Source organism: Chiloscyllium plagiosum, unplaced genomic scaffold, assembly GCF_037043375.1.
Source record: "Chiloscyllium plagiosum isolate Xiang-an unplaced genomic scaffold, Cpla_swu_hap1 HiC_scaffold_31, whole genome shotgun sequence".
NCBI lineage: Eukaryota > Metazoa > Chordata > Chondrichthyes > Orectolobiformes > Hemiscylliidae > Chiloscyllium > Chiloscyllium plagiosum.
The window spans coordinates 65,147,466-65,219,554 of NW_028270169.1; the positions used below are offsets into that span (position 1 = coordinate 65,147,466).

The following is a 72,089-nucleotide window of genomic DNA, read 5'->3' on the forward strand; positions in this document are numbered from 1 at the left end:
CCCACACATTGGGAAGGACGGCAAGGTCCCTGAGAGGTGACAGATCACCCACACATTCGGAAGGATGGCAGGGTGCCTGAGAGGTAGCAGATCACCCACACATTGGGAAGGATGGCAGGATCCATGCGAGGAGACAGATCACCCACACATTGGGAAGGACGGCAGGACCCATGAGAGGAGACAGAACACCCACACATTGGGAAGGATGGCAGGGTGCCTGAGAAGGAGACAGATCACCCACACATTGGGAAGCATGGCAGGATTCCTGAAGGGAGACAGATCACCCACACATTGGGAAGGATGGCAGGATCCCTCAGAGGAGACAGATCACCAATACTTTGGGAAGTATGGCAAGATCCCTGAGAGGTGACAGTTCACCCACACATTGGGAAGGATGGCAGTGTGCCTGAGAAGGAGACAGATCATCCACACATTGGGAAGGATGGCAAGGTCCCTGAGAGGAGACAGATCACCCACACATTGGGAAGGATGGCAGGATCCCTGAGAGGAGACAGATCACCCACACATTGGGAAGGACGGCAAGGTCCCCGAGAGGTGACAGTTCACCCACACATTGGGAAGGATGGCAGGGTGCCTGAGAAGGACAGAACACCCACACATTCGGAGTGATGGCAGTGTCCCTAAGAGGTAGTAGATCACCCATACATTGGGAAGGATGGCAGGATCTATGCGAGGAGACAGATCACCCACACATTGGGAAGGATGGCAGGGTCTCTGAGAGGGGGCAGATCACCCACACATTGGTACGGATGGCAGGGTGCCTTAGAGATGGCAGGTCACCCACACATTTGGAAGGACGGCAGGGTCCCTGAGAGGGACAGATCATCACTTTGGGAAGGATGGCGGGGTCCCTGAGAGAGACAGATCACCCACACATTTGGAAGGATGGCAGGATCCCTGAGAGAGGGACAGGTCACCCACACATTGGGAAGGATGGCAGGATCCCTGAGTGGGGGAAGATGACCCACATTTTGGGAAGAACGGCAGGATCCCTGAGAGGAAACAGATTACCAACACATTTGGAAGGATGGCAGGGTCTCTGAGAGGGGGCACATTACCCATTAAATGTGAAGGATGGCGGAATCTCCGAGATGGAGCAGATCACTCACACATTAGGAAGGATGGCAGGGTCTCTGGGAGGGGGAACATTACCAGCTCAATGTTAAGGAGGCAGGGTCTCCGAGAGGGGGCATATCACACACACACGTTGGGAAGGGTGGCAGGATACCTGAGAGGAGACAGATCACCCACACATTGGGAAGGATGGCAGGTTGCCTGAGAGATACAGATCACCCACACATTGGGAAGGATGGCAGGATCCCTCAAAGGAGACAGACCACCCACACATTGGAAGGATGGCAGGATGCCTGAGAAGGACAGATCACCTACACATTGGGAAGGATGGCAGGGCCCATGAGAGGAGACAGATCACCCACACATTCGGACTGATGTCAGGGTCCCTGAGAGGTAGCAGATCACACATACATTTGGTAGGATAGCAGGATCCATGCAAGGAGACAGAGCACCCACACATTGGGAAGAATGGCAGGGTCCGTGAGTGCGCGCAGATCACCCACACATTGGGAAGGATGGCTGGGTCCCTGAAGGGAGACAGATCACCCACACATTGGGAAGTATGGCAGGGTTCCTGAGAGGCGGCAGATCACCCACACATTGGGAAGGATGGCAGGGCCCATGAGAGGAGACAGATCACCCACACATTCGGACTGATGGCAGGGTCCCTGAGAGGTAGCAGATCACACATACATTTGGTAGGATAGCAGGATCCATGCAAGGAGACAGAGCACCCACACATTGGGAAGGATGGCAGGGTTCCTGAGAGGTGACAGTTCACTCACACATTGGGAAGGATGGCAGTGTGCCTGAGAAGGAGACAGATCATCCACACATTGGGAAGAATGGCAAGGTCCCTGAGAGGTGACAGTTCACCCACACATTGGGAAGGATGGCAGTGTGCCTGAGAAGGAGACAGATCATCCACACATTGGGAAGGATGGCAGGGTGCCTGAGAAGGAGACAGATCACCCACGCATTCGGAGTGAGGGCAGGGTCCCTGAGACGTAGCAGATCATACATACATTTGGAAGGATGGCAGGATCCACGCAAGGACACAGATCATCCACACATTGGGATGGATGGCAGGGTCCCTGAGAGGCGGCAGATCACCCACACATTGCGAAGGAAGGCAAGGTCCTTGAGAGTGGGCAGATCACCCACACATTGGGAAGGATGGCAGGATTCCTGAAAGGAGACAGATCACCCACACATTGGGAAGGACGGCAAGGTCCCTGAGAGGTGACAGATCACCCACACATTCGGAAGGATGGCAGGGTGCCTGAGAGGTAGCAGATCACCCACACATTGGGAAGGATGGCAGGATCCATGCGAGGAGACAGATCACCCACACATTGGGAAGGACGGCAGGACCCATGAGAGGAGACAGAACACCCACACATTGGGAAGGATGGCAGGGTGCCTGAGAAGGAGACAGATCACCCACACATTGGGAAGCATGGCAGGATTCCTGAAGGGAGACAGATCACCCACACATTGGGAAGGATGGCAGGATCCCTCAGAGGAGACAGATCACCAATACTTTGGGAAGTATGGCAAGATCCCTGAGAGGTGACAGTTCACCCACACATTGGGAAGGATGGCAGGGTTCCTGAGAGGTGACAGTTCACTCACACATTGGGAAGGATGGCAGTGTGCCTGAGAAGGAGACAGATCATCCACACATTGGGAAGGATGGCAAGGTCCCTGAGAGGAGACAGATCACCCACACATTGGGAAGGATGGCAGGATTCCTGAAAGGAGACAGATCACCCACACATTGGGAAGGACGGCAAGGTCCCTGAGAGGTGACAGATCACCCACACATTCGGAAGGATGGCAGGGTGCCTGAGAGGTAGCAGATCACCCACACATTGGGAAGGATGGCAGGATCCATGCGAGGAGACAGATCACCCACACATTGGGAAGGACGGCAGGACCCATGAGAGGAGACAGAACACCCACACATTGGGAAGGATGGCAGGGTGCCTGAGAAGGAGACAGATCACCCACACATTGGGAAGCATGGCAGGATTCCTGAAGGGAGACAGATCACCCACACATTGGGAAGGATGGCAGGATCCCTCAGAGGAGACAGATCACCAATACTTTGGGAAGTATGGCAAGATCCCTGAGAGGTGACAGTTCACCCACACATTGGGAAGGATGGCAGGGTTCCTGAGAGGTGACAGTTCACTCACACATTGGGAAGGATGGCAGTGTGCCTGAGAAGGAGACAGATCATCCACACATTGGGAAGGATGGCAAGGTCCCTGAGAGGAGACAGATCACCCACACATTGGGAAGGATGGCAGGATCCCTGAGAGGAGACAGATCACCCACACATTGGGAAGGAGGGCAAGGTCCCCGAGAGGTGACAGTTCACCCACACATTGGGAAGGATGGCAGGGTGCCTGAGAAGGACAGAACACCCACACATTCGGAGTGATGGCAGTGTCCCTAAGAGGTAGTAGATCACCCATACATTGGGAAGGATGGCAGGATCTATGCGAGGAGACAGATCACCCACACATTGGGAAGGATGGCAGGGTCTCTGAGAGGGGGCAGATCACCCACACATTGGTACGGATGGCAGGGTGCCTTAGAGATGGCAGGTCACCCACACATTTGGAAGGACGGCAGGGTCCCTGAGAGGGACAGATCATCACTTTGGGAAGGATGGCGGGGTCCCTGAGAGAGACAGATCACCCACACATTTGGAAGGATGGCAGGATCCCTGAGAGAGGGACAGGTCACCCACACATTGGGAAGGATGGCAGGATCCCTGAGTGGGGGAAGATGACCCACATTTTGGGAAGAACGGCAGGATCCCTGAGAGGAAACAGATTACCAACACATTTGGAAGGATGGCAGGGTCTCTGAGAGGGGGCACATTACCCATTAAATGTGAAGGATGGCGGAATCTCCGAGATGGAGCAGATCACTCACACATTAGGAAGGATGGCAGGGTCTCTGGGAGGGGGAACATTACCAGCTCAATGTTAAGGAGGCAGGGTCTCCGAGAGGGGGCATATCACACACACACGTTGGGAAGGGTGGCAGGATACCTGAGAGGAGACAGATCACCCACACATTGGGAAGGATGGCAGGTTGCCTGAGAGATACAGATCACCCACACATTGGGAAGGATGGCAGGATCCCTCAAAGGAGACAGACCACCCACACATTGGAAGGATGGCAGGATGCCTGAGAAGGACAGATCACCTACACATTGGGAAGGATGGCAGGGCCCATGAGAGGAGACAGATCACCCACACATTCGGACTGATGTCAGGGTCCCTGAGAGGTAGCAGATCACACATACATTTGGTAGGATAGCAGGATCCATGCAAGGAGACAGAGCACCCACACATTGGGAAGAATGGCAGGGTCCGTGAGTGCGCGCAGATCACCCACACATTGGGAAGGATGGCTGGGTCCCTGAAGGGAGACAGATCACCCACACATTGGGAAGTATGGCAGGGTTCCTGAGAGGCGGCAGATCACCCACACATTGGGAAGGATGGCAGGGCCCATGAGAGGAGACAGATCACCACACATTCGGACTGATGGCAGGGTCCCTGAGAGGTAGCAGATCACACATACATTTGGTAGGATAGCAGGATCCATGCAAGGAGACAGAGCACCCACACATTGGGAAGGATGGCAGGGTTCCTGAGAGGTGACAGTTCACTCACACATTGGGAAGGATGGCAGTGTGCCTGAGAAGGAGACAGATCATCCACACATTGGGAAGAATGGCAAGGTCCCTGAGAGGTGACAGTTCACCCACACATTGGGAAGGATGGCAGTGTGCCTGAGAAGGAGACAGATCATCCACACATTGGGAAGGATGGCAGGGTGCCTGAGAAGGAGACAGATCACCCACGCATTCGGAGTGAGGGCAGGGTCCCTGAGACGTAGCAGATCATACATACATTTGGAAGGATGGCAGGATCCACGCAAGGACACAGATCATCCACACATTGGGATGGATGGCAGGGTCCCTGAGAGGCGGCAGATCACCCACACATTGCGAAGGAAGGCAAGGTCCTTGAGAGTGGGCAGATCACCCACACATTGGGAAGGATGGCAGGATTCCTGAAAGGAGACAGATCACCCACACATTGGGAAGGACGGCAAGGTCCCTGAGAGGTGACAGATCACCCACACATTCGGAAGGATGGCAGGGTGCCTGAGAGGTAGCAGATCACCCACACATTGGGAAGGATGGCAGGATCCATGCGAGGAAACAGATCACCCACACATTGGGAAGGACGGCAGGATTCCTGAAGGGAGACAGATCACCCACACATTGGGAAGGATGGCAGGATCCCTCAGAGGAGACAGATCACCAATACTTTGGGAAGTATGGCAAGATCCCTGAGAGGTGACAGTTCACCCACACATTGGGAAGGATGGCAGGGTTCCTGAGAGGTGACAGTTCACTCACACATTGGGAAGGATGGCAGTGTGCCTGAGAAGGAGACAGATCATCCACACATTGGGAAGGATGGCAAGGTTCCTGAGAGGTGACAGTTCACCCACACATTGGGAAGGATGGCAGTGTGCCTGAGAAGGAGACAGATCATCCACACATTGGGAAGGATGGCAGGGTGCCTGAGAAGGAGACAGATCACCCACGCATTCGGAGTGAGGGCAGGGTCCCTGAGACGTAGCAGATCATACATACATTTGGAAGGATGGCAGGATCCACGCAAGGACACAGATCATCCACACATTGGGATGGATGGCAGGGTCCCTGAGAGGCGGCAGATCACCCACACATTGCGAAGGAAGGCAAGGTCCCTGAGAGTGGGCAGATCACCCACACATTGGGAAGGATGGCAGGATTCCTGAAAGGAGACAGATCACCCACACATTGGGAAGGACGGCAAGGTCCCTGAGAGGTGACAGATCACCCACACATTCGGAAGGATGGCAGGGTGCCTGAGAGGTAGCAGATCACCCACACATTGGGAAGGATGGCAGGATCCATGCGAGGAGACAGATCACCCACACATTGGGAAGGACGGCAGGACCCATGAGAGGAGACAGAACACCCATACATTGGGAAGGATGGCAGGGTGCCTGAGAAGGAGACAGATCACCCACACATTGGGAAGCATGGCAGGATTCCTGAAATGAAACAGATCACCCACACATTGGGAAAGACGGCAAGGTCCCTGAGAGGTGACAGTTCACCCACACATTGGGAAGGATGGCAGGACCCATGAGAGGAGACAGAACACCCACGCATTCGGAGTGATGGCAGGGTCCCTGAGAGGTAGCAGATCACCCACACATTGGGAAGGATGGCAGGATCCATGCGAGGAGACAGATCACCCACACATTGGGAACGATTTGCAGGGTTGCTGAGAGGGGACAGATCACCCACACATTGGGAGGAACGGCAGGGTCCCTGCAAGGGGATGATCACCCGCACATTGGGAAGGATGGCAGGTTGCATGAGAGAGACAGATCACCCACACATTGGGAGTGATGGCAGGATCCCTGAGTGGGGGAAGATGACCAACACATTGGGAAGGATGACAGGATCCCTGAGAGGTGACAGATCACCTACACATTGTGAAGGATGCCCGGGTCTCTGAGAGGAGGCAGATCATCCACACATTGGGAAGGATGGCAGTGTCCCTGAGATGGGGCAGATCACCCACACATTGGGAAGGATGGTAGGGTCTGTAAGAGGACACAGATCACCCACACATTGGGATGGATGGCAGGGTCCCTGTGAGGTGGCAGATCACCCACACATTAGGAAAGATGGCAGGGTCCCTGAGAGGGGGCAGATCACCCACACATTGGGAAGGATGGCAGGATCACTGAGAGGAGACAGATCATCCACAAATTGGAAAGTTTGGCAGTATCCCTGAGAGGAGACAGATCACCCACACATTGGGAAGGATGGCAGGATCCCTGAGAGGAGACAGATCACCCACACATTGGGAAGGACGGCAAGGTCCCCGAGAGGTGACAGTTCACCCACACATTGGGAAGGATGGCAGGGTGCCTGAGAAGGACAGAACACCCACACATTCGGAGTGATGGCAGTGTCCCTAAGAGGTAGTAGATCACCCATACATTGGGAAGGATGGCAGGATCTATGCGAGGAGACAGATCACCCACACATTGGGAAGGATGGCAGGGTCTCTGAGAGGGGGCAGATCACCCACACATTGGTACGGATGGCAGGGTGCCTTAGAGATGGCAGGTCACCCACACATTTGGAAGGACGGCAGGGTCCCTGAGAGGGACAGATCATCACTTTGGGAAGGATGGCGGGGTCCCTGAGAGAGACAGATCACCCACACATTTGGAAGGATGGCAGGATCCCTGAGAGAGGGACAGATCACCCACACATTGGGAAGGATGGCAGGATCCCTGAGTGGGGGAAGATGACCCACATTTTGGGAAGAACGGCAGGATCCCTGAGAGGAAACAGATTACCAACACATTTGGAAGGATGGCAGGGTCTCTGAGAGGGGGCACATTACCCATTAAATGTGAAGGATGGCGGAATCTCCGAGATGGAGCAGATCACTCACACATTAGGAAGGATGGCAGGGTCTCTGGGAGGGGGAACATTACCAGCTCAATGTTAAGGAGGCAGGGTCTCCGAGAGGGGGCATATCACACACACACGTTGGGAAGGGTGGCAGGATACCTGAGAGGAGACAGATCACCCACACATTGGGAAGGATGGCAGGTTGCCTGAGAGATACAGATCACCCACACATTGGGAAGGATGGCAGGATCCCTCAAAGGAGACAGACCACCCACACATTGGAAGGATGGCAGGATGCCTGAGAAGGACAGATCACCTACACATTGGGAAGGATGGCAGGGCCCATGAGAGGAGACAGATCACCCACACATTCGGACTGATGGCAGGGTCCCTGAGAGGTAGCAGATCACACATACATTTGGTAGGATAGCAGGATCCATGCAAGGAGACAGAGCACCCACACATTGGGAAGAATGGCAGGGTCCGTGAGTGCGCGCAGATCACCCACACATTGGGAAGGATGGCTGGGTACCTGGGAAGCGGCTGTTCACCCACACATTGGGAAGTATGGCAGGGTCCCTGAAGGGAGACAGATCACCCACACATTGGGAAGGATGGCAGGATCCCTCAAAGGAGACAGATCACCAATACTTTGGGAAGTATGGCAAGGTCCCTGAGAGGTGACAGTTCACCCACACATTGGGAAGGATGGCAGGGTTCCTGAGAGGTGACAGTTCACTCACACATTGGGAAGGATGGCAGTGTGCCTGAGAAGGAGACAGATTATCCACACATTGGGAAGGATGGCAAGGTCCCTGAGAGGTGACAGTTCACCCACACATTGGGAAGGATGGCAGTGTGCCTGAGAAGGAGACAGATCATCCACACATTGGGAAGGATGGCAGGGTGCCTGAGAAGGAGACACATCACCCACGCATTCGGAGTGAGGGCAGGGTCCCTGAGACGTAGCAGATCATACATACATTTGGAAGGATGGCAGGATCCACGCAAGGACACAGATCATCCACACATTGGGATGGATGGCAGGGTCCCTGAGAGGCGGCAGATCACCCACACATTGCGAAGGAAGGCAAGGTCCCTGAGAGTGGGCAGATCACCCACACATTGGGAAGGATGGCAGGATTCCTGAAAGGAGACAGATCACCCACACATTGGGAATGACGGCAAGGTCCCTGAGAGGTGACAGATCACCCACACATTCGGAAGGATGGCAGGGTGCCTGAGAGGTAGCAGATCACCCACACATTGGGAAGGATGGCAGGATCCATGCGAGGAGACAGATCACCCACACATTGGGAAGGACGGCAGGACCCATGAGAGGAGACAGAACACCCACACATTGGGAAGGATGGCAGGGTGCCTGAGAAGGACACAGATCACCCACACATTGGTACGGATGGCAGGGTGCCTTAGAGATGGCAGGTCACCCACACATTTGGAAGGACGGCAGGGTCCCTGAGAGGGACAGATCATCACTTTGGGAAGGATGGCGGGGTCCCTGAGAGAGACAGATCACCCACACATTTGGAAGGATGGCAGGATCCCTGAGAGAGGGACAGGTCACCCACACATTGGGAAGGATGGCAGGATCCCTGAGTGGGGGAAGATGACCCACATTTTGGGAAGAACGGCAGGATCCCTGAGAGGAAACAGATTACCAACACATTTGGAAGGATGGCAGGGTCTCTGAGAGGGGGCACATTACCCATTAAATGTGAAGGATGGCGGAATCTCCGAGATGGAGCAGATCACTCACACATTAGGAAGGATGGCAGGGTCTCTGGGAGGGGGAACATTACCAGCTCAATGTTAAGGAGGCAGGGTCTCCGAGAGGGGGCATATCACACACACACGTTGGGAAGGGTGGCAGGATACCTGAGAGGAGACAGATCACCCACACATTGGGAAGGATGGCAGGTTGCCTGAGAGATACAGATCACCCACACATTGGGAAGGATGGCAGGATCCCTCAAAGGAGACAGACCACCCACACATTGGAAGGATGGCAGGATGCCTGAGAAGGACAGATCACCTACACATTGGGAAGGATGGCAGGGCCCATGAGAGGAGACAGATCACCCACACATTCGGACTGATGGCAGGGTCCCTGAAAGGTAGCAGATCACACATACATTTGGTAGGATAGCAGGATCCATGCAAGGAGACAGAGCACCCACACATTGGGAAGAATGGCAGGGTCCGTGAGTGCGCGCAGATCACCCACACATTGGGAAGGATGGCTGGGTACCTGGGAAGCGGCTGTTCACCCACACATTGGGAAGTATGGCAGGGTCCCTGAAGGGAGACAGATCACCCACACATTGGGAAGGATGGCAGGATCCCTCAAAGGAGACAGATCACCAATACTTTGGGAAGTATGGCAAGGTCCCTGAGAGGTGACAGTTCACCCACACATTGGGAAGGATGGCAGGGTTCCTGAGAGGTGACAGTTCACTCACACATTGGGAAGGATGGCAGTGTGCCTGAGAAGGAGACAGATTATCCACACATTGGGAAGGATGGCAAGGTCCCTGAGAGGTGACAGTTCACCCACACATTGGGAAGGATGGCAGTGTGCCTGAGAAGGAGACAGATCATCCACACATTGGGAAGGATGGCAGGGTGCCTGAGAAGGAGACACATCACCCACGCATTCGGAGTGAGGGCAGGGTCCCTGAGACGTAGCAGATCATACATACATTTGGAAGGATGGCAGGATCCACGCAAGGACACAGATCATCCACACATTGGGATGGATGGCAGGGTCCCTGAGAGGCGGCAGATCACCCACACATTGCGAAGGAAGGCAAGGTCCCTGAGAGTGGGCAGATCACCCACACATTGGGAAGGATGGCAGGATTCCTGAAAGGAGACAGATCACCCACACATTTGGAAGGACGGCAAGGTCCCTGAGAGGTGACAGATCACCCACACATTCGGAAGGATGGCAGGGTGCCTGAGAGGTAGCAGATCACCCACACATTGGGAAGGATGGCAGGATCCATGCGAGGAGACAGATCACCCACACATTGGGAAGGACGGCAGGACCCATGAGAGGAGACAGAACACCCACACATTGGGAAGGATGGCAGGGTGCCTGAGAAGGACACAGATCACCCACACATTGGTACGGATGGCAGGGTGCCTTAGAGATGGCAGGTCACCCACACATTTGGAAGGACGGCAGGGTCCCTGAGAGGGACAGATCATCACTTTGGGAAGGATGGCGGGGTCCCTGAGAGAGACAGATCACCCACACATTTGGAAGGATGGCAGGATCCCTGAGAGAGGGACAGGTCACCCACACATTGGGAAGGATGGCAGGATCCCTGAGTGGGGGAAGATGACCCACATTTTGGGAAGAACGGCAGGATCCCTGAGAGGAAACAGATTACCAACACATTTGGAAGGATGGCAGGGTCTCTGAGAGGGGGCACATTACCCATTAAATGTGAAGGATGGCGGAATCTCCGAGATGGAGCAGATCACTCACACATTAGGAAGGATGGCAGGGTCTCTGGGAGGGGGAACATTACCAGCTCAATGTTAAGGAGGCAGGGTCTCCGAGAGGGGGCATATCACACACACACATTGGGAAGGGTGGCAGGATACCTGAGAGGAGACAGATCACCCACACATTGGGAAGGATGGCAGGTTGCCTGAGAGATACAGATCACCCACACATTGGGAAGGATGGCAGGATCCCTCAAAGGAGACAGACCACCCACACATTGGAAGGATGGCAGGATGCCTGAGAAGGACAGATCACCTACACATTGGGAAGGATGGCAGGGCCCATGAGAGGAGACAGATCACCCACACATTCGGACTGATGGCAGGGTCCCTGAAAGGTAGCAGATCACACATACATTTGGTAGGATAGCAGGATCCATGCAAGGAGACAGAGCACCCACACATTGGGAAGAATGGCAGGGTCCGTGAGTGCGCGCAGATCACCCACACATTGGGAAGGATGGCTGGGTACCTGGGAAGCGGCAGATCACCCACACATTGGGAAGTATGGCAGGGTCCCTGAAGGGAGACAGATCACCCACACATTGGGAAGGATGGCAGGATCCCTCAAAGGAGACAGATCACCAATACTTTGGGAAGTATGGCAAGGTCCCGGAGAGGTGACAGTTCACCCACACATTGGGAAGGATGGCAGGGTTCCTGAGAGGTGACAGTTCACTCACACATTGGGAAGGATGGCAGTGTGCCTGAGAAGGGGACAGATCATCTACACATTGGGAAGGATGGCAAGGTCCCTGAGAGGTGACAGTTCACCCACACATTGGGAAGGATGGCAGTGTGCCTGAGAAGGAGACAGATCATCCACACATTGGGAAGGATGGCAGGGTGCCTGAGAAGGAGACAGATCACCCACGCATTCGGAGTGAGGGCAGGGTCCCTGAGTCGTAGCAGATCATACATACATTTGGAAGGATGGCAGGATCCACGCAAGGACACAGATCATCCACACATTGGGATGGATGGCAGGGTCCCTGAGAGGCGGCAGATCACCCACACATTGCGAAGGAAGGCAAGGTCCCTGAGAGTGGGCAGATCACCCACACATTGGGAAGGATGGCAGGATTCCTGAAAGGAGACAGATCACCCACACATTGGGAAGGACGGCAAGGTCCCTGAGAGTTGACAGATCACCCACACATTCGGAAGGATGGCAGGGTGCCTGAGAGGTAGCAGATCACCCACACATTGGGAAGGATGGCAGGATCCATGCGAGGAGACAGATCACCCACACATTGGGAAGGACGGCAGGACCCATGAGAGGAGACAGAACACCCACACATTGGGAAGGATGGCAGGGTGCCTGAGAAGGACACAGATCACCCACACATTGGTACGGATGGCAGGGTGCCTTAGAGATGGCAGGTCACCCACACATTTGGAAGGACGGCAGGGTCCCTGAGAGGGACAGATCATCACTTTGGGAAGGATGGCGGGGTCCCTGAGAGAGACAGATCACCCACACATTTGGAAGGATGGCAGGATCCCTGAGAGAGGGACAGGTCACCCACACATTGGGAAGGATGGCAGGATCCCTGAGTGGGGGAAGATGACCCACATTTTGGGAAGAACGGCAGGATCCCTGAGAGGAAACAGATTACCAACACATTTGGAAGGATGGCAGGGTCTCTGAGAGGGGGCACATTACCCATTAAATGTGAAGGATGGCGGAATCTCCGAGATGGAGCAGATCACTCACACATTAGGAAGGATGGCAGGGTCTCTGGGAGGGGGAACATTACCAGCTCAATGTTAAGGAGGCAGGGTCTCCGAGAGGGGGCATATCACACACACACGTTGGGAAGGGTGGCAGGATACCTGAGAGGAGACAGATCACCCACACATTGGGAAGGATGGCAGGTTGCCTGAGAGATACAGATCACCCACACATTGGGAAGGATGGCAGGATCCCTCAAAGGAGACAGACCACCCACACATTGGAAGGATGGCAGGATGCCTGAGAAGGACAGATCACCTACACATTGGGAAGGATGGCAGGGCCCATGAGAGGAGACAGATCACCCACACATTCGGACTGATGGCAGGGTCCCTGAAAGGTAGCAGATCACACATACATTTGGTAGGATAGCAGGATCCATGCAAGGAGACAGAGCACCCACACATTGGGAAGAATGGCAGGGTCCGTGAGTGCGCGCAGATCACCCACACATTGGGAAGGATGGCTGGGTACCTGGGAAGCGGCAGATCACCCACACATTGGGAAGTATGGCAGGGTCCCTGAAGGGAGACAGATCACCCACACATTGGGAAGGATGGCAGGATCCCTCAAAGGAGACAGATCACCAATACTTTGGGAAGTATGGCAAGGTCCCTGAGAGGTGACAGTTCACCCACACATTGGGAAGGATGGCAGGGTTCCTGAGAGGTGACAGTTCACTCACACATTGGGAAGGATGGCAGTGTGCCTGAGAAGGGGACAGATCATCTACACATTGGGAAGGATGGCAAGGTCCCTGAGAGGTGACAGTTCACCCACACATTGGGAAGGATGGCAGTGTGCCTGAGAAGGAGACAGATCATCCACACATTGGGAAGGATGGCAGGGTGCCTGAGAAGGAGACAGATCACCCACGCATTCGGAGTGAGGGCAGGGTCCCTGAGACGTAGCAGATCATACATACATTTGGAAGGATGGCAGGATCCACGCAAGGACACAGATCATCCACACATTGGGATGGATGGCAGGGTCCCTGAGAGGCGGCAGATCACCCACACATTGCGAAGGAAGGCAAGGTCCCTGAGAGTGGGCAGATCACCCACACATTGGGAAGGATGGCAGGATTCCTGAAAGGAGACAGATCACCCACACATTGGGAAGGACGGCAAGGTCCCTGAGAGTTGACAGATCACCCACACATTCGGAAGGATGGCAGGGTGCCTGAGAGGTAGCAGATCACCCACACATTGGGAAGGATGGCAGGATCCATGCGAGGAGACAGATCACCCACACATTGGGAAGGACGGCAGGACCCATGAGAGGAGACAGAACACCCACACATTGGGAAGGATGGCAGGGTGCCTGAGAAGGACACAGATCACCCACACATTGGTACGGATGGCAGGGTGCCTTACAGATGGCAGGTCACCCACACATTTGGAAGGACGGCAGGTCCCTGAGAGGGACAGATCATCACTTTGGGAAGGATGGCGGGGTCCCTGAGAGAGACAGATCACCCACACATTTGGAAGGATGGCAGGATCCCTGAGAGAGGGACAGGTCACCCACACATTGGGAAGGATGGCAGGATCCCTGAGTGGGGGAAGATGACCCACATTTTGGGAAGAACGGCAGGATCCCTGAGAGGAAACAGATTACCAACACATTTGGAAGGATGGCAGGGTCTCTGAGAGGGGGCACATTACCCATTAAATGTGAAGGATGGCGGAATCTCCGAGATGGAGCAGATCACTCACACATTAGGAAGGATGGCAGGGTGCCTGAGAGGTAGCAGATCACCCACACATTGGGAAGGATGGCAGGATCCATGCGAGGAGACAGATCACCCACACATTGGGAAGGACGGCAGGACCCATGAGAGGAGACAGAACACCCACACATTGGGAAGGATGGCAGGGTGCCTGAGAAGGACACAGATCACCCACACATTGGTACGGATGGCAGGGTGCCTTAGAGATGGCAGGTCACCCACACATTTGGAAGGATGGCAGGGTCCCTGAGAGGGACAGATCATCACTTTGGGAAGGATGGCGGGGTCCCTGAGAGAGACAGATCACCCACACATTTGGAAGGATGGCAGGATCCCTGAGAGAGGGACAGGTCACCCACACATTGGGAAGGATGGCAGGATCCCTGAGTGGGGGAAGATGACCCACATTTTGGGAAGAACGGCAGGATCCCTGAGAGGAAACAGATTACCAACACATTTGGAAGGATGGCAGGGTCTCTGAGAGGGGGCACATTACCCATTAAATGTGAAGGATGGCGGAATCTCCGAGATGGAGCAGATCACTCACACATTCGGAAGGATGGCAGGGTCTCTGGGAGGGGGAACATTACCAGCTCAATGTTAAGGAGGCAGGGTCTCCGAGAGGGGGCATATCACACACACACGTTGGGAAGGGTGGCAGGATACCTGAGAGGAGACAGATCACCCACACATTGGGAAGGATGGCAGGTTGCCTGAGAGATACAGATCACCCACACATTGGGAAGGATGGCAGGATCCCTCAAAGGAGACAGACCACCCACACATTGGAAGGATGGCAGGATGCCTGAGAAGGACAGATCACCTACACATTGGGAAGGATGGCAGGGCCCATGAGAGGAGACAGATCACCCACACATTCGGACTGATGGCAGGGTCCCTGAAAGGTAGCAGATCACACATACATTTGGTAGGATAGCAGGATCCATGCAAGGAGACAGAGCACCCACACATTGGGAAGAATGGCAGGGTCCGTGAGGGCGCGCAGATCACCCACACATTGGGAAGGATGGCTGGGTACCTGGGAAGCGGCAGATCACCCACACATTGGGAAGTATGGCAGGGTCCCTGAAGGGAGACAGATCACCCACACATTGGGAAGGATGGCAGGATCCCTCAAAGGAGACAGATCACCAATACTTTGGGAAGTATGGCAAGGTCCCTGAGAGGTGACAGTTCACCCACACATTGGGAAGGATGGCAGGGTTCCTGAGAGGTGACAGTTCACTCACACATTGGGAAGGATGGCAGTGTGCCTGAGAAGGGGACAGATCATCTACACATTGGGAAGGATGGCAAGGTCCCTGAGAGGTGACAGTTCACCCACACATTGGGAAGGATGGCAGTGTGCCTGAGAAGGAGACAGATCATCCACACATTGGGAAGAATGGCAAGGTCCCTGAGAGGTGACAGTTCACCCACACATTGGGAAGGATGGCAGTGTGCCTGAGAAGGAGACAGATCATCCACACATTGGGAAGAATGGCAAGGTCCCTGAGAGGTGACAGTTCACCCACACATTGGGAAGGATGGCAGTGTGCCTGAGAAGGAGACAGATCATCCACACATTGGGAAGGATGGCAGGGTGCCTGAGAAGGAGACAGATCACCCACACATTCGGAGTGAGGGCAGGGTCCCTGAGACGTAGCAGATCATACATACATTTGGAAGGATGGCAGGATCCACGCAAGGACACAGATCATCCACACATTGGGATGGATGGCAGGGTCCCTGAGAGGCGGCAGATCACCCACACATTGCGAAGGAAGGCAAGGTCCCTGAGAGTGGGCAGATCACCCACACATTGGGAAGGATGGCAGGATTCCTGAAAGGAGACAGATCACCCACACATTGGGAAGGACGGCAAGGTCCCTGAGAGTTGACAGATCACCCACACATTCGGAAGGATGGCAGGGTGCCTGAGAGGTAGCAGATCACCCACACATTGGGAAGGATGGCAGGATCCATGCGAGGAGACAGATCACCCACACATTGGGAAGGACGGCAGGACCCATGAGAGGAGACAGAACACCCACACATTGGGAAGGATGGCAGGGTGCCTGAGAAGGACACAGATCACCCACACATTGGTACGGATGGCAGGGTGCCTTAGAGATGGCAGGTCACCCACACATTTGGAAGGACGGCAGGTCCCTGAGAGGGACAGATCATCACTTTGGGAAGGATGGCGGGGTCCCTGAGAGAGACAGATCACCCACACATTTGGAAGGATGGCAGGATCCCTGAGAGAGGGACAGGTCACCCACACATTGGGAAGGATGGCAGGATCCCAGAGTGGGGGAAGATGACCCACATTTTGGGAAGAACGGCAGGATCCCTGAGAGGAAACAGATTACCAACACATTTGGAAGGATGGCAGGGTCTCTGAGAGGGGGCACATTACCCATTAAATGTGAAGGATGGCGGAATCTCCGAGATGGAGCAGATCACTCACACATTAGGAAGGATGGCAGGGTTTCTGGGAGGGGGAACATTACCAGCTCAATGTTAAGGAGGCAGGGTCTCCGAGAGGGGGCATATCACACACACACGTTGGGAAGGGTGGCAGGATACCTGAGAGGAGACAGATCACCCACACATTGGGAAGGATGGCAGGATCCCTCAAAGGAGACAGACCACCCACACATTGGAAGGATGGCAGGATGCCTGAGAAGGACAGATCACCTACACATTGGGAAGGATGGCAGGGCCCATGAGAGGAGACAGATCACCCACACATTCGGACTGATGGCAGGGTCCCTGAGAGGTAGCAGATCACATATACATTTGGTAGGATAGCAGGATCGATGCAAGGAGACAGAGCACCCACACATTGGGAAGAATGGCAGGGTCCGTGAGTGCGCGCAGATCACCCACACATTGGGAAGGATGGCTGGGTCCCTGAAGGGAGACAGATCACCCACACATTGGGAAGGATGGCAGGATCCCTCAAAGGAGACAGATCACCAATACTTTGGGAAGTATGGCAAGGTCCCTGAGAGGTGACAGTTCACCCACACATTGGGTAGGATGGCAGGGTTCCTGAGAGGTGACAGTTCACTCACACATTGGGAAGGATGGCAGTGTGCCTGAGAAGGAGACAGATCATCCACACATTGGGAAGGATGGCAAGGTCCCTGAGAGGTGACAGTTCACCCACACATTGGGAAGGATGGCAGTGTGCCTGAGAAGGAGACAGATCACCCACGCATTCGGAGTGAGGGCAGGGTCCCTGAGACGTAGCAGATCATACATACATTTGGAAGGATGGCAGGATCCACGCAAGGACACAGATCATCCACACATTGGGATGGATGGCAGGGTCCCTGAGAGGCGGCAGATCACCCACACATTGCGAAGGAAGGCAAGGTCCCTGAGAGTGGGCAGATCACCCACACATTGGGAAGGATGGCAGGATTCCTGAAAGGAGAGAGATCACCCATACATTGGGAAGGACGGCAAGGTCCCTGAGAGGTGACAGATCACCCACACATTCGGAAGGATGGCAGGGTGCCTGAGAGGTAGCAGATCACCCACACATTGGGAAGGATGGCAGGATCCATGCGAGGAGACAGATCACCCACACATTGGGAAGGACGGCAGGACCCATGAGAGGAGACAGAACACCCACACATTGGGAAGGATGGCAGGGTGCCTGAGAAGGAGACAGATCACCCACACATTGGGAAGCATGGCAGGATTCCTGAAGGGAGACAGATCACCCACACATTGGGAAGGATGGCCGGATCCCTCAAAGGAGACAGATCACCAATACTTTGGGAAGTATGGCAAGGTCCCTGAGAGGTGACAGTTCACCCACACATTGGGAAGGATGGCAGGGTTCCTGAGAGGTGACAGTTCACTCACACATTGGGAAGGATGGCAGTGTGCCTGAGAAGGAGACAGATCATCCACACATTGGGAAGGATGGCAAGGTCCCTGAGAGGTGACAGTTCACCCACACATTGGGAAGGATGGCAGTGTGCCTGAGAAGGAGACAGATCATCCACACATTGGGAAGGATGGCAGGGTGCCTGAGAAGGAGACAGATCACCCACGCATTCGGAGTGAGGGCAGGGTCCCTGAGACGTAGCAGATCATACATACATTTGGAAGGATGGCAGGATCCACGCAAGGACACAGATCATCCACACATTGGGATGGATGGCAGGGTCCCTGAGAGGCGGCAGATCACCCACACATTGCGAAGGAAGGCAAGGTCCCTGAGAGTGGGCAGATCACCCACACATTGGGAAGGATGGCAGGATTCCTGAAAGGAGACAGATCACCCACACATTGGGAAGGACGGCAAGGTCCCTGAGAGGTGACAGATCACCCACACATTCGGAAGGATGGCAGGGTGCCTGAGAGGTAGCAGATCACCCACACATTGGGAAGGATGGCAGGATCCATGCGAGGAGACAGATCACCCACACATTGGGAAGGACGGCAGGACCCATGAGAGGAGACAGAACACCCATACATTGGGAAGGATGGCAGGGTGCCTGAGAAGGAGACAGATCACCCACACATTGGGAAGCATGGCAGGATTCCTGAAATGAAACAGATCACCCACACATTGGGAAAGACGGCAAGGTCCCTGAGAGGTGACAGTTCACCCACACATTGGGAAGGATGGCAGGACCCATGAGAGGAGACAGAACACCCACGCATTCGGAGTGATGGCAGGGTCCCTGAGAGGTAGCAGATCACCCACACATTGGGAAGGATGGCAGGATCCATGCGAGGAGACAGATCACCCACACATTGGGAACGATTTGCAGGGTTGCTGAGAGGGGACAGATCACCCACACATTGGGAGGAACAGCAGGGTCCCTGCAAGGGGATGATCACCCGCACATTGGGAAGGATGGCAGGTTGCATGAGAGAGACAGATCACCCACACATTGGGAGTGATGGCAGGATCCCTGAGTGGGGGAAGATGACCCACACTTTGGGAAGGATGGCAGGATCCCTGAGAGGAAACAGATTACCAACACATTGGGAAGGATGGCAGGGTTTCTGAGAGGGGGCACATTACCCATTAAATGTGAAGGATGGCGGAATCTCCGAGATGGAGCAGATCACTCACACATTGGGAAGGATGGCAGGGTCTCTGGGAGGGGGAACATTACCAGCTCAATGTTAAGGAGGCAGGGTCTCCGAGAGGGGGCATTTCACACACACACGTTGGGAAGGGTGGCAGGATACCTGAGAGGAGACAGATCACCCACACATTGGGAAGGATGGCAGGATCCCTCAAAGGAGACAGACCACCCACACATTGGAAGGATGGCAGGATGCCTGAGAAGGACAGATCACCTACACATTGGGAAGGATGGCAGGGCCCATGAGAGGAGACAGATCACCCACACATTCGGACTGATGGCAGGGTCCCTGGGAGGTAGCAGATCACACATACATTTGGTAGGATAGCAGGATCCATGCAAGGAGACAGAGCACCCACACATTGGGAAGAATGGCAGGGTCCGTGAGTGCGCGCAGATCACCCACACACTGGGAAGGATGGTTGGGTACCTGGGAAGCGGCAGATCACCCACACATTGGGAAGGATGGCTGGGTACCTGGGAAGCGGCAGATCACCCACACATTGGGAAGGATGGCAGGATCCCTCAAAGGAGACAGATCACCAATACTTTGGGAAGTATGGCAAGGTCCCTGAGAGGTGACAGTTCACCCACACATTGGGAAGGATGGCAGGGTTCCTGAGAGGTGACAGTTCACTCACACATTGGGAAGGATGGCAAGGTCCCTGAGAGTGGGCAGATCACCCACACATTGGGAAGGATGGCAGGATTCCTGAAAGGAGACAGATCACCCACACATTGGGAAGGACGGCAAGGTCCCTGAGAGGTGACAGATCACCCACACATTCGGAAGGATGGCAGGGTGCCTGAGAGGTAGCAGATCACCCACACATTGGGAAGGATGGCAGGATCCATGCGTGGAGACAGATCACCCACACATTGGGAAGGACGGCAGGACCCATGAGAGGAGACAGAACACCCACACATTGGGAAGGATGGCAGGATTCCTGAAATGAAACAGATCACCCACACCTTGGGAAAGACGGCAAGGTCCCTGAGAGGTGACAGTTCACCCACACATTGGGAAGGATGGCAGGACCCATGAGAGGAGACAGAACACCCACGCATTCGGAGTGATGGCAGGGTCCCTGAGAGGTAGCAGATCACCCACACATTGGGAAGGATGGCAGGATCAATGCGAGGAGACAGATCACCCACACATTGGGAACGATTTGCAGGGTTGCTGAGAGGGGACAGATCACCCACACATTGGGAGGAACGGCAGGGTCCCTGCAAGGGGATGATCATCCGCACATTGGGAAGGATGGCAGGTTGCATGAGAGAGACAGATCACCCACACATTGGGAGTGATGGCAGGATCCCTGAGTGGGGGAAGATGACCCACACTTTGGGAAGGATGGCAGGATCCCTGAGAGGAATCAGATTAGCAACACATTGGGAAGGATGGCAGGGTCTCTGAGAGGGGGCACATTAACCATTAAATGTGAAGGGCGGCGGAATCTCCGAGAGGGAGCAGATCACTCACACATTGGGAAGGATGGCAGGGTCTCTGGGAGGGGGAACATCACCCGCTCAATGTTCAGGAGGCAAGGTCTCCGAGAGGGGGCATATCAAACACACATTGCAAAGGATGGCAGGGTCTCTGAGAGGGGGCCGATCACCCACACATTGGTAAGGATGGAAGAGTCCCGCAGAGGGGGCAGATCACCCACACATTGGGAAGGATGGCAGGATTCCTGAAAGGAGACAGATCACCCACACATTGGGAAGGATGGCAGGGTCTCTGAGAGGGGGCACATTACTCATTAAATGTGAAGGATGGCGGAATCTCCGAGAGGGAGCAGATCACTCACAAATTGGGAAGGATGGCAGGGTCTCTGGGAGGGGGAACATCACCCGCTCAATGTTAAGGAGGCAGGGTCTCCGAGAGGGGGCATATCACACTCACATTGCGAAGGATGGCAAGGTCTCTAAGAGGGGGCGGATTAACCACACTTTGGGAAGGATGGGAGGATTACTGAGAGGCTGCAGATCTCCCACACATTGGGAAGGATGGCAGGGACCTTGAGGGGGGACAGATCACTCACACGTTGGGAAGGATAGCAGGATCCCTGAGAGGGGGCAGATCACCCACACATTGGGAAGGATGGCAGCATCCCTGAGAGGGGGCGGATCACCCACACATTGGGCATGATGGCAGTGTCCCTGAGAGGGACAGATCACTCACACATTGGGAAGGATTTGCAGGGTTGCTGAGAGGGGACAGATCACCCACACATTGGGAGGAATGGCAGGGTCCCTGCAAGGGGATGATCACCCGCACATTGGGAAGGATGGCATGGTACCTGAGAGGGGACAGATCACCCACACATTGGGAAGGATGGCAATGTCCCTGAGAGGGAGCAGATCACCCACACATTGGGAATGATGGCAGGGTCCCTGAGAGGGGGCAGATCACTCACATATTGGGAAGGATGGCAGGGTCCCTCAGAGGAGACCGATCACCCACACATTGGGAAGGATGGCAGGATTCATGAGAAGAGACAGATCACTCACACATTGGAAAGGATGGCTGGTTGCCTGAGAAGGGGCAGATCACCCACCCATTGGGGAGGATGTCAGGATCACTGAGAGGAGACAGATCACCCACACATTGGAAAGGGTGACAGGTTCCCTGAGAGAGACAGATCACCCACACATTGGGAAGGATGGCAGCATCCATGCGAGGAGACAGATCACCCACACATTGGGAAGGATGGCAGGATCCCTCAAAGGAGACAGATCACCCACACATTGGGAAGGATGGCAAGGTCCCTGAGAGGTGACAGTTCACCCACACATTGGGAAGGATGGCAGTGTGCCTGAGAAGGAGACAGATCACCCACACATTGGGAAAGATGACAGGAGAAATAAGAGGAGACAGATCACCCACGCATTCGGAGTGAGGGCAGGGTCCCTGAGACGTAGCAGATCACACATACATTTGGAAGGATGGCAGGATCCACGAAAGGACACAGATCATCCACACATTGGGAAGGATGGCAGGGTCCCTGAGAGGCGGCAGATCACCCACACATTGGGAAGGATGGCAGGGTCCCTGAGATGCGGCAGACCACCCACACATTACGAAGGAAGGCAAGGTCCCTGAGAGTGGGCAGATCAACCACACATTGGTAAGGATGGAAGAGTCCCGGAGAGGGGGCAGATCACCCACACATTGGGAAGCATGGCAGGATTCATGAAATGAGACAGATCACCCACACATTGGGAAGGATGGCAGGGTCTCTGAGAGGGGGCAGATCACCCACACATTGGGAAGGATGGCAGGGTGCCTTAGAGGCGGCAGGTCACCCACACATTTGGAAGGATGGCAGGGTCCCTGAGAGGGACAGATCATCACTTTGGGAAGGATGGCGGGGTCCCTGAGAGAGACAGATCACCCACACATTGAGAAGGATGGCAGTTTGCCTGAGAGAGACAGATCACCCACACATTGGGAAGGATGGCAGGAACCCTGAGTGGGAGAAGATGACCCACACTTTGGGAAGGATGGCAGGATCCCTGAGAGGAATCAGATTAGCAACACATTGGGAAGGATGGCAGGGTCTCTGAGAGGGGGCACATTAACCATTAAATGTGAAGGACGGCGGAATCTCCGAGAGGGAGCAGATCACTCACACATTGGAAAGGATGGCTGGTTGCCTGAGAGAGACAGATCACCCACACATTGGGATGGACTGCAAGGTCCCTGAGAGGTGACAGTTCACCCACACATTGGGAAGGATGGCAGGGTCCCTGAGAGAGACAGATCACCCACACATTGGGAAGGATGGCCAAATCCCTGAGAGAGGGACAGGTCACCCACACATTGGGAAGGATGGCACGATCCCTTAGAGGAGACGGATCACCCACACATTGAGAATGATGGCAGGATCCCTGACAGAGGACAGGTCACCCACATATTGGGAAGGATGGCAGGATCCCTGAGTGGGGAAAGATGACCCACACTTCGGGAAGGATGGCAGGATCCCTGAGGGGAAACAGATTAGCAACACATTGGGAATGTTGGCAGGGTCTCTGAGAGGGGCTACATTACTCACTCAATGTGAAGGATGGCATGATCCCTGAGTGGAGACAGATCACCCACACATTGGGAAGGATGGGAGGATTACTGAGAGGCTGCAGATCTCCCACACATTGGGAAGGATGGCAGTGTCCTTGAGGGGGGACAGATCACTCACACGTTGGGAAGGATAGCAGGATCCCTGAGAGGGGGCAGATCACCCACACATTGGGAAGGATGGCAGCATCCCTGAGAGGGGGCGGATCACCCACACATTGGGAAGGATTTGCAGGGTCGCTGAGAGTGGACTGATCACCCACACATTGGGAAGGATGGCAATGTCCCTGAGAGAGGGCAGATCACTCACATATTGGGAAGGATGGCAGGATTCATGAGAAGTGACAGATCACTCACATATTAGGAAGGATGGCAGTGTCCCTGAGAGGGACAGATCACCCATACATTGGGGAGGATGGCAGTGTCCCTGAGAGGGGACAGATCACCCACATGTTGGGAAGAATGGCAGAGTCCCTGAGAGGGGGCAGATTACCCACACATTTGGAAGGATGGCAGTATCTCTGAGAGGAGACAGATGACCCTCACACTGGGAAGTATGGCAGGGTCTCTGAGAGGGGGCAGATCACCCACACATTGGGAAGGATGGCAGGGTGCCTGAGAGGGGACAGATCACCCACACATTTGGAAGGATGGCAGGGTCCCTGAGAGGGGGCATTTCACCCACACATTGCGAAGGATGGAAGTGTCCCTGAGAGGGACATATCGCCATCACATTGGGAAGGATGGCAGCGTCCCTGGGAGGGACAGACCACCCAAGCATTTGGAAGGATGGCAGGGTCCCTGAGAGGAGACAGATCACCCACACATTGTGAAGGATGGCTGAGTCCCTGAGAGTGGGCAGATCACCCACACATTCGGAGTGATGGCAGGGTCCCTGAGAGGGGCCAGATCGCCCACACATTGTGAAGGATGGCAGGGTGCCTGAGAAGGACAGATCACCCACACATTGGGAAGGATGGCAGTATCCCTGAGAGGGACAGCTCACCCACACATTGGGAAGGATGGGAGCGACCCTGAGAGGGGGCAGATCACCCACACATTGTGAAAGATGGAAGGGTCCCTGAAAGGGACAGATTCCCATCACATTGGGAAGGATGGCAGGGTCCTTGGGAGGGACAGACCACCCACACATTTGGCAAAATAGCAGGGTCCCTGAGACGGGACAGATCACCCACACATTTGGAAGGATGGCAGGGTCCCTGAGAGGGGACAGATCACCCACACATTTGGAATGATGGCAGGGTCCCTGAGAGGGGACAGATCACCCACACATTGGGAAGGATGGCTGGATCCCTGAGAGGGGACAGATCACCCACACATTTGGAAGGATGGCCGGATCCCTGAGAGGGGACAGATCACCCACACATTTGGAATGATGGCAGGGTCCTGGAGAGGTGACAGATCACCCAAACATTGGGAAGTATGGCAGAATCCATGAGAGGAGACAGATCACCCAGAGTGATGGCAGGGTGCCTGAGAGGTGGCAGATTAACCATACAGTTGGAAGAATGGCAGGATCCATGAGAGGGGACAGATCACCCACATATTGGGAAGGATGGCAGGGTCCCTGTGAGGGGGCAGATTGCCCACACATTGGAAAGGATGGCAGGGTCCCTGAGAGAGGACAGATCACCCAAGGATTGTGAAGGATGGCAGGGTCCCTGAGTGGGACATATCCTCATCACATTAAGAATGATGGCAGCGTCCCTGAGAGGGACAGCTCACCCACACATTGGGAAGGATGGCAGTTACCCTGAGAGGGGGCAGATCACTCACACATTGGGACAAATGTCAGGGTTCCTCAGAGGGGTCAGATCACCCACACATTGGGAAGTATGGCCGGGTCCCTGAGAGGGGGGAGATCACTCACTCATTGGGACGGATGGCAGGATCCCTGAGACAGGGGCAGGTCACCCACAAACGGGGAGGATGGCAGGATCCCTGAGAGGAGACGGATCACCTACACATTGGGAAGGATGGCAGGATCCCTGAGAGGAGATAGATCACCTACACATTGGGAAGGATGGCAGGGTATCTGAGAGGGGGCACATTACCCCTCTGATGTACATTACTCGCCGTCTGAGGCAGTTTAGACTGAGGTTAGGAATAGGAAAGATGAGGTTTCTGTTAGGAGTTTTCTACAGGCCTCCTAATAGTCCTAGAGATGTAGAAGAGAGGATTGCGAGGATGATTCAGGAGAAGAGTGAAAGTGATAGGGTGGTTGTTATGGAGGACTTTAACTTTCCAGATATTGACTGGGAAAGCTATAGCTTGAGTTCGTTAGATGGGTCAGTGTTTATCCAATGTGTGCAGGAGGGTTTCCTCTCTCAATATGTAGACAGGCCAACAAGAGGTGAGGCCATACTGGATTTGGTTCTGGGTAACGAACCAGGCCAGGTGTTAGAATTGGAGGTAGGTGAGCACTTTGGGGACAGTGACCACAATTCGGTGACATTTACTTTAGTGATGGAGAGGGATAAGCGTGCACTGCAGGGCAAGAGTTATAGCTGCGGACAGGGAAATTATGATGTGGTGAGGCACGACTTAGGATGTGTGGCTTGGAAAAGTAGGCTTCAAGGGAAGGGCGCAATTGATATGTGGAGCTTGTTCAAGGAGCAACTATTGAGTGTCCTTGATAAGTATGTACCTGTCAGGCAGGGAGGAAAGGGTCGTGTGAGGGAGCCGTGGTTTAATAAGGAATTTGAATTCCTTGTTAAATGGAAGAGGGCGGCCTATGTAAAGATGAAGCGTCAAGGTTCATTTGGGGCGATTGAGAGTTATAAGGTAGCCAGGAAGGATCTGAAGAGAGAGCTAATAGCAGTAAGGAGGGGACATGAAAAGTCCTTAGTTGGTAGGATTACGGAAAACCCTAAGGCTTTCTATAGGTATGTCAGGAATAAAAGAATGACTAGGGTAGGAATAGGTCCAGTGAGAGAGGTTCGGTGGGGCAGGAGCAGGTGGAGACAATGGGTCGGCCGGGGCAGTCAGGTTTGTGGATTTTGGGCAGGAGGTAGAAGCGGGAGGTGCGGGGTTGTGGGACTATGAGGTTGGAGACGGTGGATGGGAGATCCCCCAAGGTGATGAGGTTATGGACGGTCTGGGAGATGATGGTTTGGTGGTGGGAGGTGGGGTCATGGTCAAGGGGGCAGTAGGAGGAGGTATCTGCGAGCTGGGGTTTAGCCTCAGCCAATAGGATAGGAATAGGTCCAGTCAAGAATAGTAGTGGGAAGTTGTGTGTGGAGGCTGAAAAGATTGGGGAGACACTGAATGAATACTTTTCGTCAGTATTCGCTCAGGAACAGGACATTGCTGCCGATGTGAATACTGAGTCACAATTAATTAGAATGGACGGCTTTGAGGTATGTAGGGAAGAGGTGTTGGAAATTCTGGAAAGGGTGAAAATAGATAAGTCCCCTGGGCCTGATGGCATTTATCCTAGGATTCTCTGGGAAGCAAGGGAGGAGATTGCAGAGCCATTGGCCTTGATTTTTATGTCCTCGTTGTCTACAGGAATAGTGCCAGAAGATTGGAGGCTAGCAAATGTGGTTCCCTTGTTCAAGAAGGGGAGTATGGATAACCCTAGTAATTATAGGTCAGTGAGTCTCACTTCTGTTGTGGGCAAAGTCTTAGAGAGAATTGTAAAGGATAGGATTTATGAACATCTGGATAGGAATAATGTGATCAAAGATAGTCAGCATGGTTTTGTGAAGGGCAGGTCGTGCCTCACAAACCTTATTGAATTCTTTGCAAAGGTGACTAAGGAGGTGGACGAGGGTAAAGCGGTAGATGTGGTGTATATGGATTTTAGTAAGGCGTTTGATAAGGTTCCCCATGGTAGGCTACTGCAAAAAATACGGAGGTATGGCATTGAGGGTGAGTTGGAGGTTTGGATTAGGAGTTGGCTGGCTGGAAGAAGACAGAGGGTAGCAGTTGATGGTAAAGGCTCATCTTGGAGTGCAGTTACTAGCGGTGTTCCGCAAGGATCTGTTTTGGGACCATTGCTGTTTGTCATTTTTATAAATGACCAGGAGGAGGGGCTCGAAGGTTGGGTGAGCAAGTCGGAGGAGTTGTTGACAGTGAGGACGGATGTGGCAGGTTACAGCAGGATATAGATAAGCTGCAGAGCTGGGCAGAAAGGTGGCAAATGGAGTTCAATGTAGGTAAATGTGAAGTGATTCACTTTGGTAAGTGTAACAAGAAGTTGGGGTACTGGGCTCATGGTCGGTTACTTGGTAGTGTGGATGAGCAGAGGGATCTTGGTGTCCATGTACACAGATCTCTGAAAGTTGCCTCCCAGGTAAATAGTGCGGTGAAGAAGGCATATGGCGTACTGGCTTTTATTGTTAGAAGAATTGAGTTCTGGAGTCCTGAGGTCATATTGCAGTTGTATAAGACTCTGGTGCGGCCGCATCTGGAGTATTGTGTGCAGTTTTGGTCGCCATATTATAGGAAGGATGTGGATGCACTGGAACGGGTGCAGAGGAGGCTTACCAGGATGTTGCCTGATATGGTAGGAAGATCGTATGAGGAAAGGCTGAGGCACTTGGGGCTGTTTTCATTGGAGAAAAGAAGGTCTGGGGTGACTTGATAGAGGTGTACAAGATGATTAGGGGTTTAGATAGGGTTGACCATGAGAACCTTTTTCCACGTATGGAGTCAGCTATTACGAGGGGACTTAGCTTTAAATTAAGGGGGGTAGGTATAGGACAGATGTTAGGGGTAGATCCTTTACTCAGTGAGTTGTGAGTTCATGGAATGCCCTGCCAGTAGCAGTGGTGGACTCTCCCTCTTTATGGGCATTTAAACGGGCATTGGATAGGCATATGGAGGATAGTGGGCTAGTGTAGGTTAGGTGGGCTTGGATCGGCGCAACATCGAGGGCCAAAGGGCCTGTACTGCCCTGTATTTTTCTATGTTCTATGTTCTATGAACATAACACAATTAATTAGAGATTTGGCTACTTTAGATTTAGTACTATGCATGAAAAAGTCTAATTAATAACGTTACTATAATGGACCCTGTGAGATCTGACTGTGGCGTAGTTCATTCTGAAACTAGAGATTGGAATTTGAGCAAAGGAGACTAAGAGGGTATGAGTGGCAAGTTGGCTGAGTTGGCAAGTTGGTGGCTTGGGCAAATCACTAAAAGCTTTGCCAGTAGACAGACAATAGCTAGTATTTGAAAAGATACATCATTTATAACCGATATACATTCTTCAAATACATAAAAATCTAATTGACGAAATAAATCAACCATGGCTAATGAGGCTGGTACAACTGCTATTAATTGCACATTTGTCATTGAACATTCCCACTTTTGAATTTCTGATGGAGGGAAGGATATTGATGAAGCAGCTGGAGATAGCTTGGCCTGGAATATTTCGCTGAAGAACTGGGTCCTTGTAATGCAGTACTTGGAGGTGCATAGTAAAATAGGGCAGAGTCAGCATGACTTCCTCAAGGAGAGGTCCCGCTGACAAGTCTGCCAGAATTCTTTCAGACGATAATGTGCAAGTTTGACAAAGAGAGAATGTGATTTGATTGGTTAATTGGGACTCTGCGAAATATGAATCTGGCCTAAATTGAATTTTGTTCATCTATTGGTTACTAGTTCCATAAGCAGAGATATAAAAACAGTTAAATAATTAAAAAAAAAACAAATTCAGCACTAGCTAAATAGAATAAAGATGGCAGGTTGGGTGATGTGTTGTTTCTGCATCATGTGGTAGCTGGAGACAGTCACTGTCTCCCTCAGCAATCCTAACCTGCGGTGTGACCAGTTCACTAAACGTGCTATCCACTACCTCCTCAGCATCGCGGATGCTCCACAATGAGTTCATCTGCAGATCCAGAGCTTCATGCGGTCAAACAACACATGCAGCTGGACATACTGATTTCAAGTGTAAGAGTCAGGAACTTCAGACACGTTCCTAAGCTTCCACATCAAGCAAGAATCACATGCCATGTGTCTGATGTCCCCTGCCATTGTAAGCTTAGCCTTATATGAACTAACTAAAACCAAACAATGCACTTAAATAAATGAAAAAGAAAGATAAGAAATAAATTCCTTACCTTACAGGTCTTTTTCTTCCGGTTAGAGGAGGGGGCGTTAGGGAGATACACGTGTAGTATCACAGTATAGCCACTGCCCAGATATAAATTAAGCCCTAACCTTCCCGGCAGCCCTCGCTTCACTCCTCCTACTCTCCTTGCCGCTCTGGCAAAATAAAGTTGGTTGTCAAGTAGGTTTGGTGGAGGTGATAGATATCAGATCCTGTCATCACTGGACTGATTAAGAGGACTCCTCTTTCCCAGTTAATGAACTCACACTTAAGTATTTATTGTCAAGTCTATCCATTTTAAAGAAAAAAAAAGTCTTGCAGGAGTTTGCTGAAATGATATTTAATTTTTTGTGCGACAACACTATTCCATGTGCCAATGAGGTTAGGAATTGGAAGGTAGTACAACTAAATACATGGGCAAAGAGCTGGTAGAGGAGGCAGCACTTACGATATGTGTATCATTGGGATTCCTGAGTCGATAGGATATACACAAGAACGACGGGAAGGACCTGAACTGGCAGCAATCTCCTGGCAGGCAGGTTTGCTGCTGTCACTCAGGAGGGTTTAAACTAGTGTCCCCGTATTGGTGGAGTGGGGGGGGGGGTGGGGGGGTGGCACAGTGGGAACCAGAGCTGTAGGTCCACAAGTAGACGACTGAGGCGGGTTTGGCGATTAATCGCAATACAGCTAAGAGCAACAACAGAGGTTACTAAACACAATGGACCTGGCAGTCTGAAGTGCGTTGATTATAATGTGAGGAGTATGACAGGCAAGACGGATGAACTTGCAGCTTGGGTGAGTATATATAACTGCTGTGCTAATATTATAGAGATTTGTTTGAGAGAGGGACAAGAGAGATGTCAATCTGTTGGTCCAGAGAGAGTTGTAGAATAAACAGTGAGTGGCTGGAGACAGTTGTTTATTGTAAAATAATTATCCAGCACTTTACTGGAATTGAACAGAGAGTGTGATTCAATGTACGGATTGAAGGGAAAGGTAGGAAACTGCGATTGTCTGTTTATAATATTGTCTGTTTTACCGAAACTCTTTTGTAATCTCCTATTAGCGAAGAATAGAAGAAAAGAATTTACATCAGGGAAACTCAAACCAACTATCAGGTCAGGATCTGATGGCATTGGGCAGAAATGTGTTTATGTCAACACAATGATTATTATGGGCAAGGCAGATGAGATTACAGCCTGAATCAATGCATGGGACCATGATGTTGCAGCCATTACAGGCACTTAGTTTGGAGAGGGACAGGACTGGGCATTCAACGTTCCAGGGTTTTGTTGTGTTAGACGAGATCGAGAGGAAGGTAAAAGAAGTGGAGGAGTTGTATTACTAATCAGGGATAATGTTGTATTTGCACTCAGAGGACGTACTGTAGGGCACATCCACTGAGGCAATATGAGTACAGCACAAAAATAAGATTGATGCAATTACTGTGTTCGGGTTATACGATATTTCTTTCAACAGCCACCTAGACTTTGATAATAAATGTGTGCGCCAGTTACGGAAAGGTGTAATAAAAACAGAGTTGTCAGAGTGTGTGACTTCAACATCCCCAATATTGACTGGGACTCCCTTAGCGCAAGTGGATTAGGTGGGGCAGAAGCAGGTTACTTGAGACGGAATGTGGATATCTTTGAGGAGAAAGTGAGATCTGCAGATGCTGGAGATCAGAGCTGAAAATGTGTTGCTGGAAAAGTGCAGCAGGTCAAGCAGCATCCAGGGAACAGGAGAATTGACGTTTCGGGCATAAGCCCTTCTTCAGGAATGTGGATAGTCCACCACAGGAAGAGCCATACTGGACCTAGTATTGGCTAATGAGCCTGGACAGGTGACTGACATTTCAGGGGGACAGCATTTTGGAAACATTTTGGAACCTCCTTCAGTTTTAAGATAGCGAAGATCATGGATAAGTTAGGACCTTTTGAGAAGCTATGGAACTCGGGTAAGGCAAGTTATGTCAGTATCAGGCAGTGTTAATTGGGAGGAGCAGCTATCATGCAAATTCACATTTTGTCTGTGGCAACTGTTTATTAAATCTTGATTGCAGTATCATCTGGCGAATGTCCTCCCTACTGCTCGAATTTCAATGTATTTTGTTTGAACAGATATTTCGAGGTCGCTGTATACCAGAGAACAGCAAGAGATAATGGATGATTGTGCCCTGTGTCCTTCACTAAACCAGCTTGTCTCTCCAGGCACCTAACGTTTTTATTATGGGTCAGAGAAACTCAGAATTAATAAAGCACAGACGGAAGCCATTCAGTCCTTCATACACGCACGAGCTCTCCAACTACGGTATCTGAAAGCAAAATAGATATTGGAGATAGACAGAGAGAGAGAGAGAATGAACAGAAAGAAATAATGTGATGGGAAATAAACAGAGGAGAGAAAACGGAGTGACAGAGTGAGTGAGAAATGAAGGGGTGTGAAACGGCGATGAAATTAGATAGATCAGGAGACAGCATGAGGAGGAATAGCCAGAGGATGGGAGTTTTATTTAAAAATTCCCCTGAACCGCAAGCTCATTGTCTGGGAGCCATACTGTGTGAGCCCCATGCTGATACTGGTTGTGATCCCAGATCATTTATCTCCTATAATATCACAGAGTTGAGTGGCTGACAGGTAAACAGAATCCAATAGACCAATTGACTGGATCCAGAGAGAAGATGGATTAATTGAAATAGACTTTGCCAACAGTACTAGGAACTGATAACCCCCTGAGACACTCTGCGAGAGACTGGGCCAGAGAATATCAGTGAGGGGGATCACTGACAGATGGGAAATCAGTATCTTAGCTGTGGGTCAAGTAATGACTGAAAAGGTTTGCACACCACTTCCATGGTTTAGTAATCCACATTTCAATTCATATAGCTCAATATCATGACTGTATTTTAACAAGCTTACCTCTTTGTACATTTCTTATTTTGGTTTGTCCAGAAAATCATTTTGTCCCTGTATTTTGTGTTGAATAAACACATTTCATTACTGGGGAAGAAAGGACCTGTTCCAATGGGACAGCCTTCATCGAATCCATACTGGGACTAGAGTCTGAATGAATCGCATAACTAGGGCGGTAGGCAGGGATGTAAATGGAATAGGAGTGGTGCTGGGGGGTAGGGGAACGGGAATCGGTTATAGGGGTAATTAGATACCTGAATTAAAAGAGGTAAGAGTGCAGAATTCTGGATAGATTATTAAATTCTTCAGCACTGACATAATAGGATAGAGTATCCATAAATGGTTAACAAACAAACTTCAAGCACACTGGAAAACGAATGACAATGAGAAGAGGGATGGTTAATACAGGAGTGACAGTGTTATATCTGAATGCATGCAGTATAAGGAATAGGGTAAATGAATTCGTGACCCAGATTGAAACTGGCAGGTATGACGTGATGGGCATCATGGATACATGGCTGCAAGGGGATCAGGATTGGGAGCTAAATATTCAAGGATATGCACCCTATCCAACAGATACGCTGGTGGGCAGACAAGGTGGGTTGCCTTATTCGTACGAAATTAAACTAAATCAATAGCAAGAAATAACATAGGGTCAGATGGTGTAGAATCTGCATGGGTAAAATTGAGGAAGCACAATGTTAAAGCAACCACAGTTGGAGTCTTATACAGGCCTCCAAACAGGAGTGAGGAGCTGGGCCATCAGATACATCAGGAGATAGAAAAGATGTGTAGGAAAGGCAAGGTTACAGTGATCATGGGGGATTTCAATATGCGGGGGACTGGGAAAATCAGATTGGTAGTGGATTGTAAGAAAAGCAATTCATGGAATGTCTACAAGGTTTATTTTTGAATAGCTTGTGGTGCAGTCCACGAGTGAACTGGCAATAGTGGTTTTAGTGTTGTGCAAAGAGGCAGACTAGATAAGGGAGCTTAAGTTGAAGGAAGCCATCAGAAGCAGCGATCATAACATTGTTGAATTTATTCTGCAATTTGAGAGACAGAAGATGGAATCAGAGGCAACATTGTTTCAGCTGAATAAAGGCAATTGCAGAGGCATAAGGGAGAAGCTGGGTAGAATTGACTGGGAGAGTAGCCTAGCAGGAAAGACAGTAGAACAGCAATGGCAGGAGGCTCTAAGAACAACTTAGGAGACACAGCAGAGATTCATTGCAAGGAGAAAGAGGCATGGTACAGGGAGGATGAGCTGAAAATGCGTTGCTGGAAAAGCGCAGCAGGTCAGCAGCATCCAAGGAGCAGGAGAATCAACGTTTCGGGCATGAGCCCTTCTTCAGGAATGAGGAAAGTGTGTCCAGCAGGCTAAGATAAAAGGTAGGGAGGAGGGACTTGGGGAAGGGGCGTTGGAAATGTGATAGGTGGAAGGAGGTCAAGGTAAGGGTGATAGGCCGGGGGGGGTGGGGTTGGAGAGGTCAGGAAGAAGATTGCAGGTTAGGAAGGCGCTGCTGAGTTCGAGGGATTTAACTGAGACAAGGTGGGGGGAGGGGAAATGAGGAAACTGGAGAAATCTGAGTTCATCCCTTGTGGTTGGAGGGTTCCTAGACGGGAGATGAGGCACTTTTCCTCCAACCGTCGTGTTGCTATGGTCTCGCGATGGAGGACTCCAAGGACCTGCATGTCCTTGGTGGAGTGGGAGGGGGAGTTGAAGTGTTGAGCCACTGGGTGGTTGGGTTGGTTGATCCAGGTGTCCCAGAGGTGTTCTCTGAAACGTTCCACAAGTAGGCGGCCTGTCTCCCCAATATAGAGGAGGCCACATCGGGTGCAGCGGATGCAATAAATGATGTGTGTGGAGGTGCAGGTGAATTTGTGGCGGATATGGAAGGATCCCTTGGGGACTTGGAGGGAAGTAAGGCGGGAGGTGTGGGCGCAAGTTTTGCATTTCTTGTGGTTGCAGGGGAAGGTGCCGGGAGTGAAGGTTGGGTTGGTGGGGGGGTGTGGACCTGACGAGGGAGTCACGGAGGGAGTGGTCTTTTCGGAACGCTGATAGGGGAGGGGAGGGAAATATATCTTCTTCCTGACCTCTCCGCCCCCACCCCCACTCCGGCCTATCACCCTCACCTTGACCTCCTTCCACCTATCGCATTTCCAACGCCCCTCCCCCAAGTCCCTCCTCCCTACCTTTTATCTTACCCTGCTGGATACACTTTCCTCATTCCTGAAGAAGGGCTCATGCCCGAAACGTCGATTCTCCTGCTCCTTAGTTGCTGCCTGACCTGCTGCGCTTTTCCAGCAATACATTTTCAGCTCTGATCCTACATGGAGGATGAGGCAACCATGGCTAACGAGGGAAGTCAGGGATTGTATCAAAGCTAAAGAGAGAAGTATACAATGTGGTGAAGGACAGTCTGAAACCAAAGAATTGGGAAGATTACAAAGACCAACAGAGGGCAACAAAAATGTATAAGGAGGGAGAAAATTACATAAGGGGGTAAGTTACCACTTAGATATATAAAGTACAAAAGAGAGGCAAAAGTAGATATTGGAAACCATGCCAGAGAGGTAGTGATAGGGAACAAATGAATGGCTGAGGAACTTTGCGTCAGTCTCCACAGTGAAAGACACGATTAATTTTCCAAAAATTCAACAGAGTAAAGGGAAGTATGGAGTATAGTGGTCATCACCAAAGAGAACGTGTGAGAAAACTGAATGGCCATTATGCAGATCCATCATCTGGACCAGATGGACTACACTCTCAAGGTAGACTTGCAGGTTGTCAGTAGTTAGGAAGGCAAATACAATGATGCCATTCATATCAAAAGGGTGTGAATATAGTAGCAGGGCTACACTTCTGAGGTTCCATAAGGCTCTGGTCAGACTACATTTACAGTATTGTGTGCAGTTTTGGGCCCCATATCTCAGGAAGGATGCACTGGCACTGGAGGATGTTCAGAGAAGATTCATAGGAATGGCTCCAGGAATGAAAAGCTTAACATATGTGGAACATTTGAGGACTCTGGGTCAATTTTGATGGCGGTTAGAAGGATATGTGGGGATCTAACTGAAACTTACAAATACTGAATGACATGGACAGAGAAGATGTTGGAAATATGTTTCTATTGATAGGAGAGACTAGGACCAAGGGCCCAGCATATAGGGCAGACCTTTAAGAACAGAGATAAAGAGAGTGTGGAATCTATGAATTCACGGCCACAGAAGCTGTAGAGACCAGGTCATTAAGTATATTTAAGACTGAGATCGATAGGTTCTTGATTGTCAAGGGGATCAAGGGTTATGGGGAGAAAGCGGGAGTGTGATGTTGAGAAGCTTAACAGGCATGATCAAATGGCGGAGCAGACTCAATGGGCTGAAAGGCCAAATTTCTGCTCCTATGTCTTCTGGTCTTACAGTTAATGCTGGCTGTCCTCATCCCTCACTATAGATGCATCCTGAATCTGACCTTATGATTTTTAAAGAGGCACGTTCCAATACTGATGACTGGCAAAATCATTATCTCTTCCTCCAGTCTCAGCAGCAATTTCCTCCAATTCACTCTGATTTCTGTCCTCTCCACAATGTCATAATCACACAGTAATTGAAGTCCTATAAATGATACTTCATCATAGTTCATTGACATCAGTAACATCAACAGCATGACCCTGACTTGCCCTTTCTAATCCTTGAATAACAATTTGAATTGTATTTGTCACGTACAATTCTCTGTTAACATATTCATGCAGTTTGCCTGTTATAATCCATGTTGTCTTAAGCACCTTTTCCCACCAGATTATGGACTATAAAAGTTCACTTAACATTATAATCACTGATCACTAATTTCAGGCTGTACGTTTCCATTTATAAATGGAGTAACTGGTTTATGTTCCAACAGTCCACTGTCATTACTCCCATATCCAAGGCAGATTGAATGATTACACACCAAAAATCTGCTACATCCAACATCCTTTCCCTCAGTCATTCCCACATATCCCATGCTGAATGTGTAAATTTTAAATTTTATTTTGAATTTTAATAACATCAGTATTGAATTGAAAGGGGTTAACTGGAGCTATTTGTTCACCGACTGTGATTATATCAATCTGTGTGGATTCTAATTATCCCAGTGGAGGTTTCCATCCTTAAACGAAAAATGGTCTGTTTTTTCAGATTAGATTAGATTACTTACAGTGTGGAAACAGGCCCTTCGGCCCAACCTCCTAGAAAAGGCATAACTGTAAAGTTCTAAGAGGATTGTGGTGAGAGAGAGATGCACAGAAGAAGATTAGATTATGATTAGATTAGATTAGATTACTTTACAGTGTGGAAACAGGCCCTTCGGCCCAACAAGTCCACACCGACCCGCCGAAGCACAACCCACCCATGCCCCTACATTTACCCCTTACCTAACACTACGGACAATTTAGCATGGCCAATTCACCTGACCGGCACATCTTTGGACTGTGGGAGGAAACCGGAGCACCCGGAGGAAACCCACGCAGACACGGGGAGAACGTGCAAACTCCACACAGTCAGTCTCCTGAGGCAGCAGTGCTAACCACTGTGCCACCGTGCCGCCCGTGTTATTCCATAGTATGAGAGGGAGCATCACCGACAGCACTAACAGGGATCAGCACCTCCAGAGAGAAGGGGTGGAGAGATCAGAATCTGAGAACATTAGACTTGAATGTTACAACAATGGATCAAAATCTGAGAAAATTAGACTTGAATGTTTCAGCAATGGACAGGAGTTTATCCTGGGGTCTTTACTATCTTTCTCAGCCTTGGATATCATTAGCATGGCGGATCCAGGATATCCTTTGGATTATTCAAGGTGGTTACTATCCCACCCTCGCTATAGTTGGTGTTCCTAGTAAGTCATCCTCTTTGTCTGTTAAACTGGGTTAAACGGAATTTCTGCTCATGATATGTTAAGTTTAGTAAATGGTAATCAATGTCTTCAGTTCCAATCAAAAATTCCTTTACTTGTAAATTATACAAAGCAAATTACTATTTACAAATTACTCACTGATATAGAAGGAACCAGACTGTTCTCAAACTCCATAATCCTTTCTGTCCTGCACAGATTTACATTTCCATATCCTCCCCACATACCAATCCTGTCCAATACCACCATTATGATATCCCAGTCTCCTCCTCAGCCTCAGTGCAATTGCTGAATGAACTGTCAATTGTGCTTTTGATAAATCCTATACAGCTGTTTCTTCAAGTGTCTTCAAACCACGTGTCCATTACAAAATAATTGCACTTGAGATGTTTAACTTGTTCTCTGCACAGACTCTGTCAGATGTAAGACAGTGTATCGTGCTCAAGTCATTGACTCATTAGTGCCATCGAATAATAATCCACTGATATCTCATGAAGGAAATTGACATAATTAAAATGAAACCGTTATCATTTGTGAGAAAAACCCCATCTGCTTGCATCATGTCCTTTAAAGGAGGCAATGGGTCAACCTTGCCTGGTCAGGTCTCTATGACTGCAAACTCACAGCAATGTAGTTTACTCTTTACTGTCCTGTGGAACAGCCACTCAGTTTTAGATCGGTATAACATGCTGGCCTGACCAGGGCTGCATACATCCCGTGAGGGAAGAACAAATGGAAAGATAGCTCCTTCCTCTGCCTGTTTACTATACTCTGACAGCTCATTTCCATTCAGGTAGGTGACCATGCCTTGTTTTAGGTGTATTTTTCACAATTTCTTTGAAATGTTTCACAAGAGTGATGTTCATCTCCATCTCTGGTGTTGTCTTTATTGATGTTGATGTGCAGACGTAAGGAACTTGTAAATTTCACATCAGTCTCAGGGCATAGAGAAGGAATGGCTTCTTCACACCACAGGAAAGAAATAGAGATGGTAAAGTGAGGGAAGGGAATTATTGTGATCTTCCCTGAGAGTGTTGTTGAGGCAGTATTAAGGGTATTGTAGGCAGATTTTCTCTCCTTTATAAGGAATGATCTCCTTGTCACAGAGAGAGCATGAAAGATTGTCAACAGACTAATCACTGGGATCATGGTACCATGAGGAGTGAGTGAAGATTAATCTCTAGCGCTGTGAGAGAATAAGAGGTGATTGCATTGAAACTTGAGGGGAATGGACAATCACTCATTATGTTCTAAGCAGACACTAAGAACGTGATAAATTCCATTGTTTTTTTACACGGGTTATAATTCTCGATAGTTTAAGTGCCTTTGAGAACATTTCCCCTACTTCAGCCCCACTCTCCATGTCGATTGACAGAGACAGGTTCAGGCTTTGCATACAGTCTCCTGACATTCATACAGTGCATTCGGTATGTGTGATTCTGCACTGAACGTCATGTTATCCACAGTCCCGACAACAGCCACAATACATTCACTCTAAAACAGTTAACTATTCTTAACAGCTTCTGTCCTCGATGGAGAACATGGGTCTGTCATTTCGGAGGTGGAAGATGCCTCCTTGAGACTTGGCACAAAATATTTGGCTTCTCTCCTCACTACCAGGAAACCATATTAAAATAGCACATGTTCCACATGCAATGGAGCCACGAGGAACATCATGGAACCATCTCTGTGTGTAGTCTCTACTCCATTGGTTTGTCACGTTGGAGCATCAATTACATCCTCCTATTCCTGCATAAGCCCTTGAGGGGCTGAATGTTCTCGTCCTGGTCGCATGGAACACGTACAAGTGTCTGATTGGACTTTTCACGTTCCGGTTTAGCAGTTAGATGCACTAACCAGACTGCTTCTTTTCCTGTGAAACAAGCAGAAGTGTTGAATGGTTTGTCCCTCTTCTTGTTCATTTGCTTCGATGGCCTGAATTACTTCCTCATATCCACGTGCAACCAGCTTGAGATTAGATTACTTACAGTGTGGAAACAGGCCCTTCTGCCCAACAAGTCCACACCGACCCGCCGAAGCGCACCCACCCAGACTCATTCCCCTACATTTACCCCTGCACCTAACACTACAGGCAATTTAGCGTGGCCAATTCACCTAACCTGCACATTTTTTTTGGAGTGTGGGAGGAAACCGGAGCACCCGGAGGAAACCCACGCAGACACGGGGAGAATGTGCAAACTCCACACAGTCGGTCACCTGAGGCGGGAATTGAACCCAGGTCTCTGGCGCTGTGAGGCAGCAGTACTAACCACAGTGCCACCATGCTGATGCTGAATGAGCTCCTCTTTTAACTGTGGAAATGTGCAGTGTCTAGCCGTGCTGTAACATGAATGTTAGCAGCACTTTAATAGCACAAGCCTGAATGTTGCCCGGGTCTACCTGCTCCTGGTTCAGGAGCTGACAGGAGACAAAATGTTCTGAAAATTGCCTTATTTTCAGTGACCATCACAACTTCTGATCTTATGGTGGAGGAAAGACATTGATGCAGCAGCTGGAGATGTCTGTGCTAAGGAAGCTACCGTGAAGATCTCCTGAAGGAATGTCCTGGGAGTGAAAGGAGTAATGTCCACAAACCACAAACATCTTCCTTTGTGCTATGGGTGGCCCAAACCAGAGGAGATATTGTAGTTGATTCTCATTAAATTTAATTGAGTCAGTGTTCATCATGAGCCTTGTTATCAGGGTCTGTCACTCTTAGCTGGGCTCCAGTGTTCCAAAGAGAACATTAAATAACAACTTTCTACATTGTAATCATCCTGGTCTGATCAATTTATCAGTAGATAAAGAGGGGTGTGAAGAATTGGGAATTGAATGGAGTTGATGCTAACAGTGGATCAGCCATGATGGTATGCAATGGCATGGCGGGATTGACCGTCCGAATTACCTGATCTTGTTTCTTACGTTCTCATATTCTGTAACTGGAAAGTTAATGGTTGTAATTTTCCTGAATGATCTGTCATTGAACGTTGCAGTCAGAGAGAGCAAAGTATTTTGTGTATCATCTCTGAGTGATGTCTGTTGGCTGTATTTACAATGAATCTGGATCCACAACATGACCAGCAAATGGACCACAAGTTGCAGAGAGGAAACACTCTGTAAAGAGATCAGAGGCGTCTTTAGAACCCAGCTTGGATTTCCCAATAACATTTTCCAAGCCACACCAAACTGTGTGTGTCAGTCTGGAGGGACTGAATTATATCCTATGTTATTGTGGACCAGGTATTTGGAGCAAGTGGCCTCCATCTGCTCCTGTGCGGGGCTGAATAGAACGTTGGAGCATTTGAGTGAAGAGCAGGAGTTGGTCATTAGCCACTTTGTCACTGCTGACCCATGCACTAAGATCGTCGCTGATCTGGTTGTGGTCTTAGCAGCACTCTTCTGTATGCACCATTTTCCTTCATTCACTTCTCTGTCAAATACTTAACAGACACAACTTTGGTTAAATGCAAACACCTAGACATTGCAAACTTATGGGAAAGGGAATTCCCACTTGTACAACTCTTTCAGAATTTCTGTTCATGTTCCAACCAATATTACAGGGTTACTGATTCGTTTTGCAGTCACACTCCTCCATTGGTTACAACAATCTTCAAAGTTTAATGATAAGGCCAATGATATAAGTGTCAGCCTGGCTCAACTTCTAGAAAAATGTGACAAACACACAAAGGTGCACCTGCATGCACACATGAACACACACATTTTAAGACAAAACAGAAAAATGAAAGCTTTCCAGAGTTTCATAATAGCTGAACTCTTAACAAATTGAAAGATTTGTCCCAAATGTTATTCTGTCCTCTAAGGTTCTTCCGCTCACATAAGCTGCTGGTAATGGGATATCTCCCCGGAACAGTTGGATTTGGTTCAATTCACTTTGCGTCAGATAGTGGAAACATGCCAAAGAATCTTGCATCACGAAACCTCCATGATTGGTAAAGATGACACAGGATTTGTTTCTCTTGTCAGGCGGAACAAAATGAGAGAGAGAGAGAGAGAGGGCACTAGGCTGCTTCTTCTGAGGTAGGTAACATTTTTCTCCCTCCCTGTGTTAAAATATGCAATAATGTCAACTGAACACCAAAATGGACCATGTGTGATTTCCTTGAACATTCTCTGGAATGGATGATAAGGGGCTATATACAAATGCATCATCACTGCTGTTGTACACAGTGCTTTTACTTAGCAAAAATAAAACAAAATCCCAGCTTTATAATTTGATGGCATGTTTATATGAGTCTGCATAATTTTAAGAAATCGGTAATGTCTTCATTATATCTGCGTGAAAATCAATGTTACGACAGAGTGTGAAGCCCTTCTGCTAATTTAAACCAGACACACCAAATAAATCACTTCGCCTCAGAGTCCGTAAAATTGTGACAAAGAATGACCAAATCCCACTATTTATAGAAAGCAATAATAGTTTATTCGTTAACTCCAAGAAAAAAAAGAGAACATTAAATAACAACTTTCTACATTGCAATCATCCTGGTCTGATCAATTTATCTACTTCCCACTCTACAGCAATATACTGATACGATCAAACCACTCGATTAAGATTTACAAAAAAAAATGAATTTCAAAGCCCCCGGCGAGTTACGTTGATTTTCCTGTGAATCTTCCTCTGTAGGTTTTCCTGGGTGTTATCTTCGGTCTTCTGCTGCACAGATTACCTTTCAGAGAGTGATTCTGAAGGCAGTCTGCATTTGTTAGTGCTCTTTGCCGCTCTGGCTAATTGTTCAAAATGCCCAATTTCGTATCACAAAACATCAGATTGTCTCATTGGTTTTATATCATTAATATTCAAATTTGTTTGGATTTTGGTTTCTTGAGGCGTAAGTTAAATTGATTGGCCAAAATCGAATTTGTTGTATACCATAGCACTCTGCTCAGCTATTTGTTTCAGCGAAATGTTACTTTTTTAAAAAAAAATTTCAGCACACTCTGCTGGTTAAGTCCTTGCCAACTTTTTCTCTCTTTAAAAGGTACAATACTCGCCTATGCATTCATAACAGTCAACACATTTTATTCTTAAAATTTATTCTGTAGTTTTAAACACCCTAACATAAGAAAATATGTATCCTCTGTTTTTTCTCAAAATCGTGTATGTTTCAAAAAGATTTCGCATCCAATACCTAAACTGATAAAGCTTCATATCAAAAGGCTTCCCAGGAACGTGTGTATAGGGAGCTGGAGAGTCATGTTTCGGGCACATTCCTGATGAAGGGCTTATGCCCGAAACATTGACTTTCCTGATCCTCGTATGCTGCCTGACCTCCAGTGCAACACTTTTCGACTCTGACCTCCAGCATCTGCAGTCTCACTGTCCAGATGCAGTAAAACATTGCTATGATTAAACTCGATACACTTTCCCAGAAACAACATAACTTCAAACCACTTGCTGCATTTGCAGACTAACATCATGGATAGGAACAGCAGTTGGCCATTCGGTTGCACCATTCAGAATGCTCATGGCTGATCCGAATATGTCTGACCATCCGTCTCCAGTCTGTTCCCAATAAACATTGACTCTCCTGTCCAGCAAAGATCACTCCAGCTCAGCCTTGAATATCTTCAATAACTGCATCTTTACTGCTCCCTGAGGACAAGGGCACCACAGATAGCACAACACTAAAGCGAAAGGGACATCCTTATTTCATTGCAGGACCCGTTATTTTAAAATTGTGTTAATCTAACATCAAATTGCCACCTTTTTTAAAACATAAGGACAGAATAATTAGGAATGGACATAGACTATACAGCCCTCTAAACCTGTCCAACATTACCACTGATTCTTTCCAATCAAATATGTATTAAACTCATTCTCCGCTCCTGTCCCAGGAAGAATATACCAGATATCATAACACTACACGAGCATTAAAAAAAGGAGCAGAATTAGGCATGCAGCCCATCGAGTCTGAATGTCATTTAATAATGGCTTAGAGGTTTCTCTCATTATTCTCCTAACCTCTCCCTGTAACTCTTGGTACCCTTATTCATCAAAAACCTATCTATCTCTGGCTTGTAGACACAAGTGTCTGTGTTTCTTTGTGTCTGTATGGGTGCGTATGTGTTTGTTCATGTGTTTGTGTGTCTGTGTATTTGTGTGTGTACATTTGTCCTTCCATGTATTAGTCTCTGCGTTTTATCTATGTTTAAGTCTGTTTGTGTGTGACTGTGTATATCTCTGTATGCCTCTACATGTGTGCGGGTCCATCTCAGCTCATGTGCTGTGAGTGTTAGTATATTGCGGTGTTCACATATGTCTCTAAGTATTTCTGTGTCTGCATTGTTCTGCAATGAGATATTTGTTGTTTTGGAAGGGAAAGAAGTAGCAGAAAAGACAGAGTGGTTAAAGTAAGTATTGCCCTCCACAGAACATTGTTTCTTACTCAGTTGGTAGGACCTGGATATTAAACCTCCATACGATTCACTCGGTCCTCTCCGGCTCGTGCCAGGGTCCTCCCAACATGGCGGGGAGAGGGGGGAAAGGGAACAGCCTTTTCTGTCCTGTTCCAGGCTGTTTATCCTGGAATTGGAGAAAGGGATGGGGGAATGAGCTGTTAGTACTGTTGTAGGTGGTGGTGGGGGAGACGATTGCTGAATGGCGAGGTATCCGGAGGGTGTCAGTCCACAGTGCAGAATCCATAAGGTGTTATTGGTGTGGGGGTATTGCGTAGGCGACAGACAAAATGATGGAAGGAAGGTGGTGAATTCAACAGTGAGAGTGGTTGTACATGAACTTTATTTGGAGATAAAGCGTGAGCCTTGTTCGGGGGTAGGTGTTATTACAGATATACAGTGAGTGTGAGGGAGCAGCGAGAATATGGTGACACTTATCCTGGCACAACGAGGATACGGAATGTCCTGGACATTTCTTCAGATCATGTCAGCGTCGAGGTGAGCCTCAATGAATGTCTTCTCGAAGTCTGTCACTAATAATGCCACCGACCTTGTCCCTCAGATCCCACAGAATCAGTTTGAGAGGATCTTAGCAATGAGAAACAAACATTGGTGTGTTCTGCCATGCAAAACTGTCGTGCAAATTTTGTGCATCTTATGCTGTGGAAAATTGGTATTATTGGTGCTGCAGTCATACTGAATTACCTCAAGTTATATCTAAATTGCGTAAACTAAGTGACTGCTAACGCTGTGAAAAATAAATTCTAGAAGTGTGTATCAGGTAGCTTGGAGGATATGTTGTGATCCAAACTAGAGACAAGGTTAGTTTGGATTTGGTGATGTGTGCTCAGAAGGACTAATTAATAACCTTCTTCTGAGGAATATGTTGCATTTTACACGACATCTGCATATCATATTGAATGTTGAACATGATGGTCAAACATCATGGAAGCCTGGAGGCTAGATGGTCAAGTTCGCTCCAGTGAATTGGGAAAGTATAATATGACATTCAGTGGGAGACAAGCAACGGTTGTTAGAGTCATAGAGTCCTAAAGCACAGAGGCAGACCCATTGGTCCAAACTGGTCCATTCCGACCAAAATGTGCATTCAAACTAAACACATCTCCCTGCCATTGCCCCGTATCCTTCTAATCCTTTTCTATCCATGTATTTGTCCAAATTCCTTTTAAATGGTGTTAAAGTATCCGCCTCAACCACTTCCACTGGTTGCTGATTCCATATGTGTACCAGCCTCTGTGTAAAAAAAAAGTCATCCCTCAGGTTCCCTTTTATTCTTTCCCCTCTCATCTTAAACCAATGCCCTCTAGTCGATGATTCGTAGGCGGCACGGTGGCACAGCAGTTAGCACTGTTGCCTCACAGCGCCAGAGACCATGGTTCAATTCCTGCCTCAGGCGACTGACTGTGTGGAGTTTGCACGTTCTCCCTGTGTCTGCATGGGTTTCCTCCGGGTGCTCCGGTTTCCTCCCACAGTCCAAAGATGTGCCGGTCAGGTGAATTGGCCATGCTAAATTGTCCGTAGTGTTAGGTAAGGGGTAAATGTAGGGGCATGGGTGGGTTGTGCTTCGGCGGGTCGGTGTGGACTTGTTGGGCCGAAGGGCCTGTTTCTACGCTGTAATGTAATGTGACACTTAACAATTCACAACACTGGGAAAAAGAGTGAGTGCATTCATCCTATCCATGTCTCTCATGATCTTATATATTTCTATAAGATGTACTCTTAGTTTGTACACTCTAACGAAAAATGACCTCGCCTGTTCAAACTCTCCCTGTAATTCAGACCATTGAGTACTGGCAACATCCTTGTGAATTTCTTCTGCATTCTTTCCAATTGAATCATATCCTTCCTGGAGCAACTTGCACAAAACCAAACACAGCATTCCAAGTGCAGCCTCACCAGTATCCTGTATAACTGCAACATAACTCCCCAACTTCGATGTGTAATTCCCTGACTGATGAAGGCCAGCATGCCAAAAGCCTTGATCATTGCTGTCTACCTGTGACTCTACTTTGAGAGATCCATGCACCTGATTTCCAAGGACCCTCTGTTCCACTACACTCTTTAAGGCCCGACCATTCACCATGAAGCTCCTATCTTGATTTGATTTTCCAAAATGCACGACCTCACACTTTTCTATATTAAACTCCATTTGCCATTTCTCGGCCCACTTCCCCAGCTGATCAAGGTCCTGCTGCAATTTCTGACAACCTTCCTCGCTGTCCACGATATCACCAATGTTAGTGTCATCAGTAAAATTACTAATTATGTCTTGTACATTCTCAACAAAATCATTGATAGAGATAACAGCAATGGTCCCAGAACCGACACCTGAGGCACTTCACTAGTCACAGGCCTCGAGTCCGACAAGCAACCTTCCACTATTACCCTCTGCTTCCTACCATCAAGCCAATTATGTGTTCAAATTGCCAGCTCCATCTGGATTCTATGTGATCGACCATTTCAGAGCAGCCTATCATGTGGGATCTTGGGCAGCATGGTGGCTCAGTGGTTAGCACTGCTGCCTCACAGCGCCAGGAACCCGGATTCAATTCCCGTCTCGGGCAACTGATTATGTGGAGTTTGCACATTCTCCCCGTGTCTGCGTGGGTTTCCTCCCACAGTCCAAAGATGTAAAGATTCGGTTAATTGGCCATGCTAAATTGTCCCATAGTTTTCAGGGATGTGTGCATTAGGTGTATTAGTCTGGGGTAAATGTAGAGTTGCATGGAAATTAGCCTGCGGAGGGGCAGTCTGGGGCTGTTGGATCCACGGGCCTTTTCCACAATGTAGGCATTTTAAGAACACAAAAACTGCATAAATTAACAATCTGTATTTCAAAGAAAACAAAATAAAACAAGGTCAAATGTGGAAATTAGTAATCGGGAGAGGAGAGTTTATTGTTGGGAACAAGGAAATGGCCGAGATATCAACCAGTTACTTTGCATCTGTCTTCATGGAGGAAGATCCAGAAAACCACCCAGACTTACCAAGTGATCATATGGATCTTGTGAAACTAAAGATATAAAGTCAATTTATATCAGTAACAAGGTAGTAGTTGAAAATGTAGCTGGATTGAGCATTGCTAAGTCTGACAAGCCAGATGTACTTCATATCAAAATATCAGCAATAAATCAGCAAGAGAAGTATTAGTTGTGCTGTCGATCACTGTGTTTTATTTTCCGGTACATTCTGCAGAGAGATTGTTGATAAATGGAAGGGAATGAATGTGATCCAAGCAACTGCAAAGCGAAGAAGAGATAGTGTGGAGAACTGCAGATCAAATAACTTGACATCTGTAGGAAAACTGTTAGAATCTACCACATACCACGTGATATTGAATATTTAGAAATTAACAGCAACATTGGAGGGAATCAGCATGCATTTTTGACAGAGAAATCATATTCGACGAACTTCGGAATTATTTGATCTTGTTTCTTGCAGCATAGATAATAGGGAACCAGTGGAAATGACATATTTGGATCTCCATAAGGCTTTCTATAACAACTCATGCAATGAGTTCATAAGTAAATTAATGTGAAGGGCATTTGGAGGAATATATGTAAGTGGAAAGTTATGTTCATTTTCATTTAAGGGAATCAAAAAATGGATGGAAGGACATGTTGAAGCAGTTTCGCAGCGTGTTAATGAGACTGTACCTGGAGTATTGAGTACAGTTTCGGTGACCCAATCTGAGAAAGAATACACTGACCGCAGAGGAGGTGCAATGGACATTCTCCAGATTAATCCCTCAGATGGCGAGATTAGATGATGAGGAAACTCAGTCTGTGTTCTCCACACTTTCAAAAATTGAGAGGTGAGTGCAGTGAAATTTAGAAAATTCATTAAACATATGATAAGGTGGAAATAAACTGGATGTTTTTTCTGACTGTCTACTCTACATTTAATGCAAATAATGGCAGGATAAGGGACAGGCCTTTTAAGACAGCAATAAGAAGCAAATCCATCACTTGAAGGCGTCTGACTAACACAGGGGTATGGACACCTGCTGGCAGGGCAATATTAGGAAATTCCCCAGATATTCTACAAGTGTGTCAACTGGAATAGAATAACACTTAGGACTCATTAGAGACTTGCCACTTAGCATCCAAATCAACTTCCTGTTATCATAGAGAGCATGGTGGTAGAAGGCTGTTTGTGTGACTGGAGACTGGTGTCCAATGGTGTACCACAGGGATCAGTGCTGTGTCCCTTGTTACTTGTAATTCGGATGTGCCGATGTTGGACTAGGGTGGACAAAGTTATGTCAAATAACACTAGATTATAGTCCAACAGGTTTATTTGGAGGCACTAGCTTTCGAAGCGAATCATCACCTGATGAAAAAGCAGCGCATCGAAAGCTAGTGCCTCTGAATAAAGTATAACCTAGTGTTGTGTGATTTTTTAACCTTAAAAATGATTGGCCGGGTGGTTGGAAGTGAGGATAAAGGCCATAACTTACTGGAAGATGGCAGATGTATGTAACCCTGATAAAGGCGATGAAATGCACTTTGGAGGAAGAAACTAGACAGGGTAGTAGTACTCGATGAATGGCAGCACACTAGGAGGCTCAGCGGGTGCTTCTCCACATATCCCTGAATGGGACGCACAGGGGAACACCCAAGTTGACAAAGCATAGCGACCGTAAACATAGCCTTTGTACATCAAGGTATAAATTATAAGAGCTATACAGAACTTTAGTTAATTCAAGATGGAATAATGTGTGTAATTGTTGTAGAAAGCCTTTTGGAAATCCATTACAGGCCGGATGTAATTGTTCTGGAGGGGGTTCAGAGGATATTCACCAGGATGTTCCCTGGGATGGAGCATATCAGCTATGGAGAGAGGCTGGGTAAGCTCGGGTTGTTTACTTTGGAGCAGAGAAGGCTGAGGGGAATGTGTTTCAGGAGGACAGAATTACGAGGGGCATGGAGAGGGTGGGTAGACAGCAGCTGTTCCTTTTAGTCAAAGGGTCAAGAACAAGAGAGCAAACTTTTAAAGCAAAGGGTTTGAGCTTTAGTGAGAAATTGACCGTTGCGTTTTTTTTTAACCCAACGGGTGTTGGGCTGGGATGCACTTCCTGAGAGGGGTGTTGTCACGGATAACCCTCACAACCGTTAAAGAAAATACATGGTCATGCAGTTGCAATGCCATAACATTCCAGGCTACGGGTCTTGTGTCAGAAAGTGGGACTAATGTCGACAGTGCTGTATTTGTGATGGTACAGAATCTATGCTCCTGTGATTGTATGGTTGTGGAATGTCAGTCATTTATCAGCTTAAGACAGAAATTGATGGGATTCTGAAGAGTATATTAACAAGGGTTTTACAAGTGAACTGATAATAGGTTCTAAAAGCATGTCAGTTGCAAAGTTAAGGGAAAAAGGTGCAGCTTCTGACAGGCTGAAGCCAGAGAATGGAGGACAGGAAAATGGAAGAACTATGAAGCAAATATTTCAGTTATGTCTTCACAGAAAAAAACAAATCAAAAAAGAAACAATCTTCCTAGCAATACTAGGAAACTTTAGACTGGTGAGAAAGAAAACAAATAGAATGAAATTAGCAAATAAACAGTTTTACAGAAAGTATTGCAACCGAAAAAAATGGGCATAGACAAAGTCAACAGAGATTTATGAAAAGGGAATCATATTTGAGTAACTGACTGAGCAAAATTATGGAGAAGTTATCAATGCAATATGATTGGATTTTTCTGAAAATAGTTGATAAAGGCCCAAGCCTAACATACAAATTAAAATCTTATGGGACTGGGGTAAATATGTGGACATAGTTTAGAACGGAAGAGCAGACGGCACACAGTGAGTAGGAATAAAACAATGTGTTTTCGATGGAAGACTTGTGGGTATAGCAGGAACTGGGGCTTCGGCCCCAGCTATTCCCAATAAACACCATACTTTTGGCAAAGGAATCAAATGCAATATCCCCAATTCTGCTGATGGCATGAAACGATGTCGGATTGTGAGTCGGTGTGCAGGATGTAAAAAAGCTCCAAGGTGATTGAGACAGGTGGAATGAATGGGCAAATACGTGGCAGATGGAGAGCAATGGGGGTAGATGTGACGTTGTGCACTTTGGTGGGAAAAACAGGATGGCAACTTACCATTTGAAAAGGGATTGGTTGAAAAAATATTGATTTGCAAAGGAACCTATGCTGCATTTTTGTTTCTTTCTGCGCATACCTCCAAGGTCCATACAGGGCAGTGAGATCTGAAGCCAGAAGTCAATACTGATATTGGCACGCTGACCAGTATACACAGAACCAATGAAGTGGGGAGCTGTAACATTGAAAAGGATCTGGATGTCCCTGTACATCAGTCACTGAAAGCAATATTGCAGCATTAGAACGCAGCAAGGAAGATAAATGTTATGTTGACCTCCATTTCAGGGGGATTTGAGTCCAGGACCAAGGGTGTCTTACTGCAGCTGTACAGGACCTTGGTGAAACCCCATCTCGAACATAGTGCAGAATTATGTGCAGTTTTGGTCTCCTAACCTCATAAAGGACAAACCTAACATTGAGGGAGTGCAGCGGAGGATGACCAGACTAATCTCTGGGATGACAGGCTTGTTGTGGGAAGAGAGTGAGGGTCGACATGGGCTTTCGGAAAATGATTGGAGGTCTCAGTGAAATATTAAAAAACTCTGACAGGGCGAGACAGATTGGAAGCAGGGATCATAATTCCCCTGGCTTGGACGACTAAAACAAGGGCTGAAAATGTGTTGCTGGAAAAGCGCAGCAGGTCAGGCAGCATCCAAGGAGCAGGAGAATCGACGTTTCGGGCATGAGCCCTTCTTCAGGAATTGTGGAATCCAAGGCACTGAATATGAGTAAGGATTTCTAGACACAGCAAGACAATGCTGTGGAGATGGGGGATCAACCATCATTACAAGTAGTTCACCACTAATGCTGTCCCTTTGTTTATGTGCAACACCGTGTCGTAGATAGAAAATGGTGCAATATAAATAATGGGGGTGATGGAGAAAAGAGAGTAAGGGGAGAACCCTGAAATATCAGTAAAAACCAAAAATGAAAGGTGGTCTAACACATACTAAGTTAATCTAGCACACTCTAAGTTAATCTTTAAAACATATTTTGCAATGAAATAGTACATTAAATGTAACATTTTAACACTTTAACAAATGTAACAGTCACTGACTACAGCCTTGTAGCTTTCACGATGCTCTTCACCAGAAGGTTTCGGGTCTGATTGACCACGTGATGCTAACGTGAAATTTCAATTCTCCTCCAGGTTGAAATGATATTCCTTCGAAATGTAGTCTACAATTCCCAGTTTGAGGCTCAGTTTCAAGGCTTGCAGAGCGGATTACACCCCTGTTTTAGCTGAACACACTGAGTATGCATTTTGCAGATAAAGGACCCTGAGCCTGGGTTTTGCTGTTCAGCCGATGTCGGGGATGGAATCGCATAACAGTGAACAGGAACTTGCAGCCAAATTGTGTTAAATAAACACGTGTCATCGCAGAACTGCCTGTGTATTGATTGGAGGAGCAAAATTGATGGATAGCAGGGACGACAGCTGTTCTCATTACATATTTCACAATGGTTAAGCAAATTAAGGGATATGAACACTGTGTGAGGAAAACTGCATTGTGGAGGTTTTCTCCATGACCTAGAATGGGGAACGCTCAATGTGTTGAATGGCTTACTCCTTTCCCGATGTTTCTGTGTAGTCTGGGAAACCTCTGTAAATGTTGTCACAAGCTCTGTTAGGAAGGAAGTCTCTGCAGTGTCAACAGGACTGTGTTTCCCATTCCCTTTTCCGAAGCTGAGGCTGGTGCCGAGTGTTCTGTCCAGTTTTACCCTTTAAGACCCCGGAGCAGTTTGATACAGTAGAGTGTCTTGCTTGGCCGTTTCAGAGACCATTGAGGAGTTTATCACATCTCTGTGTGTCTGGAGTCACTTTTAGGCCAGACCAGGAAAGCACGGGAGATTTGCTTCTGGAAAGTACATTGGGGAAAGAAATATAAGTTTACAATCGACATTGGCTTTCGGGTCACTATTACTGACACCAGATTTGAGATCTTGATATTTCATTAATTGTTTTTAACTTCCACCAGCTGCCAGAGCATTAGCCTGGTCTGGATTAGTAATCCAGTGACATTTCCACAACCGCACCATCGCCACATGGGGACCTATCAGAAACCACACTGACCAGTTTATTTCTGTGCTGCTTGACAGCTCTGTCAAAAAGAACTCCCACCAATTTGACTATTGTGATGAGACTGAGGGAGTGGTAATTGGTCAAATTGTAATTATTCCTCTCTTTGGGAACTGGACATAGATGAGTAATTTTCCACATTGCCAGGGAGATGTCAAGAGTTGGAGCTGGAATGAAACAGATGCCCCAGGGACACGGCTTGTGCAGCGCAAGCCTTCAGTTATATTGCAGGAATGGTGTCAGCGCCCATTGCCTTTGTCGTATTTACTGTGTTCAGCTGTTTCTGCATGTCATGTGCAGCGAATAAAATTGATTAAAGACTGCCATCTGTAATTCTGTGGGTATCATGACGAGGGTGATGTGGATCATCCACTCAATACTTCTGGCTCAGAATGTGGAGTCATCTCCTCCAGTAAGTTGTTCAATAGTCTATTGACATTTGTGACTGGATGTGGCAGGACTGCAAGTCTTAGATCTGATCTGTAAGTCTTCGGATAATATCTCCCTCTCTATCAGATGTTAGTTCTGCATGTTTGGTATCCAACCAGTCAAGTGCGGTAGCTTTAACGGGTTATCATTACGTTTAGATACACATGTTTCTGACTTTGGCACGTTCACCCCACATTCGTCACTGAACCACAGATAAGTTTGATGCTCATGGTAGACTGGTGGGTCATCCTGGGTGGAAAATTACTGACGGTGTTGAATACAATTCTGATTCTGCTGCTGTTGATGTCAACACTCAGCATCACATGATGGCCCAGTTCGAGCTGCAATATCTGCAATTCAATTCTACTGACTGTACCCTAGTTCACAGCGAAACCTATTCACCCATCAGCCCTGTACTCTGTGACCTGCCCTGTGACCTAACCTGATGTCTGATGTACCACTTCAATTTTCATATTCTCGTTCTGCTGTGGATCTCTCTATGGTGTCACGCCTCCGATTTATTACATTACTCAAACCTTTAACATATATTTCTGAATCATATCCATTCCAGTAATGCCATCATCTGCGTTTGATCTGAATGTGTTTCACTCTGTTTCTCTCCCTGACTATGATTAAGAGTTCTGTAGTGTAAGTGATGACAGCCTTATGTAACTTCAGAGCCAATAAATGTGTGCATTTTGCGTTATCATTCACTTCCCAGTGTATGGTGCTTCGTGTTGGACAGGGCATTTTAGCTTCTTTGACACACGTCGTTGGATCTTGTTCAAAAACAGAAATTGCTGAAGAAACTAAGCAGGTCTGGCAGCATCCTGTGGAGTGAAAGCAGAGTCAATCTTTCGGGTGCAGTGTCCCTTCTACAAAGCTCCCAGTTTCTCCAGCAATGTTTGCATTTTTCTTTGCAGTATCCATAGTTATTTGTTTAAACGAACACATGTATTTGCCTATTAATTTCTGGAGAAACTCAGCATGTCTGGCAGCATCTGCAGAGACAGAGAAGCAGAATTAGCGTCTCAAGTCCAATGTGACACTTCTACAGAACTGAAAAGGATTGGTAAAGGATTTTTTAATCCATTGTCAGTAGTCCAGGATGGGTGGCATGGAAAGGAGGGTGTGGCAAATGATAAATGGGCTTTTAGCAATGGTGAACGAGAAGATGATGTAAAATGGGTTTAAATTAAGGTGTGAATGGGGGACACAAGGTCATAGGGAGGCTAGGTGGGAGAATGTTGATACTTTTTCACAGCAGAGATCATCACCCCCTTCAGACAAAGGAATTCAGGTGTTTGACTTCTTCTTGGGACCAGTAAGAGTTTCATGCTGCCTTAGTATTGTAATGTGAAGAAAAATAAATCACAGTATGAAGTTTGGACTGAGTCCTGTTTACCTGTCATTTTAATATTGTTTCAAATTTGCAGTGCTTATCTTTAATTGCTTTTTCTTAAAGTTAGTATCAGATGGAGTGAGGGAGATTGAGGGGTGACATTATAGAAGTTTATAAAATCATGAGAGCCATGGATAGGGTGAACAGTCAAGGGCTTTTCCACAGGACAGGGGAGGCCAAACATAGAGGACATAGCTTTAAGGTGAAAAGGAGAAGATTTAAATGGAACAAAGGGGCAACATTTTTACACAGTGGGTGATGCGAGTATAGAATGAGCTGCCAAAGTAAGAGTGGTAGATGCATGTACAGCTTTAACATTTCAAAGACATTTGGACAAACATATGAATGGGAAACGTTCAGAGGCATTTGGGCCAAATGCAAACAGATGGAACTAATTTAGATTGGAAAACCTGGTCAGCATGGACAATTTGGGTGAAAGGGTTCTGTTTGTGCGCTATATGAGTGCGTGAATCCAGAAAGCGAGGGAAAAGGAAGAAAAGATATGATGTAAGCAAACTGTCAAGAAATATAAAAACAACTATCACGAGTTTTTTCGTGTGTATAAAAATTTTCAGATGAGTGTGTGGCCTTTGTTACAAAGAAAGACAGGAAAATATATTTAAGATATCTAGAGGGTGCGACTGGCTAGAGGCAAGAGTATGATGGATAACGTATTAGAACGGAATGCTAATTGGCAAACACATAAATGTCAGCGAGTCAGGATTAATGGATCTTTATGATAAAATGTATCGACTGGAGTAGCACAGATATCAGTCTGAGGGCAAATAATGTATACCAGTATTTTACATCGTTCCTCACAGGGGAAGACACAGTTTAATATTTCAATGATAGAAACAAATGGTAATAGGAGGGAAGTTCTTGAACTGTCTCTAATAAAAGTAAGAAGGATTTTAACAAACAGATAATACAAAGGGTAGGCAGGTCAGCAGTAGTTCATGGCTGACAAGAAGTTAAAATAAATGGTTACAGGGCAACACTGTGTGAAATATTCCAAACTCTCTCGATTACAGGAGCGTTTCAACATAACTGTAGAACCTCCAATGTGGCGACTGTCTTCCAGAAAGGCGTGAGACAGAACGCATTCTTGCTGAGAATCTGCTGGGGTCTGTTATTACACAAGGAATTGCAGGGCATTTAGAAAAGCTTCACAAACAGTCAGCATGGTTTGTGAAAGGGGATCTACATTTTGCCCTGTAAAATCATGCAAAGTTTTTCTGGAGATCCCTGATAATGTAACAAGCAGACGTGATAAAGGGGGACTGGTACACATGTGGTTTTCCAGAGATTTTCAACAAAGTATCACAAAATAAATATTCTTACACAAGAAGACGGATAACGTATTACCACGGAATGACAATTGGCAAACACATAAATATCGGAAAGTCGGGATTAATGGATCTTTATAATAAAATGTATCGACTGGAGTAGCACAAATATCAGTCTGATGGCAGAAGTTATTTGCAAGCTATACTGATGTCCTGACGATGGGAGGTAAGTGTAATATATATCCGAGTTTGTGGATGACACTGAGAACTAAAAGCTATGCTGTTATTTAATGGAGTGGGCACCCAAAAAAGGAGCAGTGCAAAGGGATTGGAGTGTTCCTGTGTATGAAACATAAAGTCAGCATGCTGATGCAGCAAGTAATTAGGATGGTTCATTAGATGGCTTCCTGGGATGCAAGGGTTGAATTATTGAGTACATCAAAAATGGTGAGGCGATTATTCATTGTGGTTCAAATGAATGAGGATGATATTACTGAAATGTACAAGATACAGAGGGGGCTAGACAAGGTAGATTTTGAGAATGCGGTTCCACACCTGGGCAGAATCTCGAACTCGGGAACGTAGATACAGAATAAAGGATATCGATTTCAAACTGAGATGTAAAGAAATGTCTCCTTTCAGAAGGTCGTGAATGTCTGGAACTCCCGAACCCAAAGAGTTGTTGGGGCTGCGTCACTGAATGTATTTACCGACGGGGTGGATTGGTTATTGAAATATCAGCGAGTTGAGGGATACAAGGGATTAGCAGGAAAATGGAGTTGAGCCGTGGAATAGATCAGCCATGTTCTTATTGAATGACAGTGCAGGCTTGAGGGGCCGAATATCCTGCTCCTGTTCCCATTTCTTACGTTCTTATGTTGTGCTTTTGAAAAGTCACTGGTTATTTTCCCAGAAGTCTTGTTGTACAATGTTGCATTCAGGGACAGCAGAGGATTTGTTTGAGTTAAACTTGGGTGGGATATGGGGGATGTATTCATAGTGAATCTGGGTCTATGACATGACCCACATTGGGAGCAGATGTTACAGAGAGGGAAGTTACGGAGCCTGGAAAGAGGGATTTGGTGGGGTGCGGTCTCTTCCTGACTCAGCCTGGATTTTCAAAGTACATTTCCCAAACTACACCTAACTTTCGAAGTGGTCTCGATCTGCTCTTGTGTAGCAGGACTGAAGGGCTGAATGGAACGTCAGAACACAGGGCTGAGGGATACGAGTGGGCCATTCGGCCCTATGACACTATTCCACCAGTAAATAAGGTCGTGGCTCATCTCATTGTGGTCCCAGCTGTGCTTTTCTCTCCATGCACCATTATCCTTGATTCACCTGTCTATGGAAAATCAGACTAAGCCACCTCGATATAATATAAATATTCAGCCATTCCAATCTTCTGCGAAAGAGAATTCCCACTGGAATGAATTGCCACTTTGTGAATTTCTCCTCACTCCAGTTCTGACTGAGGTTGGAGGGTGTCACTGTTTCATTTTCTAGTCCCACTCCTCCACTGCTCACAACAAATTTTAAATGTAAGAAGTTTATTGATATGGCCAATGATAAAGGTCTCAGACTGGATCAGGTTCATTGATAGGAGCAAGTCAGGTAGTTTTCCTTAGTCCGCCACAAGTAACGAACAAAACTAACAGAGGAGCATGGTTGATCAGTGGTTAGCACTGCTACCTCCCATCACCAGGGAGCTGAGCTCAATTCCAATTTCAGGCAACCCTCCATGTGGAGTTTGAACATTCTCCCGTGTCTGTGTGGGTTTCCTCCCAGTGCTCCAGTTTCCTCCCACAGTCCAAAAATGTATAGCTTAGAGTGGACTGGCCATGCTAGTTTGCCCATAGTGCCCAGAGGTGTGCAGATTAGGTGGGTTAGTCATGGGAAATGAAGAATTACATGGATACGGTAGGGGGACAGGTCTGGCTAGGATGCTGTTCAGTGGGCTCAATGTCCTTTTTCCATATTGTAGGATTTATGTGACAATGACAAGTTTGGACTATACAAACTATACAGACACGCAACACGCAACCTGATCCACTCTCCTCAAGGTTTTGTATGTTTCAATAAGATCACGTCTCATTCCAAGAGTAACCTGTTAAAGCATCCATAATATAAGCCCTTCATCCCTGGAATACATGAAGTGAAACACCTCTGAACTACTCCCAATGTAATTATATCTATTCTCAGGTAAGGAGGTTAAAAAAAATCTCACCCCAGATGAGGCTAGCTTTTTTTCTCAGAGTTCTAAGTCTTTGTAACTCTCTTCCCCGCAGAGCATTGGAGGCAGACATATTGAATATTTTGGAGGCAGAGGTAGAAGGTTAATATGTATCAATGGAGTCAAGGATTATCGGGGAGTGGGCAGGAATGTGCAGTTTGGGGGAAATGCTGACAGTGCTACAAAATCACACTGCTCCAGAACGCTGCAAATCCGAAATGATAACATGGATAAAATTAAAAAATGCTCTCAGTGATCAAATAGAGTTCCAAAGGACCATGGGGCTGCTCTGTCATTAGAGAAAGTCCATTCGATGTGATTCACCTGAGGGTCACCACACCTGGGGTGATGGGGTGAGGTTGAGAGAGCGTCCCCTCCATGTTAAGCTCTGTCAGTGTGGGGAATTGAACCTGTGCTGTTGGCCTCCCTCTGCATCACAAACCAGCAGTCCATCCAACTGAGTGGGAGACTGTGTAACTTTTACAGACAGAAACAGTCACAGACAAAGGACAATAGAAATTTTCATTACAAGGCAAAAGATACAATTCAGATAATTGTCAAGACAACGGCTGAGGATAAAAACGTTCTCTGCTCGAAATTGCATTTTCTAGTGAGACAAATATTTCGAAGCAGTCTTTGGGTGAATACAATAAGATGAGACAAGTGAAATAACCAGAATGACTAATTGTGATTGGATATCGATAACCATTAAATAAGTGCAGGTTTTTGATTGGTCTGTGTAAAATGTGCTTACCGTTACATAAAAGTTTAAAGCTGATGGAATATATTTTTTGGAGCATCCGTCCTTGTGGGAAATACCCTTGAACGGGTGCTTGAAGAAAACTAGGGTTAAAGTGCCCGAGTGTCGTCTGCTCAGTGACAGAAACCCAGGGGGTTGAATGACTGAAAGGTTCTGTAACATAGAGCTGAGGAAATCATCAGATAAGCCACCATCTTATTAATTTTTAGAGCATGTTTGAAGGGCTGAATGGCCTCATGATAGAATTGTATTGTGTGTGACTTGAAAAACGTATATCTCTTCTCCTTCCCCTTCTGTGTTACATTCTGGGGCATTAATAATTGAAATTATTTGCAACACTAGCTGGAACTTCCCATAATCAGCATTTTACAGAACATTCTATAACCATGTCGAGGCATTCCAAAGGCAAGAGAGAGAGAGGGGCAGGTGCTGCATGCAGCAGTGAGAGTGGTGGAGCATGAGCCTTGTTCCGGGGAAGGTGCTATTACAGATATACAGTGAGTGTGAGGGAGCAGAGAGAATATGCTGAGCCTTATCCTGACAGAGCAGGGAAGGTTATTGATGCTTGTCCTGTATTGCTGGACATTCCTTCAGACTGCAGACACTACATTGAGCTGCGTGGTGAGCTCAGACCATGTTTGGTGGGTCTGGTAGTGTGGCCCCATCCGGGAAAAGTATAATCCTCCTCTGTACTAGCCCATCCACCTGCCCCATCGATACAGTGTGGTGTAATTGCTCCTTTTCTGCCCTCGTCGGGATAAACTGCACGGCAGCTCCAAACTGAGACAGTTTCGTCCAGGTTTCTGAATCAATGCACCAGTGTTGTATGTATCGCTCCCCATGTTGGACAGATAGCTAGTGGACTGGTGAGACATGCATAGTATTCCATCCTGGACTGATTGCTGGGTTAGACTTATCCTGGTCTGCACAGTCCTCCATCCTGGACTGATTGCTGGGTTGTACTGAGCCTGGTCTGCACAGTCCTCCATCCTGGACTGATTGCTGTGCTGCACTGAGCATGGTCTGCAGAATGCTCCATCATGGATAGATTGCTGCACAGCACTTTCTCCTGATGGTACCAGGAGGCTCGTCTGCACAGTGCTCCATGCTGAGCAGATATCTCATCTGGGCTTACAAGTGTCTGAGCTGGATCTGTGAGGTGGATTGTGTATGCAATATAATTCCTGATAGAGCTAACACTCCTCCAGCTCGGCGCCTTCTGCTGTCAAACTCCGTATTTCTGCAATATGTTGTCCATTAAGTAATTCTCAACTTAAAACGTGAATATGTTTGCTATGGACCAGGGCAGGTGCCCCTCACAATACCTGTCGAAGGTAGACTCGACCCGAACGTTTTCTTATTTTAAAGGTAAATGTGAGGTAATGTTTTAGATTAGATTAGATTACAGTGTGGAAACAGGCCCTTCGGCCCAACAAGTCCACACCGACCCGAAACCCACCCATACCCCTAACCTAACACTACTGGCAATTTAGTATGGCCAATTCACCTGGCCCTGCACATCTTTGTGATGTGGGAGGAAACCGGAGCACCCAGAACCCACGGGGAGAACGTGCAAACTCCACACAGTCAGTCGCCTGAGGCGGGAAATGAACCTGGGTCTCTGGCGCTGTGAGGCAACAGTGCTAACTACTGTGCCACCGTGCCGCCCACGGTTTCAGATACAATTTGCTTGGTCAAAGTATTCGACTTTAAGCAAAACACAATGTATTCAAACGCTGTGGACAAAATACACCAAAAACAAGAGGAACTTGGAATAACTTAATTCTGGTCCTGGTTCTGTAAGAGCTTGACCATCACTCCACAGACTGCAGCTTCAAGGACCATGAGGAATGGATCATATCTACACCATCTATGGCACTGAAGGAGCTTCCCAAAAATGCCTAACTCCACCTAAATCATTAAATGATAGTAAGATAAATGACAAAGTTAAACATAAGTAAATAAAACGAAAGGATGCAACAGGCCTGGTGGGCAGACACAGACAGCCTCGGGAACCCAGCATTACTCACCCTGCCAAAATATAGTGGGATAATCGAGCAAGTGAATAGAAAGCTTCGTCTCTCTACCTCACCTCTAACTTTACAATTGGAGATGTGCTATTTGTCCAATAGTCAGCGATGTTGTCCATTAAGTAATTCTCCAACATCCCAACCAGACCAAGTATTATTGTGACATATGAGGATTGTAGTGAAAGGGGTTAGCTAGAGCTGTTTGTTCAGTGACTGTGATTGACGGAAGTCTCCATGGATCCTAACTGTGTCATTGGAGGGTTTCTCTTTTCTATTAATAAGAGGCTTCCTTCAACGCTGTTGTCACACAGTATCAGCGGCAGTGTCATCCTCAAGATGATTGGGCCCAGCAGCTACAGGAAAAGGGAGAGGAAGAGAATTTTAGAACAACAGACTGCAATGTTCCATCAATGGAGCAGAATCTGAGAACATTAGACTGGAATGTTACAACAATGGACAGGGGTTTATCTTTGGGTCTTTACTAACTTCCTCAGGAATGGCCATGGTTAGAGTTGCAGATACGAGCTGTACTGATGATTATTCAAGCAGGTTACTATCCCATCCTCGCCATTATTGATATTCCTGGTAAACCTATCTCTGCCCATTATATAACGATGGTGAAGGTTATTGCTATTTCTGTTATTTATATTTAACAAATACATACTCTGTTATCTTCAGTTTCAGTCACAAACTCCACTACATTTCCATCAATTTCAGAATCCTCACTCATAAACATCTAAGAAGGAAAAGGACTGATCAGAACCTTGAGTTTTCCTTTTGCCCTGATCAGTTTTATGTCTCTGTATTATCTCTGCCATCAACCCTGCCTACACCCACCTCTATAATATCCCCAGTCTCCAGCTCTGCCTCAATGCTGTTGCTGAATTAGGCGTCGTCTGCCCCCTTGTTCACTTCGGATTTTACAGCTACAGTTCTTTTCTGACCACTCTTCCAGTTGCAAATATTTTGATCACAAACTTGTTCTTGTCTCTCCACTTATTTCATAATAGGGACCTCGGATCAAGTAATAATGTCACTGGCTGTGTAATTCAGAGGCACAAGTTATGACTTTAAAGGCATTGTTTCAAGTCCTACCACAGCCGATGATAGAACTTAATTCAAATGGCAACAATTGGAATGAAACCTAAATTTACAAACGACAACCATAAACCATCAGGATTTCTTTTATTATTTCACTGATAGCCTTTGGTAAAGAAACTAATTGTGACAAAAAAGGCTGGCTCCATATTTTCTTGACAAATGGTCTAGCAGTCAACGGTAATTAGTGATGGATGATATGTGCTGCCCTTGCCAGTGATGCTGACATCCTGTGAAACAACAGCATTAAAGGTGAAAGAAACCAAGGAACTGTGGATGATGGAGATCGGAAATAACATTCTTCAGTGTTTGAAAATGTTGGAGAATCTCAGCAAGTATGGCAGCCTCTGTCAGGAGAAAAAAAACAGACAAAGTTTCGAATGTGGTGACCCTATGTCACAACTGAAAGCAACTGGAAATAATATTATTTATATCAGGGATGGCTGGATGAGTGAGAGGGAGGTTAGCTGAATGGATGTAGAAATGTCCAGCGAGAAAAAGAGAGAGAGAGTGAGAGAGAGAGAGAGAGAAATGAAAAGCAAACGTAGGGACTGCTGATAATGAACGAGAAGGAAAATAAAATGGGAGCTTATTCTAAAATTTTCCCTTTTCCCATATTCCTGAATATCATGTCAATTTAGATGTGTCCCTGTTTAATTTGAGTTACATTCCCTCTTCTCTGAGTGTGCTGATCAACTCCATTGGCAATATCTGTGTTGCCCTTATAGTTTCTGAGATACAAAGAAACGGAATGTAACATTGTCAACTACTTTTTTGGAGAAGAGAACTGTACCTGTAGGACTGTGCAGAGATGTAACTGTTTTTTCTGCTAGGAAGAGAAACATTTTCAACATGGAATTAGTGCGCCATGTGTGTGAAAATTTAACTTGCTGCTGTCATTACAGAGTAAAGGGAGGTTCTGTGGATGTTTTTCTTGGGTTTGTGTTATCAGCTGCTGCGTCCATTCAGAGAGACCCAAGGGTATGGTAAACCCACTCTGGACGAGATGTGAGAACTGCATTTATAGAGTGTTTTGGGTCCATGGTAAATAAATGGAATCGAGGTGACACAGAAGTGAAGCTCCGTACACAGGGAGGGGCAGGGCACTGCATGATTGTTACCAGGAACATTTGTCTAAGCTTGACCCATTCCAAGTGTAAAATGTGAAACCGGCATCTTTCAAAAATGAGGTGGTCACTGAGCTGTGTCCCCTCCTTCAATATAGCCTGTAAATTCACACCAGGGACAGATCTGTGCCGATACTCACCAGGAAGTGAACTGGATTGATTCGGGAAATTTCCAGGCAAGAGTGGGTGACATATCTATCACCATGAAATGTATTGGATTGATTCTGGAGCTTTCCAGGCAAGAGTCACATATCCAGAGTGCAGTCCTCTGATATATCAGTAGCTGACAGAAGCCATCTGCCTGCTGAGAGGAATACATTGGTTCTGTCTCCACAGAGGATGGTGCAGAAACTAACCTCCAGAAATATTAGGGAACGGGGCACTGGTGAAAATGAAGGGCTGCACAAAATTAGAATTAATGAAGAGTATATTTTGAAAATCTAATCGAATTGAGGGTTGGTATGTTGCTGGATCTGATGAGCTACATCCCAGAGTATTGAGGAGATTGGAACAGAGCTCGTGAAAGAATTACTGATTATTCCTCAAAGCTGGTTAGATTCTGGAAAGGAAGCTGCAGACTGGAATGCAGCTATTGTAAACCTGAATATTTAAAACAGGACGGAGAGGGAAACAGACAACTAAATAGCTTGGTGTCAGCTGTGAGAAAAACATTGTAACCTTTTATAAGGAATGTGACAACTAGACACTTGGAAAATAATGATATGATTTGGTAGAATCAGCCTGGATTCAGGAAAGGGAAATAATTTTTGATAAATCTGCTGTAATTTGTGGAGATTGTCCATTGTGACATTGACGATTGAGAACCAGTGGGAGTAGAGTATACGAATTTTCAGAAACAGTTTGACACGGTTGAATTCTGGTGAGTGGGGAATGTTAGAGTCCATGGGTAGATAGGGGTGGAATACACCAAATGGATCAACAATTGGATAATGGAAAAAATGAAGAGAGTAGTGTTTTTCTCTGGATGGAAGACTTTTGGGGTATCAGGAGGATCAGTGCTTGGCCAATATCTGTTCTCATGGTATAAAATTATTCAGATGGGAGCAACAAATATTCTCATTTATGTTTATTAAATGGTGTGAGGTTGGGAAGTTATGTTGTTGAAAAGGACCTGGATGTCCTTGTTCTAAGTCACTAACAGAATTCAGATGGGACTGTAAGTAATTATAACTGAAAAAGATATCTGGTCTTTCATGCAAAGTACTTGAAGTAAATATATCTTACTCAATGGTAGTGTTTTGTTGAAAGAGTATTTGGGGGATTGTGTACAGACTGAGTCTGCTTTATAAATAATAACGTCACCGAGACAGTGCAAAGGAGTTTCACCAGACTGAACCCTGGCATGATGGTACCATCAGGAGGAAGTGCAGTAACTATGTGTTTAACGTACATCACTGTGAGAGAATACGAAGTTGAAACTTGATGGTTATGGACGGACAATCATTACGTCCCAGTAGCCATTGATAAGGTGAGAAATTCCATACTTTCCATAGGATGCTCGATTCTCAATTGTTTACGTGCATCTGCAGCAACCTCATTTCCATTAACAGAGAGGTACAGGCAATGAAAGAACTCTGAGCACTTTAATGCACAGTTACTGTGTGACCCTGCACTCAACGTAACATTGTTCACAATCCTGTCAGCATTCACAATACGTTCATTCTGAAACAGTTAGCCATTCTCCATCAGCTTCTGACTTCCAGAAAGAACGTATGTGTGCTCTCGCAGCGATGGAAGATGCCTTTGAAAATGGTTAAAAAAATGGCTTCATTCCCACTGCCAGAAACACACGCTAACATAACACGGATGTATTATGAATGATAAAGCCATGAGGAATAACATTGAACAGTCCATCTGCGCAGTTCCTGCTCCATTTGTTTGTGATGTTAGAGCATCTCTGACATCTTCCTGTTCCTATGTTAGTGGCATGAGAAGCAAAATGACCTCTTCCTGTTCTTTTGTAAGTAACTCCAGGTGTGAAATAGTCTCTTTCTTATACCGTGTAAGTGATGTGTGGGAATGATCAGATTCCTTGTCTTCCAGTGTAACTGCAGGATGGACTGAATGGGTTATCCCTCTCTTGTCCAGTAGCTTTGATGGACTGAATGATTTTCCCATATTCTTGTGAAGCCAGATTGAGGTACTGAATGAACTCCTCCATTTACTGTGGAAATGTGCAGCGCTGTTTCATGAATGTTACCGACAGTTTAACAGCACAGGCTTGATCGTTGTCTCAGTCTTGTTGCACATGGACACAGACTGCATCAGGAGGTCAGGGATGACGAAGCTTTCTAAATATTGTGTAACATACAGTAAATATCCCCACTTCTGATCGATGTGGACTCAATGGGATGAATGGCCTGTTTCCTCAGGGATGCCTTGGCTGAGGGAACTACCTCAGTGATGTCCCACTGCTAAGCTGATTGATGCCCACCGATGATAAACATGTTCCCTTGTGCTGTGAATGACTCCAAACAGCGGAGAGTTCGCAATTGATTCTGACGAAGTGCAATTTTGCTCAAGCTGCTTGATGTTATCCTCAGTTCAATAGTGCCTTGATTTCTTTGCTCTTTGCTAAGCCCTTGTATTCACCTCTATTGCTCAAATCAATAGGTCATGGCATAGGAGCAGGCAGTGCTTTCTTTGAACAGAGGGTAGGGAATGTCAGGAATTCTCTATTCCAGAGAGTCAGGGAAGCTATAGCAGTAAGTGGTCTCCAACTGCTCCTGTCTAGCAGGTTGGAGGGTCTGAATGAAACATCAGAACATCGGATCAGGAGCAGGATTAGATCATTAGACACTATGAACCTATGCACCAGGCACTAAGATTGTGGCTGATAAGGTTGTGGTCTCAGTGCCACTTTTCTGCCTGTATCCCATTATCCATGACTCAATCTCTGCCAAATATTTAACTAACTCAATTTGTATAAATGTGAACAAAGAGACACGATATACCTCTGGAGAAGAGAATTCCCACTCAAATGGTCCTTTTGGAATTTCTCCTCATCTCTCTTATATTGTCATACAGCAGGGAACCTTGTCCACATAAATCAAACAACCCAATCTGATCTAGTCCCATTTGCCACCATTATACCCATATGCCTCTCAATCTTTCCTTTTAATATGTACATCCAAATGCCTTTTAAATGTTGTAAATTTACCAGCCTCCATGACTTTCTCTGACTGCTCATTCCGTACACACACCACAATCAGTATGAAAATGCTGTCCCTTTACTATCTTTCTCCTTTCATCTTAAACTTTTGTCCTATAGTTTTGGACTCCACGAACCTGGGAAACAGACTTTGGCTATTCAGATTATCCATGTCTCTCATGATTTTATAAACTTCTATAATGTCACACCTCCAACTCCGATGCTTCAGAGTAAACAAGACCCAGTCTGCCGAGCTCAATCCCTCCATGCCCGGCAACACCCCTGTAAATCTTTCCTGCGCCCTCTCAAGTATAACATCCTTCCTGAAGCAGAGCGAACTGAATTAAAGACAGTATTCTAAATCTGGCCTCACCAACATCCTGCCCAGTCGCAACGTGATCTCCCAACTCGCATACTCAATGCGCTGATAAATAAAGGCAAGCATACCAAACTGCACCTTCACCACATTGTCTACCTGTGACTCCACTTTCAAGGATCTATGAACCTGCACAGTTTTGTTCAACAACACTCCACAGGACCTCAACATTAATTGTATATGTCCTGCCCTATTTTACCTTTCCAAACTGCAACCCTTCACATCAGTCTAAATTTAACTCCATCTGTCACTCCTTGGCTCATTGTACTATGAAGTAAACCTTGCTGGCATCTGCACCTCCAATTTCAATGCCATCTGTAAACATAATCATCAGGCAAATATTAACATTCAAATCATTTATATAAATAATGCAAAGCAGTAGATTCATCACTGCTCCTTGTGGCACATCACTGGTCACAGGCCTTCAGTCTGAAAAGCAGTCCTCTACCACCCTCTGTCTCCTACCTTAACTCTAATTTTGTAGTCATTTGGCTAGATTATCTTGAATCTATTTATGACTTAACGTTACTAACTTGTCTGCCATGCGGAATCCTGTCGAATGCCTTGCTGAAGTCTATATGGACAGCGTCTACCACATTGCCATCACCAATCCTCTTTGCCACATCTTCACAAAATGCAATCAACTTTGTTAGAAATGATTTCCCATGCACAAAGCCATATTGACTATCCTTTATCAGTTGTTGCAATTGCGAATACATGTAAATCCTGACCCTCTCAATGCTCTTCAACAACGTGGCCACCAATGATGTCAGGCACACTGATCTATAGTTCAGGACATTATTCCCTTTCCTCATCCCACGCTTCCGCTGCTCACTGCAAATGTTAATGTAACCAGGTCGGTGATATGATCAATAATCTAGGTCTCAGACTGTGTGAGGGTTAGGAACAAGTCAGGCACGATTCTTTAATCTGCTAAAATTAGTAAGTTTATGACTGAAGAAAAGTTACTCAAACTACGACGGAAAGATGAATGACAAACAATTTGAATGTTGCAAAGTTGTGCGCCAATGTTTTCCTCTGTAAAAATTGTAACACGTCTGATGGCAAATTGAAAAATATTATCTCTGCAGAACATTAACTTGAAAGAACTGTGCCCAAATATTAATTGAACTCATGACGAATGGAAACATGAGTGGTTGTTCCAAATATCATTCAGCTTATGGAGCTAGTCTGCTCTTACAAGTTACTTGTAATGGGATTACTTCCTGGAACAGGTGGATTTAGCTGACTTGCCTTTACTTCAGGCAGTGGAGCGATTCCAGTGAATCCTCGACAGCAATCCTCCATGAGTGGCAAAAAATACTGAGGAGTTTTCAGCTCATACATATTGCTGGGAAGAGGAACACAGAGAGAGAGTGAGCAGCAGGCTGTTGCTTCTATGGAAGGATGCATTTTCTCCCTCTCTGAGTTGAATCGCACAATAACATTATCCGGCGCCAAATGATGTCTGTTTGAACAGTGTCTGAACTGTACGACTCCACCACATTCCCTGCTCCATGTAGGTACATCACTGTTGCTGTCAGACACCCAACCATTTCTTTCAGAACTAATAGCTCCACTAGATTTGAAGATGCGTTTATGTGTTCCTGTATACTTTTATAATACAACTTGTAATGTCTTCACAATATCTGCATTTCAATGAATGCATCTTATTCTTAAATTAGCTCCCCAGTCTTATTCTCCCACTCAAAATCTTATATGGTCAATAAGAACATTTCTCATTCTCAGGCCTAAACATCTAATCGTTCATAACAGAATGCCTTCATCACAAGAACGAGTAAAGAGAAACACCTTTGAAACATTTCAAAAGCAATTTGTTTTTCACTTCAGTGGAATTACAACAACACACAGTACATCAGATGCCGTCTCAACATCGGCCTGTACAGATGCAGTAACACATCCTTAAGATCAGATTCAATACTCTTTGTCAAGAAAAAGTATCATTCCATTTATTTTCCAAATCACGTACAAACTAACTTGTTGTGATTTATGTACCAAGACACGCAAATCTCTTTGTACCACCAAGTTCTGCATTCTGCCTCCAGTTACATAATTTACTGTTGCTTCATGCTTCGTCCATAACACAAACTTCCCATCACCCATATTGTGCATTTTTTTTTTTGCTCAAGTTTTGCTCACGACCCTTCCCTGTCTGTATCCTATTGCAGACACTGTGTCTCCACTTGACGTCTAATTGAATGACTATCCTGGTGTATGGGCAAATTGAGCTCCAATCCATTCAGCTCCGCCATCCAAACCTTATTCCAGATTGTAAACTGCTGATACACTCACTCTGATCCCTGAGGAATTTCACTAGTTACAGATTTCCAACCTGAAAACAAGTAATTATCTCTATTCTGTATTTCCTGGTAGCTGCCCAGGACTCCCCTATTCCTGTGTAGCTGCCTAGAAAGATTGCATGGCCTTCTGCTATGCTGTGTAGCTGATTGTCGATTTCTTTCTAATCTCAGTGATCCCTGATTCGGGCCATTTGTTGTCAGATGATGAAGTGGAGTTCGTACTGTCAATGATCCTGATCCCTGAGAGTTTCAAAGATGAGCACATAACATAGACTAACATTTGGGGGGATCACTACCCGGTCAAAATTATGGTCTTTCTGATGCAACAATACAACCAATCTGCAATATCCATCATGTGCTCAATTTTGACCTTTACACACTGAGGAGGGGTGGGGGAGGGGAAGATTTCCTATTAGCTTTAACAACGCAACCAATAAACTTCATCATTAATTTCGTTTCTGGCTGTTGGTGCTGTGTTGAATAATTGTCGCAGTCACTACACATTAAAATAAGCTATTCTATTTGAGAGGTGACCTTATAGAAGTTCATAAAATCATGAGGGGCATAGATAGGGCAAATAGGCAAGGTCTTTTCCCTTGGCAAAGGGAGTCCATAACTAGAGGACATAGGTTTAAGGCGAGAGGGGCAAGATATATAAGGGACAGAAGGGGCAACTTGTTCACTCAAAGTATGGAGTGTGTGTGGAATGAGCTGCCAGAGGAAGTGGTGGAGGCTGGTATAATTACAACATTTAAAAGTAATCCAGATGGGTATATGGAAAGAAATGACGCAGAGGGACATGGGCGAAATGCCGGCAAATGAGGACATCTGGTTGTCACGAATGAGTTGGACCAAAGGGTCTGTTTCCCTGATGTATATCTCTATTGCACTATGACTGAATCCTTCATTCTATTCCTGTGTATCTCCTTCGAGGGGCAAAATGCGTTCCTCCTGCCTCATTGCAGTGTTGCTGACTGGCTGAATGGGGTCTTCCTCTCCCTCTGTAACAGCTTTAATGGATGCAGTGAGAGAACAACATTGGATAGGAGCTCCAGCCGGTTACTCAGTTTATAAAGGTAATGGCTGGTCTGTTTGCGGCTGGAAAGCCCTTTCCTGTCTATTCCCAAAAAGTCACTGATTCTCCTGTCCAACAAAGGTCAGTCAAGGTGAGCATTGAATATCTTCAGTGACCCCCCAGTACTTTTCATCATTTATATAAATGATTTGGATGTGAGCATAAGAGGTATAGTTAGTAAGTTTGCAGATGACACCAACATTGGAGATGTAGAGGACAGCAAAGAAGGTTATCTCAGATTGCAATGGGATCTTGATCAATTGGGCCAATGGGCTGAGAAGTAGCAGATGGAGTTTAATTTAGATAAATGTTAGGTGCTGCAATTTTGGAAAGCAATCTTAGCAGGACTTATACACTTAATGGTAAGGTCCTAGGGAGTGTTGCTGAACAAAGAGACCTTGGAGTGCAGATTCATAGCTCTTTGAAAGTGGAGTCACAGATAGATAGGCCAGTGAAGAAGGCGTTTGGTAGGCTTTTCCGTACTGGTCTGAGTATTGAATACAGGAGTTGAGATTTAATGTTGCGGCTGTCCAGGACATTGGATCAGCCAATGTTGGAATATTGCGTGCAATTCTGGTCTTCTTCCTATCGAAAAGGATGTTATGAAACTTGAAAGGTTTCAGAAAAGATTTACAAGGATGTTGCCAGGGTTGGAGGATTAGAACTATAGGGAGAGGGTAAATAGGTTAGGGCTGTTTTCCCTGGAGCATCGGAGGCTGAGGGGTGATCTTATGGAGGTTTACAAAATCATGAGAGGCATGGATAGGATAAATAGACAATGTCTTTCCCGAGGTGGGAGAGTCCATAACTGGAGGGCATAGGTTTAAGGTGAGAGGAGAAAGATATAAAAGAGACATAAGGGGAAACTTTTTCCACGCAGAGTTTGGAATGTGCTGCCAGATGAAATGGTGGAGGCTGGTACAATTGCAATATTTAAAAGGCATCTGGATGAGTCTATGAATAGGAGTCATTTGGAGGGATATAGGCAAGGTGCTGGCAGGTGGGACTAGATTGTGTTGGCATATCTGGTCGGCATGGATGAGTTAGACCGAGGGGTCTGTTTCCGTGCTGTGCATCTCTGTGAGTCTATGATTCTATGGTCCAGTCTTCACTGTTCCCTGAGATTGAGAATACCACAGACAGCACAACCGTAAGGAGATAGGAAGGTACTTATCTCAACCTATAATGGGAGAACCTCTACATTTAAAAGTGTATAGACCTCACAGCAAGTCAGCTTCTCTTTTTTTTTTAAAAAATGAAGGCACAACCAATAGGAAAGGCTTAGATCATTCAGCCCTCCAAACCTATCTCACATTGCTGTGGTTCTGTTCGCCGAGCTGGAAGTTTTTGTTGCAAACGTTTCGTCCCCTGTCTAGGTGACATCCTCAGTGCTTGGGAGCCTCCTGTGAAGCGCTTCTGTGGTGTTTCCTCCGGCATTTATAGTGGCCTGTCCCTGTCCCCGGACAGCTGAAACTGACAACCGGAAGCGGCAGGGACAGGCCACTATAAATGCCGGAGGAAACACCACAGAAGCGCTTCACAGGAGGCTCCCAAGCACTGAGGATGTCACCTAGACAGGGGACGAAACGTTTGCAACAAAAACTTCCAGCTCGGCGAACAGAACCACAGCAACAAGCACCCGAGCTACAAATCTTCTCACAAACTTTGAACTATCTCACATTCCCATTGACTCTGTTCAGCAAAGTATTTGTCAAATTCAGCCTCCACTGCTCTCTTGGGCCAACATTTCAGATAACGTAAACCATAGAGCATATGACATTCTTGCAGAACTAGAGTGTTTGGTCCATCGAATCTGATCTGCTATTCCATCTTGGCTGACATGTTTCTCAACAAAGTTTTCTCACCTTCTCCCTCTAACCCTTGATCGCCTTATCAATCAAAATGTATCTATCTCTGTCTTAAAGACAGAACTGTGTCTGTGTCTCTGTATGTCTGTATGCACGTGTATGTGTTTCAGGTTATTAGCAGGAGGCAGAGGGTAGGGGAGGAGGGTTGCCTTTGGGACTGGAGGCCTTTGACCAGTGCCGTTCCACAGGGATTGGTGCTGGATCCACTTTTGGTTGTAACTTATCTCAATTATTTAAATGAAAATTATAGAAGGCATGGTGATCAAGTTTACGGCTGACACCAAGATTGGTTACTATCGTGGAAGGCGAAGAAGGTTACATAAGATTACAAAGGGATCTTTACAAATTGGATCGATGAATCTTAGAGTTGTACAGCACAGAAACAGACCCTTGGTCAAACTCATGCGTGCCAATCAGATGTCCCAAATTAACTTAGTTTAATTTTCCAGCACTTGTTCCATATCCCTCTAAACCTTTCCAATTCATTTCCCCATCCAGATGCGTTTTAAATGTTGTAATTGTAACAGCCTCCACCACTTCGTCTGGCAGCTCATTGCAT

The 72,089-nt window shown here is 47.1% G+C and overlaps 1 long non-coding RNA gene across 1 annotated transcript; it reads left to right on the forward strand.

Annotated features, from left to right (window-relative positions):
* Positions 1-41,735: 41,735 nt before the first annotated feature.
* On the forward strand, positions 41,736-53,489 carry LOC148141960 (uncharacterized). Its single transcript, XR_015752253.1, has 3 exons — positions 41,736-41,759; positions 47,752-47,973; positions 51,424-53,489. It is a non-coding gene; the product is annotated as an uncharacterized LOC148141960 (long non-coding RNA).
* The last annotated feature ends 18,600 nt before the right edge of the window (positions 53,490-72,089 follow it).